This window comes from Aquarana catesbeiana, linkage group LG11 (assembly GCF_042186555.1).
Source record: "Aquarana catesbeiana isolate 2022-GZ linkage group LG11, ASM4218655v1, whole genome shotgun sequence".
Taxonomy (NCBI): domain Eukaryota; kingdom Metazoa; phylum Chordata; class Amphibia; order Anura; family Ranidae; genus Aquarana; species Aquarana catesbeiana.
The window spans coordinates 233,697,183-233,769,271 of NC_133334.1; the positions used below are offsets into that span (position 1 = coordinate 233,697,183).

Genomic DNA, 72,089 nt, shown 5'->3' on the forward strand with positions numbered 1-72,089 from the left:
TATTGCAGCATGAGGAAAGAAGAGCCGGTAACCGGCCAGTATTACAGGGGACGTGTACACAGATAATCGGGGCACTGATCATCGGTGCCCATCAGTGAAGGAGAAAAATTACTTATTTGCAAAATGTTATAACAAACATTGGTTTTGTTTTTTTAGAAAGTGGTGATTTAAATACCACTGAAAAAAGCGCTGTTTGAAAAAAATTATAAACATTTCCTATGAGTACAGTGTTACATGACTCAGTCATTGTCATTCAAAGTGTGACAGCACTGAAAATTGGCCAAGACAGGAAGGGGTGAAAGTGCCCAGTAGGCAAGTGAAGAAAAGAAGGAACAGACAGTGCAATGCTATCTAACCTACCTCCAACAAAACATCAGCAGAAAATGTTCAATATTAGCTCAACTCAAAAGCCTGCAAAGATGTGAAGAGGCCCAATCCCACAAAGTCCATGTGATAGAAGGTAAAGATGCAAAAAGAAGACATCTCCGCAAGAGTTGACAGGCAAAGAAAATTAGGCTTTAGTCCCAGAGTGGTGAGATGAAGACCTCTAAGGCACTGGGGATTAAAGCTAAAACAGCTTCTCGAATACCCCTAGAATACACGCGCCAGCAGAAGAATGCTGCAGAGCCCACCTATCCCACTCCACAGCCATTACTCTGGCAAATGTCTGATCACCTTAAGTCCAACAAAGCATCAACAGCAGTGGAGCAAGGGCCAGGAAGGTTAGCCAAAACGCTAAAAGCATTTGATGAAGGGTAGGACAAGGAAAGGAATCTAGAGGACCTTCATTAGAAGTCTGCTAAACAGCCAAGAAGGCAGACAGGACTTTCAGCAAGATATTAGGGTATTCCACCAGCTGACAAGCCAAAGAGGCAAGGCCCACTAGGGGTAATCCTTACTATTTGCCTAGAACCTCAACATGCCCAGGTGTGTAAACCTCTCCATTAGTGCAGCCACTACCGGTTAGGGACATTCCGTTTCCAAGGTAATGCCCTTCATAAATACCAATCGAGCAAGGCTAGGATACTCCACCTCGTCCTATGCAGGGTTGAGACAATTCTCTCTGGCACTAAAGAATTCCAAATCCTTCCTGGTGTGAAGGATGAAGGCACTGAAATATCTGGATTGCTGTTCAAAAGAGCCTGAAGTAGACAAGGCAGGGTTTCCAAATATAGGGAACTATTTGTTCAGAGGGATCAGGAGGTAGTCCAGGGGATGGAGGCACTCTGGTGACTGGTGTTGCACAGAAACAAGGGAAGGAGACTACCCCAGATGCCTTAAAATGCTAATTGAGCATTGTGGGGACTATGATCTGCAAAGACAGGATTACAACCTACAACTGCAGGTAGTGGGCTAAAGAATGAAGACTAGCCTAATATTGGTTAGACCTTTCTGAGCAAAGCTGAAAAAGAAGATATCCATCCTCCTTGGACGCAAGCAAAAAAGAAAGGAGCATACTGGGGTAGAAGGCTTACATTTATTTCTTTTTTTTTTCCAGTGTTTGAGACTCCTGTAGACAGCAGCACAACTTGACTACATCTACATTTTTGTGTCGCTCAATAGACAATAAAGGAACTATTCCTTAAGTGGTAAATGTGTTCCCGTTGCATCTCTAGGCTTCTGTGTACATCTTGCTGTGCTGAACTGCTGAGTCTGCACTGGGCCACCTCATGTTTTAGACACTCCTCTGGGGTTGATTTACTAAAGGCAAATCCACTTTGCACTGCAAGTGCACTTGGAAGTGCAGTCGCTGTAGATCTGAGGGGGAGATCTGAAATGAGGGGAAGCTCTGCTGATTTTATAATCCAATCATGTGCAAGCTAAAATGCTGTTTTTTATTTTCCTTGCATGTCCCCCTCAGAGCTACAGTGACTGCACTTTCAAGTGCACTTGTAGTGCAAAGTGGATTTGCCTTTAGTAAATAACCCCCATAGCCTTTTAGAGTGTCTCACAGAAGCATAATGGGCCATTTTCAGGAAACCAATAAGAGAAAATATAAAAGTTGTGGGTTCTAAGCTCTTCATTTAAAAATGCTTGTGCATGTTGATCCAAAGGCTTTGGTACTTTAAATCATTGATCAGGAACAATTATGCAGATTAGGAGCACAACCGCACTTCTAAATGTAGCTAAAGACTTGGGGGGAGAGAAGAAGTTCTGACAAACAAAAACAACACATTTATAAATATATATTTTTAATAAATACAGTATAAGGCCTAGGTTCACCAACCATTGCAGGCAGTGCAGTGTTTGGAAGGAACTAGTTAGCTAAATGAAAATAGGCTGGAGGAACTATAGAGAAGGGGTCACTCGTGGGAGTTCTGCGGCTTTTGTTCTTGGGGTCCCTCGTTTGTGGAAGACCCTCCATGATCCTGGCAGTTCTCTCCCTCCTCTCGTACATCTGTGCCCCTTCATTGATCGTGCTGGCTGTGAAATGCCGCTCATTCATATAAGCAATGGTTTCGTCCCGCTTGCGGCTCACATAACCTTTTAGCACGGTGTTGTAGGGATTGTCTTTTGTATCGGGTTGGAGTGTCTTGTATTTAAATTCCTTCCTGGTGATGACCGGTAACAGGAACTGGCATGTGTTGCTTTTGATGACATCATCATTATCTCCATCTGCACATCCCAAGGTAAAAGCCAGGAGCTGATCAGGAACAGACACCATATCAGAGCCGGACACCTTGTCTACATATTCAGAGTGTTTCTGACGTACTTCAACCACATCCCTGAGGGACTGTTCCCGCCTCTCCTCCAAGTCCACCACTATGCGGTGAGGATAGTTCTGACCCAATACAATACCTGTACAGAAACCATAAAACGTGTAAGACCATAAAGCGAATTTGGAACAAAGAGAAAAAGTAAACATTACCCAATACGTATGCACAAGTCCGAATTGCATTTTGATTTTTTAAGAAAATTATGTAAGCTGCTGTTGCTGATCTTTTTGAAAATGCTACTTGCCTACCTGTCAACCTAATCCAATTGTTTTAATACTTTGAGGTTCTAATCTGTTTATCAGCTGCTGAGATCAGATATCAGCCACAACAGTGCACTGTTCAGTGTATTGGCCAATGTGGCACCAGGGCTCATAGAAATAAATATTATTTAAAGAAGATTGGTAATCATGTGACATTCCTATCTGCCTGTAAGGCAGGCCATACACGGTGCAAATTTCTTTCCTGCAACGTTTCCCCCATCAACACAGACAGTGCTGACAGGGGAATCAGCAATTGTCTTCTCCCAGCAGGGGGGGGGGGGAGCCAGTGATTACCAATAATCGCAAGAGAATCCAGCAGGCTGGTTGTACTCAAGTTGATCGATCAACTTTGTACATTCAGCTTGCCCCTTAACGGTTTGAATTTGAACGGTGTATGCCTAACAATGCAATGCGTCCAGTCTTCAGGTCTAGGTGTTGTAAGAGCATTGTATACAAATATATTACTATATATATAAACCCGCGCTGTGAGTGTCACAAATAAATATTTTTAAAATTGACCTAAAGTGAAAACAAACAATAAAAATAGTGATAATAAGTGCAGCTGCTGTACACAAAGTGCTAAGCACTTGAACAAAATAATAATATAGATATTACAGCACTAGCAAACAAAGCATTGATGAAAGGAAGAAAAACAAAACATTAATAACAAACGTAAAAGTCCATATAAAGTGACTGATGTGCTCCAAAGATTTCAGGTGTACCGCAACACCCCCCTCCTGTGTCCCCACTCACCAAATGTAGTAGACCCTCAGCTTTTCAGTCTAGGGGTCACTTCAGGCTTAATAGTGATGACCAGGAATGGCAACTTGAACATCAGATCATCCAATAAATTTCCTTAGTTGAGAATACTCAGCCAGAATAATAGATACCCGGAAAGGAAAGGAAAGGAACGAATATCTTCAGCTCCATGTTTGTCATGTCTGGTTTTATCTTACCTCTTGTAAGTACATTTTTTATACGCAATAAACGCCTTTTTTAAGCGGTACTTCACTATTAGTTCCTTTCCATTAATTTTTGGGTACCTATTATTCTGGCCGAGTATTCTCAACTAAGGAAATTTATTGGATGATCTGATGTTCAAGTTGCCATTCCTGGTCATCACTATTAAGCCTGAAGTGACCCCTAGACTGAAAAGCTGAGGGTCTACTACATTTGGTGAGTGGGGACACAGGAGGGGGTGTGCGGTACACCTGAAAACTTTGGAGCACTTGTGCACTTTTGTTGGATTGGAGCACATCAGTCACTTTATATGGACTTTTACTTTTGTTATTAATGTTTTGTTTTTTTTCCTTTCATCAATGCTATGTTTGCTATCGCTGTAATATCTATACTGTAAGAGCATTGACTTTCAGAAAGCTGAAACTTGTACAGGAAGTTTAGTTCTCTTTGGTGGCAGGGGAGCGTGAAGAAGCAAACTACAGAATGCATCTGCTGCAAACCTGTTACTTTAAAGCTAGAGTTCAGATCTGCATTATTGTCATTTATGAGAATGAGGCTTGGCTCTGCTGAGAGTCACTCTTCAAGTACTGATTGGCTATTTACCACAGTCTTCCTCTGCTGGATGCATACAAATACTGCGTGGCTACTAACGGCACGTACATGCCCCCAATGACGTTAGGTGTGATGACACATTTGGGGGCGGAGCCTACGTACATGCCGTCGCCACGCCTATCCTGCTGTGTACACAAGCCAATTTTGCTTCCATGCTGCTTGCTGCCTTTGGATTTTGATATGCCTTTTTTTATTCAATGATATTGTGAGTACCCTCAATCCCCTTGTTCTAAAAATAAAGTTTTAAACGGATTTACACTATGTGGATGCTCCTTTTCATTGATGGGAATGCGTTTTTGCTTATCCATTGCCATTTGAATTTGCTGCATCTTTGATCCTGTGATTGGATGACATCTGCTACCTCTTATACATATTGGGCGTTTGTAGTCCTAGCATTCTGGTAAGAGCCCAACTTTATGTGGTGGTGGATCACGTGGTGAAATCATATCTTATTATTCTGGATTACACTATCTTCATGGACACTTCTTTAGGGTTCTTTTTCACTTATGAACTTTTGTTTTACATTATTTTTTTGGACACTATGGGGGTTATTTACTAAAGGAGAATCCACTTTGCACTGCAAGTGCACTTGGAGGTAAAGTCGCTGTAGATCCGAGGGGAACATGCAAGGAAAAAAAAACAAACAGCATTTTAGCTTGCACATGATTGGAGGATAAAATCATCAGAGCTTCCCCTCATTTCAGATCTACCCCTTAGTTTTAGAGCGACTGCACTGCCAAGTGCTCTTGCAGTGCAAAGAGGATTTGCCTTTCGTAAATAACCCCCTATGTTTAGTATCACTATTATAGATCATCTACTTTGATTTTGTTCTTACTTTTAGCACTACATTTATTATTACTGGATTAAAATATACTTACCTTATACTAAGCAACTTGAACATATCATTGCTACCAGCAGAGGGAGCCACAGCCTAGTACATTCACGTAAATCTGCAGAAAAGATATTTGAGCTGCCGTGTGATGCAGCCGAATACCTTCCATTTTGGGAATGCATGGATTTAATGTTTTCGCCTTCATGGACTTTTTTTTTTCCAATATGCTAAACAGGAATGTACATAGTCTGGCATGTTTGCCTTAAAAGTGTATGTAAACCTAAAACCAAAAATGTAATATATTGCAGCTTACAAGTCCTTGGTTTGGTTGGCTGCATTCATTTTCATTTTTCAAGCTTCTTCTGCATTATTTTCACTCTGTAATCCTGCAAATAAACACTTTTTTTCTGTCCCTGGGTGGCTATGTCACTCCTCCACGGTTGTCCCGCTAGGCTGCTCTCTTGATAAAGACTATAAACATGTCTATGGCCTCATTCACACGAGACGGACTCCGTTTCCACGGAGCCCGCCTCGGTCCGCCAGCTCAGCGGGAGATCTCTCCGTTGATCTCCGCTGAGCCGGTGGATTACAGGTCCCTCTCTGCTCACTGAGCGGGGAGGGGCTTGTCAGGCGCCGCTGCTGCCTATGGAGGGATCGGATGTAAACGGACAGCAGATCTCACCTGATGCGATCCGCCAGTGACGCATCCGGACGTAGGGCCATCCGTCTGCTTTTAGCGGATCGGACAGGGTCGGATGTCAGCGGACATGTCTCCGCTGACACCCGTCGCTCCATAGACTAACATGGAGCGCCTGACCGGTCCAATTGTGTGAAAGCTATTCATCCCCATTATAAAGGAAAGAGGAAATTAGTAGTTTACAGAATATAGAAGATGGAAGATAATTCCTGTGAGCTGCACCAAGAATAACAAGAACACTGCTCTTCTGCCAAGGTCTACAAGTATTTTCTGTACTTGATGAAAATGTTCTTAGCTTGAAAAGAAAAAAACAAAAAAAAAATGCAGCCACCACATTTCAAGTGGTTTTAAAGGCTCAAGGTTTTTTTACCCTTCATGTATTCTATGTATGAAGGTAAAAAAAAAAAAAAAAACCTTCTGTGTCCAACAGCCTCCCCTAATACTCACTTGAACTCTCTCTCGATTCAGCGATGTGCAGGAGAGCAGAGCTTCTCCCAAGTCTCTCATTCCCAATTGGCTGAGATAGCAGCGGGAGCCATTGGCCCCTGCTTCTGTCAATCACAGCCAGTGAGGAGAGAGGTGGGGGGGGGGCGCTGAGTCACAGCTCTGTTTCTTATGGACGCATAGAAGGGGGCTCAGGAACGAGCACGCCCCAGTGCCCCCAGAGCAAGCAACTTGCTGTTAGGGGCATTGGCTGAAGAGGAGAAGCAGGTAATTATGACAAGTTTCTTATTTTACAGAACAAAATGTACCGTAAGGACTGTAAGCTGCAATATATTGCATTCTTGCTCTTGGGTTTAGTTATCCTTTAAAGCAGAACTAAAAGCTCAAAATAGAAAAAGGAAACAAGCGGTTTATCTTTCTCAATGTCTCTTCTGCATGAAAACACACTTACCAGCCTGTTCGCAATCCTCTGTAGAACGTACACTAAGCTGTGCATGCGCAGCTCAGTTTACATTCTGGCACAGTGCCTGTGTGCCAGGATGGCTGCACTCCTGTGCATGTGCGGAAGTGACATCATTCTACAACGTGCCAATCAAAACGACTGAAGACCGGCACCCAAAAGAAGGTGATGCTCGCGAGGTACCTCGCAGGCATCAGATAATCAGGCATTGGTGCCTTTAGATCCACTTTAAGATTCTAATCAGATCAATACACTATTATACACAGAGTAGTGTGGTACTGGATGGTGCAGAAAGTAGAGGGAAATAAAAACCAATGAAAACATCAGAGAGGAAAAAAAAAAAAAAATATGACAGCCATTTATAGATTATTAAAAGTGCTGCACCTGACAGATTAAACCTCTATACCCACCGGCTCGTCTGAGTTGGGATGGAGGACATTTCCAAGGCTTGTGAATGTATTCATCAGGCAACCCAGCCAGCTCTGGACACCACTTCCTCACATAGGAGCCGTAGGGGTCACAAGTCATGGCAGCATCTACAGGATGCATGACGAAATTCCAGTGGTCCAGTCCGGACATTCCCCCATTCTGCCACATCATGGCATTGATAGCAACATCTGCGTCCACAAGAGTGTCCTGGCAACACAATCACAAATATTCATTACATGTTATCTTAAAGCCCAGCTGAACTTCCTGGTATTCATTTCTTGTACTTGGCTGGGATGCTATTTAAATCCCGATATTTACTGGTTTTTATTATCTTTTGTATGGCCTTGTGAAAGCTCAACATTCCATGTCCTTTTGTTTTGATGTATCTGGAATGTACAGTACTTAACTTTTAAAACTACTAGATTGGTTGTGCTTTAACTCTTTCACTGCCAGTGGCATAAATGCCTTCATCGGCAGAACCAGGGGGTGTAACACAAACCCCCAGCAGCTACACGTGTTGGGAATGTAAACCTCACATGCTGCCTGTCAACATTCAGATGGAAGTGATCTGGCGGCTGTACAGCCAATCGCTTTTACAGACCCCTGGAACAGGAGGTTGTCGCTGCTGTCCCACCTGCAGGCCTGGGACTAGTATGGCAAGTGTCACCAGGTAGAGGGAGACCAGCAAACATCTTTTTGCTGATCTCCCTCAATTAGTAAAAACCCAGAAACAAGGATTTTGGCACTTCTGGTTTTAGCTGTCCCTTTATCTGGCCATCTGTGCTCCATTAGCTTCAGTGGGGGGCAGGGGGGGCATAAGGGCTTTAATACACCCCTGTTAGCTCACTAAAGAGTCTGTCACAGCAAAAAAGTTAAGCATGTCACAGCGTAGCAAAAAAATTAGGTTAAAAAAAAAAACCTACTTTAAAAAATGAAAGTTACATCTAAGCACTTAAAAACATGCAAAATATTTTTAAAGCCAATTATTCCCCCACTTACTCACATACAGTATGTTACACACGATGGAGGCACCTGCCTACAAAAACGTTCAATGCATTACACATATTAGATATCTCCACATAGACTGGAGTGAGAACAGTATTTCTAGGGCCATTATTTACAGTAAACTCTAAACTGATGAACTGTAGGGGCTTTTAAAGTGTTGCTTAGCAAAAATTTTGTTGCCTTTTCACGTCTACACCTAATGTTAACGCTTGACGTGTTTTATATCTGTTTACAATTTTATATTTTACTAAAAATTGGCTAATTATATATAATAATACATACACAGAATCCCAGAAAAGTGAGTACACCCCTCACATTTTTGTAAATATTTTATTATATCTTTTCATGTGACAACACTGAAGAAATGACACTTTACTACAATGTAAAGTAGTGAGTGTACAGCTTGTATAACAGTGTAAATTTGCTGTCATCTCAAAATAACTCAACACACAGCCATTAATGTCTAAACCGCTGGCAACAAAAGTGAGTACACCCCTAAGTGAAAGTGACCAAATTGGGCCCAAACAAACAAAGAGCCGAGATCCTGATGATCACGGCTGATCTCTCTGGCACACCTGTTTATGAAGCCGAGATGAGGAGTGGGGAACATGTTCTTCACTTCTTATCAACGGACACACCCTTCTGTCATTCACTTTTAGGGCCGGTTCACACTGCTGCGAATTCTATTGCGAATTAGAGCCGCTGCGATCGCTCAAATTCGCAAGTCATTTTAATAACATTGTTTTCCATGAGTGCCGATCACATCATTGCATTGTGAATGTAAGCTGCGTAAAAAAATGGTCCTGTCCAAGTTTGATCCATGTGCGATGCGAATTCAGCTCCATAGACTGCAAAATTTGCAGTAGAATCGCAAGAACACATAAAAAATTCGCAATGCAAATCGGATCAAAATTGCACTGCAGCAGTGTGAACTTGCCCTTACACAGATGACCAGTTTATAAAAGGTGAGATCTGAAGATCTCACTGGCCATCTCTGTACAATATCTCCGTCCCAGATTCTCCAGCCCAGAGGTGGAGAATATGGGTGAGAAGCTGCTGTGGGGTGAGGAAGGAGGCTTCTTTCTTCCTGATATCAAAGCTTAAAGCGGTTGTATACCCACTGGGTTTTTTTTTTTTCCACACCTGCAAGGGAAAAGGCATAATGAGCTACTTAGAACGAGGCGCCGGCATCTCACCCTGTCCACGCCGAGGGAGCTGACATTTCCCCTCGGCGTGTCTTCCGGTTATCGCGGCTCCGGCGCTGTGAGTGGCCGGAGCCGCGATGTCGTCACTCCCGCGCATGCGCGCGGGAGACTTCTGTCCGGCAAGCTCCGGAGTTTGCCAGGGTGTTAGCCGAGAATCCCCTGTGCGCATGCGCCGCTGCAGTCAGCGGCTCATTGCGAGGGGAATATATAATTTGTGTGTGTGTGTGTGTGTGTGTGTGTATATATAGATATAAATACAACCGCTTTAAAGACTGAGATAGTATACACACACACACACACACACACACACACACACACACACACACACACACACACACACACATACATATATATATATATATATATATATATATATATATATATATATATACACACACATACACAGTGGCTTGCGAAAGTATTCGGCCCCCTTGAACTTTTCAACCTTTTGCCACATTTAAGGCTTCAAACATAAAGATATAAAATTTTTATTTTTTGTGAAGAATCACCAACAAGTGGGACACAATTGTGAAGTGGAACGAAATCTATTGGATATTTTAAACTTTTTTAGCAATTAAAAAACTGAAAAGTGGTGCGTGCAAAACTATTCGGCCCCTTTACTTTCAGTGCAGCAAACTCACTCCAGAAGTTCAGCGAGGATCTCTGAATGATCCAATGTTGTCCTAAATGACTGATGGTGATAAATAGAATCCACCTGTGTGTAATCAAGTCTCTGTATAAATGCACCTGCTCTGTGATAGTCTCAGGGTTCTGTTGAAAGTGCAGAGAGCATCATGAAGACCAAGGAACACACCAGGCAGGTCCGTAATACTGTTGTGGAGAAGTTTAAAGCCGGATTTGGATACAAAAAGATTTCTCAAGCTTTAAACATCCCAAGGAGCACTGTGCAAGCGATCATTTTGAAATGGAAGGAGTATCAGACCACTGCAAATCTACCAAGAACTGGCTGTCCCTCTAAACTTTCAGCTCAGACAAGGAGAAGACTGATCAGAGATGCAGCCAAGAGGCCCATGATCACTCTGGATGAACTGCAGAGAACTACAGCTGAGGTGGGAGAGTCTGTCCATAGGACAACAATCAGTCGTACACGGCACAAATCTGGCCTTTATGGAAGAGTGGCAAGAAGAAAGCCATTTCTCAAAGATATCCATAAAAAGTCTCGTCTAAAGTTTGCCACAAGCCACCTGGGAGACACACCAAACATGTGGAAGAAGGTGCTCTGGTCCGATGAAACCAAAATCGAACTTTTTGGCCACAATGCAAAACGATATGTTTGGTGTAAAAGCAACACAGCTCATCACACTCAACACACCATCCCCACTGTCAAACATGGTGGTGGCAGCATCATGGTTTGGGCCTGCTTTTCTTCAGCAGGGACAGGGAAGATGGTTAAAATTGAGGGGAAGATGGATGCAGCCAAATACAGGACCATTCTGGATGAAAACCTGTTGGAGTCTGCAAAAGACCTGAAACTGGGACGGAGATTTATCTTCCAACAAGACAATGATCCCAAACATACAGCAAAATCTACAAAGGAATGGTTCACAAATAAACGTATCCAGGTGTTAGAATGGCCAAGTCAAAGTCCAGACCTGAATCCAATCGAGAATCTGTGGAAAGAGCTGAAAACTGCTGTTCACAAACGCTTTCCATCCAACCTCACTGAGCTCGAGCTGTTTTGCAAGGAACAATGGGCAAGAATTTCAGTCTCTTGATGTGCAAAACTGATAGAGACATACCCCAAGCGACTTGCAGCTGTAATCGCAGCAAAAGGTGGCTCTACAAAGTATTAACGCAAGGGGGCCGAATAAATTTTGCACGCCCCACTTTTCATTTTTTTATTAGTTAAAAAAGTTTCAAAAATCCAAAAGATTTCGTTCCACTTCACAATTGTGTCCCACTTGTTGGTGATTCTTCACAAAAAATAAAAATTTTATATTTTTATGTTTGAAGCCTGAAATGTGGCAAAAGGTTGAAAAGTTCAAGGGGGCCGAATACTTTCGCAAGCCGCTGTACATGCATAGTACAAACACTCCTCTGTTCTACTTCTGGGAACAAATGTTCTCCGCTTCATAAACAGGGTGCCAGAGGAGAAGATTTTTCTCTGAGAACTGCCGAGAACTGAAATTAGATAAATAGATAAATTGTCTCTGTTTGATGAACGTACACCAAAGTGTCAATATTTTGTGTGGCCACCATTATTTTCCAGCACTTTGGGCACAGCGTTCACCAGAGCTTCACAGGTTGCCACTGGAGTCCTCTTCCACTCCTCCATGATGACATTATAGAGCTGGTGGATGTTACAGACCTTGCGCTCTTCCACCTTCTGCTTGAGGATAGCTCTCAGATGCTCAATAGGGTTTAGGTCTGGAGACATGCTTGGCCAGTCCATCACCTTTACCCTCAGCTTCTTTAGCAAGGCAGTGGTCATCTTGTAGGTGTGTTTAGGGTTGTTAGGTTGGAATACTGCCCTGCGGCTCAGTCTCCGAAGGGAGGGGATCATGCTCTCATGCTCTGCTTCAGTATGTCACAGTACATGTTGGCATTCATGGTTCCCTCAATGAACTGTAGCTCCCCAGTGCCCCCCTGATAGTATGAGGCAAAGGGGGCGTTAATCTGTGTTGGATCTGTTAGGATGCTCCCAGTGGAGGACTGAATACAGGAAATAGACACCAGAGAGGAGTGCTCCCGCGACAGCCAGACCAACAGACGACCACTCCTCTCCCCTTGTTCGAAAATCCTCTGGCTCTGGTGGAGCAGGTGAATTTTAGTGGTGGAGATACGGATAAGGGATACATCCCTCAGGGCTGCCTAAAGAGAGGAGTAGACCTGGGGATCCCCATCCCTAACATAAACTGCCTCTAAGGCCACAGCCTTAGCTTCAGCCTCCTGTAGTTCTTTGCGAGCCCCCCCTAAGGACCCTTCCGATGTGTTCCTGAAAACTACCCCTCATAAAAGCCTTAAATGCATACCAAGTGACAGGGATAATAGGGACAGAGCGATCCTGTGCCTTCCAGAATGTGCTCATACTGTATCTGCCTTGCATGACATATTCACTTTCGAGTATAACCAAAAATCTAGAGAGGCACCACAGGCCCTCTGATGGAGGGAAAGTCAACCCCAGCTGTAGGGAGATAGGAGCATTGTCAGATATACCCCTAGGCAGAATAGTAACATCCCAAAGCCTGGAGAGGAAAGACCCCCCGGAGTACACTAGATCAATTCTGAAAAATGTTCTATAGGTCGCAGAGTGGCATTTCCCCTTCCGTGTACCCTACCCTGGGGCTATACAGTTCCTGATAGTATGAGGCAAACCGGGCGTTAATCTGTGTTGGATCTGTTAGGATGCTCCCAGTGGAGGACTGAATACAGGAAATAGACACCAGAGAGGAGTGCTCCTGCGACAGCCAGGCCAACAGACGACCACTCCTCTCCCCTTGTTCGGAAATGCCACTCTGCGACCTACAGAACATTCTCCAGAATTAATTAGGTATACGCCCTCCGCTTGGGGTGTCTCCACCTCCAGACATCTGTGAAATTAAAGGCTTCCGCCCAGGCCAACAATTTAGTAGCAGAGCCGGACGCCTGGGATAATCTGTCCATCTCAGGATCCGGGACCATATTAAAGTCCCCAAATATCCGTGGCATACTGCAAGAGCCTGGACACTAGCTGATACAGGAAGGCAACTGAGGCGGGGGGGGGGGGTTACATACAATAACAATTTCTAGATTCACTATAGTTGCATGAATGACATAGCGACCCCCAGGATCTACATCCAGTGCCAGCAGACTAAAGGGCAATGATTTACGGATCAATATGCTAACCCCTCGCAAGAAGTTAGAATAAGTGGAGTGATATGAGTGACCAACCCAAGGCCTCCTAAGGCTCAGAAGTTTCCCCCCAATCAGGTGAGTCTCCTGGAGTATACAGATATGGGGAGACTGTCACTGCAGGAACTGAAACACCAGCGATCTTTTTATTTTTGAGTTTAAGCCCCTGGTGTTCCAGGACACTATTTTACAGATAGACATAGGGTCTTATAATAATACCTATATGAAGAGTAATTGCGGAGCGAACCCTGGCTACAGAGCCACAGGTTGGCCACCCACCACACCACCATACAGTAACAGGGCTACAGGATTCCCCTGACAGAATAGTAGATATATATTGCAAAAGGCGTACTGACACGTATTAGCATGTATATGTAAAAACTATAAAACACAAAACAAAATTAACCCCACCAACCCAACTAGAGGAGGCCCATGTCCCAAAACATAAAATGGCAATATGCCCATGTGGGGGCACGATGTGCAAGAGGGCACCGGAGCCCGGTCCTCTGGAGCACAGTACATAGACTGGATAGAGGAGTCTGGATATCAGAGCCAGTGCAGTTTACCAGCAGACGCTGGGGGCACAAACTTGGTGTTACAGAAACTATAGTGAACCAATAACAGTAATATGCAAGCTGTGGATACCAGCCAATGCTTCCACTTGCAAACACAGTACAGTTCCATAAAGCAGGTGAATATGCCACATAGCAGGCAGAGTGCCATTAGTGCAACCCAGGGGGACTCCAGGGCAACATAGAGAACAGGTCAGGACAGTGCAATATGTTGCATCCCCTTCCTCAGGCACTAGGCAATAGAACAGAACAGGTTGCAATTAGAACAAAGATCCAAGGGAGTAGGACGCAAACTGTGCAGCAAGGCCAGGGGGGCATTCAACACAGCACTCTTGGGGCGCTCTGCAAAGAAACTTTAGGATGCATTCATAGTGGCAGGTAACAGCATAAAAAAGCAGGCCCCGCAGGTAGGTCAGTAGTGTAAACAGGCAGCCTGACCACCCAAGAGCTCGATAAGAGAAGCCTCCAAAAGGAAAAGAAAAGGAGAGGTGTTCCCTACTGCCGGCGGACCGTCTCTATCCAGGAGGAGGTCTCCTCGGGGGAGGTGAAGAACCGTCTCCCATCCTCCACCTGCAATCTAGCTGGAAATCGCATGCTATATGAGGCCCTTTGCACGCAATTTGGCCTGCACTGAATCAAACGACTTGGATTGGTGCTGGGTCTCCACAGAGTAGTCAGGGAAAATTATAAGTTTAGCATTTTCTTACTTTAACTCCCTGGCTTCCCACAATACCATGTCCCAGTCTTTGAAGTGCAGCAGCTTGAAAATAAACGTGTGGGGTGGGGAGCCCTGAGGGCCTCTTGCAGCAGGCATGCAAATGGCCCTCTCTACAGTGAAGAAGGGGGAGAAGCGAGTCCTAGGCAAAGGCACCGCGAGGAGGTGCTCTGTAAACGCAGTTGGGTTAGTACCTTCTGCTCCCTCCGGGAGGCCGATGATCCGCAGATTATTGCGCCTATTTCGGTTCTCAGCATCTTCAGCGCGACTTTCCAGGGTTTCCACTTTAAGTTTCAGGGTATGCAGGTCCTCAGTGTGTTCCCTAATGGTATCCCCCACTGCAGAGACCCGCTGCTCCACCTCCACCACCCGGCCACGGAAGGAGTCCAGGTCCCGGCGGATAAAGTCCACATTGGTCTGCAGTTGGTCTATTTTACCCATAAGTGCCACTTGGCCAGTGGCAATTGTCTGCATGGCAGCCGCAATGTCTGCCACCGTGGCAGGGGAGGAATCTGAGGCCTCTGTTTGAGACGCCATGTGCGCGGTGATGGCGGCCTGCCCTCTGGTTCTAGCTCTATCCAGGGAAGCCGCTGCTGACTAGGAACGGCAGGATTTACCGCTGGGCATGTCCCGGAGCCTCCGCTGTCCACAGCCCAATTACAGCCTAAGCACTGGGAAAAAGCAGGATATAATCGGCCAGACTCCTGGAGCTCAGTTACAGAGCTTCCTCTCCTGTCGCCATTTTGGACACGCCCCCTTGCCGCTGCTTTTAAAATTCAACATCAAAACAGTGGGGGTTATTTACTAAAGGCAAATCCACTTTGCACTGCAAGTGCACTTGGAAGTAAAGTCGCTGTTGATCCGAGGGGGACATGCAAGGAAAATAAAAAAAATAGCATTTTAGCTTGCACATGATTGGATGATAAAATTAGCAGAGCTTCCCCTCATTTCTGATTTACCCCTTAGATTTAGAGCGACTGCACTTCCAAGTGCACTTGCAGTGCAAAGCATATTTGCCTTTTGTAAATAACCCCCAGTGTTACGGACTTCTAAATGCTGGATTTCACTATATAAGCTCAGTTTACTGTTAAAAATAACTGTGAAAAGCAAGACTCCAGTGGGTGTATAAGGATGTCCGCTTGCAGGCTTCTAACTCTAGGCTTACTGCGAACGATTGCAGGTGTATCAAGATGGCCACGAGGCAACATCACTTCGGCTGCACATCGCGCATGCGCAGTAGGCCGGGTAGCGGCTTTCCGATGAGTAGCGGGTATCTGATAGAACACCAACATCTTGTTCACCCATGTAGTTCTGGTCTTAATTTTTGTGGAATGAAAAGGCAAAAAAGATGATCTAATCTGCTTAAATTGGCCAAGCTGGTGGGGGTGAGCTGTATTTTTTTTTGAAGCAGAGGCCCTAGAGAACAAAATGGTGGACGTTGCATATTTTTATGTCACACAATTGTTGGGAAAAAAAATACCCTTTCATGAATTTTAATGCACAAAAACACAATATTGCCCAATAAATATAAAAGATGATGTTATGCCATGTAAATAGAACCCAAACATGTCATGCATTAAAATTGCGCCTGTCCGTGGAATGGTGCCAAATTACGGTACCTAAAAATCTCTATAGGCAACGCTTTAAAAGCCTTTACAAGTTACAAGCTTACAGTACACACACACACACACACACACACACATTATTGCTCTCGCTCCGACGTTCGCGGCGATTTCTCACATGTGTGGTGCGAATGCTGTTTACATGTGCGAGACCTACGTACGCATTCGCTCGTGAGCACGTAAGAATGGGGGTGCTTTAAAAAGGTTTACTGCTTTTTTAACACTGTACCTTTAACTTTGTTTTTTCATTTAATCATCTTTATGGCTATTACAAGGGATGAACAACATCCCTTGTAATAGCATGAGCCATGACAGGTCCTTTTTATAGAGAGATCTGGGGTTTATTAGACCTCAGATCTCTCCTCTGGCCTCCAATGCAGCTGATCAGACACAGATTGGTCTGATCAGTTGCTTTACTGGCCGTTATCGGCCAGGTAAACAAAGAACCGAAACACCCCCTTCTGCTCCCTGTAAACATAATCCCGCAGCTCGTAGATTATGGGAATGCATGCCTGGAGTGGTGTGAATTTGTTTAGCCACTTCGACTACTTTTATTTTGTGCAGGATCGCTGGCCATAAAAAAATGATATCTCAATCATTGCTACAGCTGCAGCTATGACCCAAATATCGCCCATCCCATTCGAGGACATTTATAAACGTACAGCAGAGAAGTGGTTAGAATATGCATTTATCAAAGGCACTAATGGTTCAATGATAATGGTTACCCCTAATTACCTGAAACCATCTGTATCCATGGATCCAATGTAAGTGAAGATAAGCCACAAGGAAAGAGGCCACTACATGTCTGGAGTAATTGCACATCCAACCGGTAAGCCAGAGTTCTCTCATGGCAGCATCTACCAGAGGGTATCCAGTCATCCCTTTCTGCCAGGCTCGTAGATGGCTCCGATCACTGCTCCAGCGCTGACTCTGGAATAATAAAAATGATTTTATCACCGAGAAATGTAAAGCAATAATACAGCTATACAGCCAAGTCTGTGAATTAAAAGAACTATAAGAGGGAATAAAAACAGATCGAAAAGATTCTGGCATGCCCTGCTGCCCTCTATCCACAATGGTATGGATGGGTTGCTAGCTAGATGGCATGAGGATGTCCCAGTGCTTGGTAGTGAGGACATCGGGGATTATCCCATGTCTCCACTAAGGACTGATCAATTCAATTTAAACTTATTCATAGAATATGAATTGCACAGAATTTACCCCCTCTACCCCTTCGAGATGCTGGAGATGCATGGCTGATCTGAATACTTTCATTCATACTTTCTGGATTTGTCCGGTTATCCAGAGGTTCTGGGGTGACTAAACTTGTTTTATTATTAAACTAACAACTATTCCAGCAGTGGCAGCCCCTCCATTAGGGGCGCTACCTCCCTATCCATGTGTCTGGCCCCTAATCTACATTAGGGGCGATGGATGCATGGATTCCAATGTGGGGGGGTGTTTTTATTTTTTTTTTTTTAAGCACGTGATTAGAGCCAGAGGCTCTAATAGGCTTAAAAAAAGGGTGGGCTCAGGGCGCAGAGCACTGCGCTCCAAGCCCACCTAGTTGTACGACAATAGAGAATGAATATTCGCTATTCTCACACTGATCCTCCTCCCGGCCAATCAGGAAGCGGGTCGTGAGACCCGTCACCCGATTGGCTGAAAGGACAGGTGATTCTGTTGGACGCCTAGGAGGAGGGGGGAGGAGATGCACGGTGGAAGCCACCGAGATGCAGAGGAGGAGGAGATGCCGGTCTGTCACAGCGCTGCCCGCCCGGGTGCGACGGCAAGAACCCCGGGGTGCGGAGTGACAGGACTGAGCTGGAGAAGCGGAGGTGGTGGTTGCGAGGAGGGCTAGGATGTGTCAGGAGCACTCGCCATAATGTGCAACTCTGCACTTACTGTATCTCCGAGTTTGCCTTGTTTATGCCATGGTTTTAAAAGTTTCTTCCTCTGCTTTTTTTTGTCTTCAGTTCTACTTTAAGCCCAGGTTCACACTGAGTTGCGGGAATGAAGTCGTGCGAGTGCAGCTGAGCACGATTTCACTCCCGCATGTCAGTCCCAAATTCGGCCGCGATACACACACACACACACACACTTTATATATACAGTGCCTTGAAAAAGTATTCATACCCCTTGAAATTTTTTACATTTGGTCATATTACAACCAAGAACGTAAATGTATTTTATTGGGATTTTATGTGATAAACCAACACAAAGTGCCACATAATTTTGTGTGGAAGAAGTGGAAGGAAAATGATGAATGGTTTTCAGATTTTTTGTTACAGATAGATATGTGAAAAGTTTTCTTCTAAGATTGTCCTGTATTTGGCTCCATCCATCTTCCCATCAACTCTGACCAGCTTTCCTGTCCCTGCTGAAGAAAAGCATCCCCACAACATGATGCTGCCACCACCATGTTTCACAGTGGGGATGGTGTGTTCAGGGTGATGTGCAGTGTTAGTTTTCCGTCACACATAGCGTTTTGCTTTTAGGCCAAAAAGTTAAATTTTGTTCTCATCTGACCAGAGCACCTTCTTGCATGTTTGCTGTGTCCTCCACATGGCTTCTCGCAAACTACAAATGGGACTTCTTATGGCTTTCTTCTTGCCACTCTTCCATAAAGGCCAGATTTGTGGAGTGCACAACTAATAGTTGTCCTGTGGACAGATTCTCCCACCTGAGCTGTGGATCTCTGCAGATCCTCCAAAGTTACCATGGGCCTCTTGGCTGCTTCTCTGATTAATGCTGATTAATGCTGTGTTTAGGTGAACGGCCATGTCTTGGTAGGTTTGCAGTTGTGCCATACTCTTTCAATTTTTGGATGATGGATTAAACAATGCTGAATGAGATGTTCAAAGCTTGGGATATTTTTTTTTCATAACCAAACCCTGCTTTAAACTTCTCCACAACTTTATCCCTGACCTGTGTGGTGTGTTCCTTGGTCTTCATGATGCCGTTTGTTCACTAAGATTCTCTAACAAACCTCTGAGGGCTTCATAGAACTGCTGTATTTATACTGAGATTAAATTACACACAGGTAGACTCTATTTACTAATTAGGGGACTTCTGAGGGCAATTGGTTCCACTAGATTTTAGTTAGGTGTATCAGAGTAAAGAGGGCTGAATACAAATGCACACCACACTTTCCAGATATTTAATTTGTAAAAGTTTTGAAAACCATTTATCATTTTCCTTCCACTTCACAATTATTTGCCACTTTGTGTTGGTCTATCACATAGAATCCCAATAAAATAAAAACATTTTGTTGTAACATGACAAAATGTGGAGAATTTCAAGGGGTATGATCACTTTTTAAAGGCACTGTATCTTCATCATATTTGCTGTAGACACACATGCATTGAGAGAGGTTAGGTACACATTCTGATAACACAATGGCTCTATCAATCATGTACCTTGTATGCAGGCCTGACAGGTTCCACATGCATGTCTGGAAAGAGGACAAGCAACCAGTAAGACAGGTCCCGCCAGGCCAGCTTCCTTAAGAACTTTGGCACGCTTTTTTTGGTAAAGTATGCTTCATGCAGCACTGTCCTCGGGCTAATTTGACCAAAGTGGAGATAAGGGGAAACGTGGCTGGTGTATGGTTTATCTGCTCGCCCAGACTCCTTATCGTAGTGTTTTATACCTAGAAATAAGAGACAGTTTATTATTTTATTGGATAGGAAGTAAGGTACCCAACACAGGTAATCTACTGACATAATTTGTTGTTGGTTATTTGGGGTAAGATATATTGCCATAAAAATACACCCCTTAAGTTTGACCTATGATCTTTACCAGCCTCTCTGGAGGGAGGGGGGGAGTAAAATAAAAACTCCCTTAGATTTTTAGTTTTCTGTCCCAGGGTTTTGCTGCTCATACCTTGTAGAGCTGAGGTTTTGATGCTGAAAAGGTAAGTATAATTTTTTTGGGGGGTAATCCATCATTTAGGAGTAGATTGATGTTATTGTAAGGCCTAGGATTAAAGAGTGTTTGTGAGGGTTGGTGTTTATATTAAAGTGATTGTAAAGGTTTTTTTTTTAAATAACAAAACTGTTGTTATACTTACCTGCTCTGTGCAAAGGTTTTGCACAGAGCAGCCCCGATCCTCCTCTTCTTTGGGTGCCCCCACAGAGAGCAGCTTTCCATGGGGGCACCCGTGCTGTGTCCATTGACACAGACAGCAGGACTTGACCCCGCCCCCGGCTCATGTGTCACTAGATTTGATTGACAGCAGCAGGAGCCAATGGCTCCTGCTGCTATCAATCTATCCAACAAGGACACAGGCAGCAGCTGGAGCTACTGGGCTCGTCGCTGGAACAAACAGGTTCAGGTAAGAAAAAGGGGAGCAGCTGCAGCACAGAAGGTTTTTTACCTGAATGCATAAAATGCATTCAGGTAAAAAAACCTTGAGACTTTGCAACCCCTTTACAAGAGTTTCAAGAAAATGTACTTGCCATCTTCAAGGAAATTTCCTAAACAAATATAAGCACCATCTTCACTGAAGTCCCAGGATTTTTTGATAGTTGCTGCCCAGTCTATCTGTACAAACACAAAAAAAGACACAATTTAAGTTTCACAGAGGTGTGAATGGTTATGTGGCTTGAGACAGTGTCACATTTTCTGTACTATTAAAAGCAAAAATTTACCCATAACAACTTGATAAAAAAATAATGTTCTTTAGCAAGGAACTTACGTTCCACATTAATAATTATACTACCAAAAATTAGTGTGTGCTGTAAATTGCTTCCAGCGTTGCTCCTGTTTCTTCTTGCTGGAGGCTGCCATTTTGCTGAAGCCCAGAGCCCCTTAATAGCAGTAAATCTTTAGGGTGTCAGCAGATTGGCCTCTAGATTTTCAGCAGTGCCAAAAAAAAGAGCAACTGAGCATGTGCAGAGCAGGGTAGAGACAGAGTATTGATGGATTTTAAACTGTATAGGCACGTTTAATGTTTATGTAGCTATACCTGGAAAAGGGGCCAGCCTGAAGTGATCTAGCAGTACATAAAGTGGTTCTAAAAAGCCTTAAGGTTTTTTTTTTTAACACCTTAACCAATTAAGCCCCCGGCCATTTAGCTGCCCAAAGACCAGAGCACTTTTTGCAATTTGGCGCTGCGTCGCTTTAACTGACAATTGCGCGGTCGTGCGACGTGGCTCCCAAACAAAATCGACGTCCTTTTTTCCCCACAAATAGAGCTTTCTTTTGGCGGTATTTGATCACCTCTGCGGTTTATATTTTTTGCGCTATAAACAAAATAAGAGCGACAATTTTGAAAAAAAAAAAAAAAAAAAAAAAAAAAACACATTTTCCTCAGTTTAGGTCAATACGTATTCTTCTACATATTTTTGGTAAAAAAAAAAAAAAATAAGCATTGATTGGCTTGCGCAAAAGTTATAGCGTCTACAAAATAGGGGATAGTTTTATGCCATTTTTATTAATAATTTTTTTTTTTTACTAGTAATGGCGGCGATCAGCAATTTTTATCATGACTGCGACATTATGGCGGACAGATCAGACACTTTTGGCGCGATTTTGGGACCATTCACATTTATACAGCGATCAGTGCAATTAAAAATGCATTGATTACTGTGTAAAATGTGACTGGCAGTGAAGGGGTCAACCACTAGGTTAACCACTAGGTGGCGCTGTAGGGGTTAAGTGTGTCCTAGGGAGTGATTCTAACTGTGGGGGGGGCTACGTGTGTCACGACACTGATCACCGCTCCCGATCACAGGGAGCGGTGATCAGTGTCCTGTCACTAGGCAGAACAGGGAAATGCTTGTTTACATCAGTATTTCCTCATTCTTCCTCTCAGTGAGACAATCGTGGGTATCCCCGCTGACATTGAGTCCACGGGACCCGTGATCACACTCACGGAGGTCACAGCGGGCGCGTGCACGTGCAAACCGCTTCTTAAAGGGCAACGTACAGGTACGTTAATCTGCCTGTACGTGCCCCTCTGCCGACGTATATGGGCGTGAGCCGCTCGGCATGCGGTTAATGCATTCTATGCATTAAAGTAAAAAAAACTTCTGTGCTGCAGGTTCCCCCCCAGCTACCCCCCCCCCCCCCCCCCATACTCCCCTGAGACCGATCCTGACCCTGCGATGTGCATGAGAGCAGCGGCTGTCTCCCTCCTCACTGAGCAGATTAATAGCAGGCAGAACCATTGGCTCTCGCTGCTGTCAATAAAGTGCTGTGACACAGGGGCGGGACCAAGCCGCCTGGTCTGTGTCAACGGACACAGACAGGGTGGCTTGGGAGCGAGTCTGCACAAGTGCAAGTACCCCCATAGAAAGTGGCTTTCTATGGCGGCACTCACCGAAGAGGAGGAGCCTGGAGTGCTGGCATGGGACCCCAGGAGAGGAGGATTGCACAGAGCAAAAAAGTATAACACATTTTTTTTTTTTAAATAACAAAACACTGAAGGTTTGACGTTACCTTAATTTTCTGACTAAAGTTCCATTTTAATACTTCCTTTGAATAACATACAATGTAGCTGGAATCAAGTTAAAGCCCAGCTATAGGTACCTTCATTTTTATAATTTCAGGTGGCTTCATATTTTTTTTCCTCTACTCTTTATACACTAACTTTTTCTTTTCATGTAAGCTTGTTAACCCTGCAAGCTCTGCTCATTTAGTGTAAACACTGCACAAGCAGAGAGAGGGATGTGAACTGTCTGTTGAGAGCTAACATCCTGTACAACAAGGTCACACTTGGCAGGAATCTGTGGCAGTTTTCTATATAGAAATTTGTCGCATTCCCCCCTGTTAATTACTGGCAGACCTGCCCTAGTTTCTATTCCACTCTGAAATAGAAACTGGAGCAGGTGGCGCAGACACACCTGAAACAGGTCTATCTGCCTAAATAATCTGGTGCACGCCACGCCTGCCACTTTCCTGCACCATTATATTGTCGCTGGAAGCTTAGTTAATTCCCCAGATTGTATTTAGCTGGCTGCAGGTTCTTCATAGCCTGTGCTTTGTGAATGTTAAAACACGGGAGGTAGTTGGAACTACACCAAATCTGGTGTCTGTTAGATACCTTACCGATGCATCAGGAAACCAGAAGTACAGCTCTTGCTGTGCTTTTTGAGAGGCAGTTGCATACAGCATTTAGAATTAAAAATATGAATGCATTTAAAAATATAAAAATCAAGGTTCTAGGGCAGTGATGGCCAACCTTGGCACCCCAGATGTTTTGGAACTACAATTCCCATGATGCTCATGCACTCTGCAGTGTGGTTGAGAATCATGGGAAATGTAGTTCCAAAACATTTTGGGTGCCAAAGTTTGCCATCACTGTTCTAGTGTATAAAATTATATAAAACATCTGCTAACTTACCACAGTGCCATCCTTCCTTCGAGGCATTTTTGCCAAATCCAGTCTGTCCAACTCCAGTGAGTCAGGCCAGCATGATGGGAGAGGAAGGCTTGTGGGAGCCTCCAGGGGGTCTCCTATTGGAGAAGAGGAGTTCCTTTCACAGCAGCTCATGAAATGACTCACAGAGCCGATACCTAGAAAATAAGGAAAACAGCGTTTTTTTATGAGAGTTGACTAAGAAGGAACATGACCAAGACCTAAAAGGCTCCAAAAGGTAACATTAGTGCAGAATGTCACCAAGATAAAGCTCCACCCCTCCTGACACCAAGCACCACCCTCTTATATTTCAACTGTCAAGTGCCAGGGTCTCTACTGCCAACTAAGGCACGGTTATTGGACTGTTAAATGGCAGGAGGCGGGGCTTAATTACCGCTCCATGTACAACCTGGCTCTAGGATCCAAGGTGCCCGCAGAATACAGATTGATTTGAAGAATAACAGAACTTCTGGGCACCACAGGGTGCTGCTACTTTTCAAGCTAGGTCACAACTATGGAAAGTAGGATTCCGGCGCTATATTGGTGAAGCAAGTCTAAAGATTTGACGTTATATGCAATATTATCTTCTACACCCTTTCTTCACACCACCTTGTGCCTTCACGTTAAAAGATTTCCATTTTGGTGACACCAAGCTCTTTCTAATATCAACCTTCAGAATTTTCTATGCAACTTGATATATAAAATAGCAAGCTATAAGTAATTTTGCTGAAATGAAGACAATTTCTATTAAAACCTTTGTAAAAATACATAAGATAACAGAAGGTGGGGTTGTTCATTTGCTTGAGGTCTTCCTTTATTGCCCAATTGAACTTTTAGTTTAACGGGGAGTTCCACCCAAAAGTGGAATTTCTGCTTATTCATCTCCTTCCCCCTTCAGGTGCCACATTTGGCACCTTTCAGGGGGGGGTCCCCTTCCCCACTTCCATCGAACCTCGCTGCGGAGAGGTACATCAGAAGTCTGGCCCCCTCCTCCTTTCTCCGCCGCCGGACCAATTGGAATGCGCAGCAGGGAACCAAGCATGAAGCCGAAAGGCAATGGTGGCGCCTGCACCCAACAGATCATCTGTGGTGCCGACATCGCGGGCACCCTGGACAGGTAAGTGTCCATGTAAGTCAGCAGCTGCAGTATTTGTAGCTGCTGACTTTAAATTTTTCATAGGGTGGGCGGACCTCCGTTTTAAATCCACTAAATCCAATTCAGGTGCATCAAAAAAAAAAAAAAGGTGGTACACTTCAGTTTATTTTATATCCAGCAACAGCCTGAGTAAAAAAAGCCTGTCTATTGCCAACATGCTGCTCCCTACGTGGAAGCAGTAGGCTCTCTTACAGAGGCCAGGGGCCCCCTGCTGAGTCAGAGCTAGAGCTCTCTAAATGGGCAAAACATGCTGATTGGAGAGCTCTGGTTCTGACCCAGCAGGGGACATGCAAGACTTCTGCAGAGATACTACTGCTTCCATTTCTCTGGCAGAGAACAGACTTTTCTACTTGGGATGCAATAACTTTTTAAAGAAAAATACTCTTCTGTTTTGATGAACCTGGAATGTTCATGTGAAACTAAAGGTCCAGTTGGGCTTTAAAATAGGTCTGTTTTTTTTTTTTTAGTTTGGGATGGAGCAAGAAAGGGTTAGAAGGTTTTATTGGAGCCTGTGTCTTCACCAGGGAAATTCATCCTCTCTACTTGTCCTGGTAACCATGGTCATCACAATGGAAAGAGGGGAAATCAAGTTGCTTGATCGGTTGACAGCTAAGAATGGATTTCCCTCACTTTGGAGAGATTTCCTCTTCCTTCCTGTTGTGTCTCACAGGAAGTGAAGAGAAATCTCCCCAATGAGACACAGGATGGAAAAACTTAATCTGAATGGGGTTTTAGCACTTCCCTAGTCTAACTTAAAATGGTTGTAAAGCCACTTGTCATGTCCCTACAAGCCCCTCTGTTAGATAACATGTGCCCCACTATATGTCCTTTATTTAAAAAAAAAGAAGCAGATTTCTACCTTATATCAGAGCCTCTCCCAGCACTCACGTGACTCCTCGGCTCTCTTCTCTCCCTGTCTGACAGCTACAGCGGGAGGGGCTGTGAACTCCCGCTGACGTCAGCCAAGAGGAGGGGAGGGGAGGAGGAAAAAGGCGAGGAGTAACGTGAGCACCGGGAGACGCTCTCAAAGAAGGTAGAAATTGGCTTTTTTTTTAATAAAGGACATACAGTGGGGCACAGGTTATTATCTAACAGAGTGGATTGTAGGGACATGACACTGTTAGCAGCAGGAGGGGAGAATCATAGAGCATGATTTACATGCTTTAAAAGGAACAGGATCCATTTTTGTAGGGTTACAAACACTTTAAACTAAGTTTTGATTATATATATATATATATATATATATATATATATATATATATATATATATATATATATATATATATATATATATATATATATATATATATATATATATATATATATATATATATATATATATACACACACACACACACACTCACACTTAAACCCTTTTACTGCCACTAGTAAGTAAAGGGGGATTTATACACATTCCTGGCTCTTACAGCAGCTGGAAGTGTGTGTACACTTCACAATTCAACTGTCAGCTTTCTAATAAAAGCAATCAGACGGTTGTACAGCTGCCCAATCGCTTTCACTGACCCCTGGACAATATTATATCACATAGGGGACTTTTTTCCCCTATGTGATAAAGTTTTGAAAAAAAGCATATAAAAAAAAAAAGTCACACTTAAGAACTTAACCCCCCCCCCAAAAAAAAAAAATATTATATATTATTAATAATAATAATACTTTCCAGCCTGTCCTACCCCCATGTACATACAAACATAAGAACAGCCATCAAGAGCACCTACAAATGAAACCATTGCTAAATATCACACACACACGCAATAACCTTAGGGTCATTATTCACAGGGGTCTCTAAAGCGTCACCTGTGGAAAATATAGGGTACCAAATTTTGTCATAGTTTTATGGGCATGCACAATTTTAAAGCTTGACATATTGGGTATTTTTTCGGCGCGCTCTTATTTTTTTATAATTGGCCAATATTAATACTTTGCTTTTTTGTGAGCCCAAAAATTAACTGTTGCACAAACTATTGTACAACATAAAAAAATGACAACTGTATTTTCCGGGGTCTTTGCTTCCAGTAAATATATAGGGGGAGATTTACTAAAATTGGAGTGTGCAAAATCTGGTATAGTTCACCATAGAAACCAATCAGCTTCCAGGTTCTATTGTCAAAGCTTAAAGTGATTGTAAAGGTTTTTTTTTTTTTTTTTTTTTTTAAATAACAAACATGTTATACTTACCTGCTCTGTGCAAGGGTTTTGCACAGAGCGGCCCCGATCTTCCTTTTCTGGGGTCCCCCGGTGACGCTCCTGGCTCCTCCTCTTCTTGAGTGCCCCCATGGAGAGCCGCTTTCCGAGGCATCGACAGCTGATCCCGGTCAACGCAGAGGGAGTTGACATTTCCCTTCGGCGTGTCTTCCGGGTTCGCTGTGAGTGACCGCAGCCGCGATGTCGTCATTCCCTCGCATGCGCACGGGAGACTTCTTTCAGGCAAGGTCTGGCAGTGTCTGCCGGATCTTCAGCCGGACCTTCACAGCCCATGTGCCGCTGACGTCAGCAGCTGCATGCAAAGTGAATATCTCCTAAACCGTACAGGTTTAGGAGATATTCATTTTACCTACAGGTCGGCCTTATTACGGGCTGACCTGTAGGTAAAAATACAAAAAAAAAAAAAAAAAAAAAGAAAGAAGGGTGTACAACCACTTTAATCCTCATGGCATGGAGCCAATCCTAATCAATTGGGGTAATTCTGCCTTCAAAAAGTGCAGCAAAATTCTCTTCTGTACGACTTCTTTCTATTCCATGTAAAAGACACGTATGCTCGCGTGGGTGTGTGTAAGGTGGGAGAGAAGAACACAGGGGTTAGTCACAGTTCTTTGAACAATAAAATAAAGTGGGCTCTGTGAATCCCAGCAAGCGGTATAATTTTTACTTTTGTAAAGAGTTTTTTTTTTTTTTTTTAATCATAAGCAGACTGGCACCAATACCAATTACCATAGCGATGAATGATCTATATTTAAACACAAAGTTTGAAATGTAAAGGCATACTTCACACCATGAAATCAGAATAGTAGGCAGAAAGCAATGAGCAACAAGCAGTCATTTACTATGATTTTTTTTAACCATTAGAGTCAAGGCGCTGTTTAAAACGGTGCCTAAACAGCCCCCCAACCATGCAATAGATTATTAGAAGTAATTTACTGCTGCATAGCTCCATGGGGGGGTATGAATCAGGTCTCCACTGACCAAATGAAAAAAAGAAAAAAGAAAAAAAAAAAAAGAAAAAAAAAAAAAAAAACAAAACCTCACAATGAATCCCAATGCTCACTGCACAAGTACCAAATGCACAAATATATGAATTATGTCATTTACATTTTTTCTTGATCCTAAACCAGTGAAAAGGTCGCCATCATGATAATTTGTGCCCTCATCAACCTTATCCTAAAGATTACACCACAACAATTGACACAAACTGTTTTTTTCCCTGCGTGTATTGCAATGTAGTGTTGATAGAGTATTAAAGCTCTCCTAAGGTAAAACGCATATTTGTTTTGAGCTTTACCATTCCTCTATTTAACATAGAAGTCATGCTAATGTGATATTTTAATCAGCAGACTAGGTTGATTACATTTACATTTTATGGTAAATATAAGGGGTTGCACAGATTACATTTTGCTTCAGGCTACAAAACGCTCAGGATGTGAACAGGGGCCATTTTAATGAATGGGATTTTGTTTGTTGCAGCATTTTTTCTGGCGTTTTACGAGCTGAGACCCCCCAGGTGTAAATGCAGCCTAATGACTTAAAGAGGATCTGCAAAGAGGAGAGGGACAAAATCCCTCCTGAGATGTGTGCCAACCTGGTGGCCAACTACAAGAAACGTCCGACCTCTGTGATTGCCAACAAGGGTTTTGCCAAGTAGTAAATCACGCTTTGCGAAGGGGTCAAATACGTATTTCACTCATTAAAATGCAAATCAATTTAGAACTTTTTTGAAATGCGTTTTTCTGGATTTCTTTGTTGTTATTCCGTCTCTCACTGTTAAAATAAACCTATCTTTAACCGCTTGCCTCCCGCCGACTGTCATATGACAGCCAGGGGGCGCAACACTTGTTCTGGGAGAGCGTCATATGACGCCCTCGCCTTCCTGGCCCACGAGGGGGCGAGTGCGCGCCACCGGCGCTGCTTGTGTCACTGGGGACCCGATGTGCGCGCCCGGCAGCCGCGATGTCCGCTGGGCACCCGTGATTGCCCAGTAACACAGCAGGATCGTGGATCTGTGTATGTAAGCACACAGATCCACGTCCTGTCAGGGGAGAGGAGACCAATGGTGTGTTCTCAGTACAGAGGGAACACCGATCAGTCTCCTCCCCTTGTGAGTCCCCTCCCCCCACAGTTAGAATCACTCCCTAGGAAACATAATTAACCCCTCGATCACCCCCTAGTGTTAACCCCTTCCCTGCCAGTCACATTTATACAGTAATCAGTGCAATTTTATAGCACGGATCGCTGTATAAATATGAATGGTCCCGAAAATGTGTCAAAAGTGTCCGACATGTCCGCCGCAATATCACAGTCACGATAAAAATCGCGGATCGCTGCCATTACTAGTAAAAAAAAAATATATAATAATAAAAATGTCATAAATCTATTCCCTATTTTGTAGACGCTATAACCAATCAATATACGCTTATTGCGATTTTTTTTTACCAAAAATATGTCGAAGAATACATATCGCCCTAAACTGAAGAAAAAATTTGTTCAAAAGAAAAATTGAACATTTATTATAGCAAAAAGTAAAAAATATTGTGTTTTTTTCAAACTTGTCTCTCTTCTTTTGTTTATAGCGCAAAAAATAAAAACCGCAGAGGTAATCAAATACCACCAAAAGAAAGCTCTATTTGTGGGGAAAAAATGATCATCTGGGTACAGTGTTGCATGACTGCGCAATTGTCATTCAAAGTGTGACAGCGCTGAAAGCTGAAAAATGGCCTGGGCAGGAAGGGGGTGAAAGTGCCCTGTATTGAGGTGGTTAAGATCCCTTTCACACTGAGGCAGTTTTCATGCGTTTTAGCACTAGAAATGGTGCACGTAAAGCGCCTGAAAACTGCCTTCCATGCCACCTGAATGTGAAAGCCTGAGCGCTTTCACAGGGGGGGGCGGTGCGCTTGCGGGACGTTAGAAAAAGTCCTGCAAGCAGCATCTTTGGGGTGGTTTGGGAGTGCTGTATACGGCGCTCCCAAAAACGCCCCTGCCCATTGAAATGAATGGGCAGCGCTTCCGAAGCGTCGCAACACAAGCATTTTTTAACCCCTTCTTGGGCCACTAGCGGGGGTTAAAAGCGCTCCGCTAATGGCCGAAATGCGCCGTTTAAATGCCGCTAAGATGAGCGGCACTTTAGCGCCAATGCATGGGCGGCCCCAGTGTGAAAGAGGTCTAAAATGATATACTGATCGTTTTGACTGTCGCATGCCTGATGAAGGGGTCCTGTGAGGCTCCGAAACACTGCTGTTTGCTGTAACGATGTGGTCGCTTAATAAAGCTTTGGACCCATTTTTTGGAGACCCATGGTGTGCTGATGACATTCCAAAGGAAAAAACAGCCAGGATTTACGTGCCTATGTTGTGAACATTAAAAAGTAATTCATCCACAATGTCTACAGCTACAGAGGTGAACAAGGACTTATTTTTGGCTCCATGCACACTAGCGTTTTTTTAAGCTCCTTGAAGCTATTATTAGCATTTTGTTTTCTGCTCCTAGAAGCTAAATAGTGTTTTCCTATGTGCCCATGCTCACTACTTTAGGCCATTGACATTTTTTGCACTTTAGCATCTAGGAGCAGGAAAAAAAATGTTTTTTGTAGAGTTTTTTGGAGCGTTTTTCCAGCAGAAAACAAACGCTGAACGCAACCCAGTGCTACTAAAATGTTTCTAACAGCTTTTTTCAAGTTTTTTTTTGGTTTTTTCATGTGCTGTAAAAAAACGCTAATAAAATGCTAATGCTCCTAAAAGCTAATACAATGCTACTACAAGCTAGCACAAAAATGCTATTATCAGCATTTTTCATCCAGCGTTTTTTCTAGCGATTTTTGAGCTTATGAAAAACACTGTTGTGCATGGAGCCTAAATGTGCACAGCCTGAGCAGAGGTTCATCTGAAGCTGAATGTACATCATTAAAAAAAATAAGTACTCAGCAACATCTCCAGATAATTCTTATTAAAAAAAAGGACCCTATTGCAAAGTTTCATTCTAGTAGAATATTATTTAGAATGGAGTATAAATAAAAGGAGATTTGGCAAGCTTCATTAGCTCAAAAATATCAAAGACGACAGAAGCTTACATTCGCTATTAAAGTACACAAAGACACAATGCCCAATTAACAAGATTACTTCCCAAAATAGGATTGAAATCAAACTCCAGGCAGACTGCTACATGCACAGCTGCAAAACAACACTGTGCCCGCTTTTCGGAATTCTATTTCCAGTCTTGTGATCATGCATAAAATGCATGCAGGTTAAAAAAAAAAAAAAAAAAAAACAACCTTCAGCCCTTACAACCACTTTAATTCAAGCTCTACATTAAGGTAAAAAACCTTTAGTATGCAGCTTCCCCCCTCAGCCCCCTTTAGGCCCCTTTCACATGAGGCGGACTCCGTTTCTACGGAGCGAGCCTCGGTCCGCCGGCTCAGCGGGAGATCTGTCCGTTGATCTCCGCTGAGCAGGCAGATGACAGGTCCCTCTCTGCTCACTGAGCGGGGAGGGGCTTGTCAGGCGCCGCTGCCGCCTATGGAGGGATCGTATGAAAACGGACAGTATGTCCGTTTTCATCAGATCTCATCCGATAGCGACGGACCTGGACGTAGAGCCATCCGTCTGCTTTTAGCGGATCGGACAGGGTCGGATGTCAGCGGACATGTCTCTGCTGACATCTGACGCTCCATAGACTAACATGGAGCGCCCGTTCAGGTCCGCCGTCAAAACTGACAGGCGGACCTGAACGGTCCGATCGTGTGAAAGGGGCCTTATACTTACCTGAGCCCGATTTCAATCAAGCAATGTGCACAAGAGCAGAGGCTCCAATGCAATACTCCCAACGCACACGTTCCTGCACAAACGGCTGCATCTTAAATTGGGTGCTGAAATGACCAATGGCTGGAACCGACTGCAATCATGAGAAGGAAGTGTCACCAGCACACCAGGATCTCCAAAATTGGGTCCAAAATTTTAATCACATAGTATTAAAAAAAGAAATAGAAGCGACGTTTCGGAGCCACGAAGGACCCCTTCATCCGGCATGTGACACATGCCGGATGAAGGGGTCCTGTGTGGCTCCAAAACGTTCCTTCTATTTAATTTTTTTGATACTATGCGATTAAAATTTTGGACCCAATTTTGGAGATCCCGGTGTGCTGGTGACACTTCCTTCTCAAGAGCAGAGGCTCTCTCCCTCTTTGATGGCTCAGACACAGCAGTGGAAGCAATTGGCTCTCGCTGCTGTCAATCACAACCAGTGATGAGGAAGCAGGGGGCGGGGCCAAGCCACTCCCTGTGTGTCTTATGGACACACAAAGCCAGCTTGGGAGCAAACCTGCATGAGTGTCGCAAACGACTTGGCGGGGCACGAGCCAGGAGCGCCGGTGGGGGACCCCAGAAGAGGAGGATCGAGGCAGCTCTGTGCAAAACCATTACACAGAACAGGTAAGTGTATATATATATATATATATATATATAAATTTAAACCTGAATGTTTAGAATCACTTTGAAATGACCATAAATCGCTGTGTCAATTTCCCCAACTAGTGAGCAACTGATTGCCCATGGAATGTCTGCTTCCATCATAGTCTTCTCAGACAGTACTTTGCTTTATCCTTACCTCGTAGTCCAACACCCTCTGTACTGACTGAATACGGTTCATATAGGCAGTAGGAGTGGTATCTTGTAAAGGTCACGCCATGTTTCTTCAATGTCTCTGATAGAAGATCATCTCTGTGTTTTAACCAAGGCTCATACACTGCATTCACTAGGACTGTGCCTGCCCCCGTCTCCTGCACAAGGCCTACAAGTTCATCAACACAAGAATCGTTCACTCGGAAGACTATGTGGCTGCCATAGCTCTGTTCCAGAGACAGATTGAGGTTGAACAAAGCATGGTGAAGCCAATATTTGCTCGCTCCGCCAGTGGCCAGTGTGAAGTTCTGACCCGTCTCCTCGCTCAAACTCCACAGGAAGACAGGAATGATGGGAGCTCCCAGCTCCAAGGCAGCAATTAAAGCTGGATTATCATGGAGTCGGAGGTCTCTCCTAAACCAAACAACCACTGGTTTCACCAATACCGGATTTTTTGGAACCAATGAGTTTTTCTTTCTTCGGCTCCTTCTGCTCCTTTTCATCTTGTCTGCCTTGGTGATCGGGGATTGGATTTGAAAAACGGCCATCCCATCACAGTTCAGAACACAATCCTCCGGTTCTGGTTGGCCGGTATACAAGCTGTCCAAGTGGTCTGCAGTCCGAAGTTTTGAAAGGTTTTTGGAAAGCTCTACAGTGGTCAAGTCATCATGGACTTTCTTGCATTTAGCATTAGTTGAGGGTTTTTGGTCACCATTGCTGTTTAGGACAGGGGATTTTTTAGCAGCTTCTGCAAACGAGATACTAGAACTGGAGACAGGATCTTGAATTGTGCAGCCAGGGCCAGCAGAAGACCGGGCTTCCTCAAGAGATAATGCTATTGCAATCTCCAGCTCCTCCTCATAGGTGGGCAAGTCAGAAGGCCTCTACAGGGGAATAAGAAAAGATTCATTAAAGCGGAACTCCAACCAACCTAACAAAATAACGAATAGCTAATTCAAATGTAAAACAACAAAAACAGATTTTTATGCCGCGTACACAGGGTCGGACTTTTCGGCTACAAAAGTCCGACTGCCTGTCCGACAGACTTTCAACGGACTTTTGTCGGACTTGCGGCAGACTTTCTAACGAACGGACTTGCCTACATACGATCACACAAAAGTCTGACGGATTCGTACATGATGACGTACACCGGACTAAAATGAGGAAGTTGATAGCCAGTAGCCAATAGCTGCCCTAGCGTGGGTTTTTGCCCGTCAGACTAGCATACAGACGAGCGGATTTCTGGGTCCGGCGTAGTTACAACGTAAAGATTTGAAGCATGTTTCAAATCAAAAGTCTGTCAGATTTGCGGCTGGAAAAGTCTGCTGAAAGTCCGGGGAAGCCCACACATGATTGGATTGTCAGCCAGCTTTAGTCCGTCGGCGTCCGTCAGACATTTGTAGACGAAAAGTCCGACCGTGTGTACGCGGCATTACTGTAATATTCAGTTTCAATTCAGAGATTTCTCCTGCAGTATTTTATTCTGCCACTAGATGTCCTCAAGCAATCTGTTTTAGAACAAGTACCCTTTTGCCTCGTTTCCACTGAGCGGATCGGTTCGGTACAGTTTGGAAGGCCTAGAATGGTCCAGCCTATTCAGACGAGCATTTCCACTGCAAGTTGGAACACCAGGGGCCATACGTGGGTTTAGAAAAAATGCCTAGCATGGCGTCACACGTCCGCCAATCAGTGGAACGTATCGTAGCTCCGCCCTAACCAAACCGTACCATTTTCTATGGCCCCACATCTGAAGCAGGACCCAGAATGGTGCAGTTCGGTTTGGTTGTTTGGGCCGCTTTCATAATGGAAACACTCAAAATAGCGTATCGTACCGAATCGATCCGCTCCGCTCAGTGGAAACGAGGCATAAGTGTCACAACTCTTCGTTATCCCTCTAGTATATTGAACCCCTCATAAATTGTATAGAGGTCCTCAGTCTAGTGGCCATCACCACTGAACTCACTTCCTCTGTGAAACAAAAAGCACCACAGTGATGAGCTCATCTCCGTCACTCTGATCTCTTCTCCAATCAGCATGCTTCTTGTCAGCACATGAACTGACTGGCTCTTTGTGCTGCTTTTTCTTCTCACACTTCAGCTCTGCTGTATAGGGGCTGAAAGAGGCTGAAATCAGCTCAAATTCAGTTGCTTGCATTTAAAAATAATGTATTTAATTCAATAATGTATTCATGATTACAGAGCAGCATTCATTTTGGTTGTTTACATCTGCCTGGAGTTCAGCTTTGAAATCTCTAGGAATAAATACTGTGCATTGTATGTCATGATGCACCACATAGCTCTTGGATATAATTAGCAGATTACATTATTCAGTAGGTGCTGAATGTACTAATCCAGTGTTTTCCCTGAGGAGCTCTGTGAATGGGGTTTCTTTTTTTTTGTTTTTTGTTTTTTTTGTTTTTTACAGGGGTAGTAAAAATCAGGTGGTTGAGATGCTGAATAACCCCTTGCTGGCCCACCGCTGTACATTTACTGCAGCAGGTTGGCTCATACAAGCACAATCAAGTACCTGTACATCGCCGCTTTCTTCAAGGTCAGCTCATGCATGTGCTTGCGGACCCGGAAGACTGTGCTGTCATTGCCTGCAGCACAAGCCAATCAGCGGGTCCCAGTCGTTGATCAGCTGAGCGACTGACAAAAGAGAGCTCTGTGTTGGTAAACAACACAGGGCACGATGTGGCATTTTTTTTCTCCCTAATAAAAACGGGCACATTGTTAAGAACACATTTAACCCTTTGATCGCCCTAGATGTTAACACCTTCCCTGCCAGTGTCCTTAGTACAGTGTCAGGGTCAGTTAGTCAGCGTTATGCCCCGTACACACGGTCGGACATTGATCGAAAATTCCGACAACAAAATCCATGGATTTTTTCAGACGGATGTTGGCTCAAACTTGTCTTGCATACACACGGTCGCACAAAGTTGTCGGAAAATCCAATCGTTCCGAACGCGGTGACGTAAAACACGTACGTCGGGACTATAAACGGGGCAGTACCCAATAGCTTTCGTCTCTTAATTTATTCTGAGCATGCGTGGCACTTTGTCTGTCGGATTTGTGTACACACGATCGGAATTTAAAGGATCGGATTTTGTTGTCGGAAAATTTTATAGCCTGCTCTCAAACTTTGTGTGTCAGAAATTCCGATGGAAAAAGTCCGATGGAGCCCACACACGGTTGGAACTTCCGACAACACAATCCGATCGCACATATTCCGTCGGAAAGTCCGACTGTGTGTACGGGGCATAAGATTGCCTGCTGCACTATTGCAGTCCCGTTATAAGTTGATGATCACCACCATTAGTAGTTAAAAGAAAAAAAAAAACCTTCCAATATATATCCCATAGTTTGTAGACGCTTTGACTTTCATGCAAACCAATCAATATACACTTATTGAGATTTTATTTTTGCCAAAGACATGTAGCCGAATGAATTTTGGTCAAAATTTATGAAGAAATTTGATTTTTTTTTTTACTTTTTTATTGGATATGTTTTATATCAGAAAGTAAAAAAAAGTAGTTTTTTTTTTTTTCAATATTTTCTGTATTTTTTTTTTATATCGCAAACAATTAAAAAAAAAAAAAAAAAAAAAAAAAAAAACAGTGGTGATCATATACCACGAAAAGAAAGCTCCATTTGTGTGCAAAAAATTATATAAATTTTGTTTGGGTGCAGTGTTGCATGACCACACCATTACCAGAAAATTAGTGTATTGCTAAATAGGAAAAAATGGCCTGGTCATGAAGGGGGTGCCTCCTGACTGGTAAGCTGCAAGTTAACATGAGCAGAGTTCATGATAGAGGCCATGATTTGGGGTCTAATAGATCCCAGATCTTTCCATAAAGAGGACCTGTCATGGCCCATGCTATTACAGGGGGATGTTGTTTATCCCTTGCAATAGCAATAAAGTTGATCAAAAAAAAAGTTGAAGTTCCCCCCGTGCTAATGCACAAATGCGAACGCGCCCACAAGGCCCCACATGTGAGGTATCGCCACGAACGCCAGAGAGCAATCATTTTAGCACCAGACCTTCTGTGTAACTCTAAACTGGTAACTTGTAAAGGCTTTCAACCTCTTGGTGCAGACCGCGCGCAAATATGCGGCCTCTCAGCCGGTGGGCCTTGGCACGAAGTGGCTGCTTATTTGCATAACACATTGCAAAAAAAAGCTGTGCCGAGAGTGCACCCTGGCACAGTTACCGGCGGCTAACGGAAAGCAATCAGCAATCGTGATCTTTCTGATCATGTGACTGCCGTGACAGCCAATCACATGATCATAAACACCACCCCTCCGCCATCTGAAACCCCTTAAAGGCTTGGCAGGCTCCGGCACCAATGGGTTAAAGTGTTGCCTTTAGAGATTTTTTAGTTACTGTAATTTGGCACCGTTCCACAGGCAAATTATATATTAAAGCAGGACATGTTTGGTATCCATTTACCCAGCATAACATCATCTTTTATATTCTACCAAACAATTGGGTATTATATTGTGAGAAAAAGGATAGAAATTGGAACGGGACTTTACATGAGGCATGTTAAGGAGTTGATATGACGTTATTAAACAAGGGATAAATTAGATTAATTTTTGACATGACCAAATCAATGGTCCATGGTATGAAAATTATTATATCAAAAAGCAATAATATAGACTGAATAGTGTAATGACAAAGGATTTACATAGTAATATTCATATAAAATTATTTAATATAATTAATCACTGGACATGATGGAGTTGGTACAAAACTTTGTTCGATGTATTTTGTACCAACTCCATCATGTCCAGTGATTAATTATATTAAATAATTTTATATGAATATTACTATGTAAATCCTTTGTCATTACACTATTCAGTCTATATTATTGCTTTTTGATATAATAATTTTCATACCATGGACCATTGATTTGGTCATGTCAAAAATTAATCAAAATTCATCCCTTGTTGAATAACCTCATATCAACTCCTTGACATGCCTCATTTAAAGTCCCGTTCCAATTTCTATCCTTTTTCTCACACAAATTAGGAATGGAGGCATGTCATTGCTATATTTTGGTTGGGACAGGTCACAACTCCTTTTATATGGGTATTATATTGTGTTTTTGTGCATTGAAATGCATTAAAGTGTATTTTTTCCAAAAATAGTGTTTAAAAAAAACCAATGCGCGAATATTGTGCGACATATAAATATGCAATGCCCACCATTCTATTCTCTAGGGCCTCTGTTAAAAAAAAAAATTATATATATATATATATATAATTTTTATTTCTGAGGGTTCCAAGTTGTTTTCTAGCGAAAAAAAAAAAAAATGGTCTGGAAGTGGTTAATATCCCTTATTGGTAAAAAGATCAGAAAACATCCAACAGTGGCATCTAAGACTTCTAGTGAATTTTGTTTTTATCACCTTAGTCAGTCAGAGACTTTATAGCCAAAACACATTGGCAGTCTTGTATGCCATGATGGGATGTTTTCTGATCTTTACCAATACATGATATTAGGACTGTAAGCGGTCCCAGCATCTATTCTTGTTTGATGTACTTGGAGGGCTGACAGGTGCCCGGATCTTGAGCCGGCACTTCACGGACAATACTGGAGGAGTTCAGCATTTCTGTAAGTTTATATAACCTACAAGCATGGCTTTGGAGTGTGGGAGGAAACCCGAATACCCGGAGGAAACCCACACAGGTACATGGAGAGCATTTACACTCCAGGCAGAAAGCATCCTGGACAACTCCTGGATACCATCCAGAAAAGCAGGTAGTTGAGCCACATTTTTACTACCCCCCCCAGCCATACTGGGCTATAAACATGCTGTGAAGCTTTGCATCGCGACAAAAATGCACCCCTCTTTTGCATTTAGCGGCAGTACCGCCAGCTGAACGTGACCCATTTAGGTGAATAGGCATGCCCCACAACGTTTGCAGACTTTTAGGGGTTAAAACAGGCGTTGAGAAGACAAATTGCCACCCCCCCTTAGCAGCAGCCAGGGGTGTACACATGCCATGGCTGTGATGTGTAATAGGTGGCCAAAACAGGAATTGTACCCCCCTCCCCCGTTGCTTTAAGCAGATGTAGTGCCCGCTGAGCGTGACCCATTCGAATGAGTGGTGCCACTCTGCGAGCGCCCAGAAAGCATGCACAATGCACACACATGGTTATGGTGTAGTGATGTGGCAATCAAGGGGCTGAAGCAGGTGGTGAGGAGGCGGGTGATCTAAATGCAGATGTGATTGGACTTGCCCTTGTAGCGTCACATATGGCGACCCATCACATTTAGCTACCCGCTCGACTGCGCATGCGCGCCGCTGCCATATACGTTCCAACACTGTGGCGATCTGCGCTTGAATTTTGTGGCCACACCCCTGAGTCCAGGTTCAAGCCCCACCATCCAAGTGGACATAGAGTTAGATTATAATTATGCCGAGCGAAGCGAGGCCGTGCCCGAAGCGTGGCGAGCGAGCCTGCGAGGGGCCCTGTGGCAAAGTGGTCTTACAACAGTGTTGGAACGCATATGGCGGCGTCGCGCATGCACACTCCAGCGGGTAGCAAAATGTGATGGGTGGCCGAATGTGACGTGACACCCTAACTTTGTGACATTTCCTCTGACTTCCTGTTGTGTCTCAGGAACAGGAAGTGAAGGGGAATGTCCCCAATGGTAGACATACTGCAAAATGACTAAATAAAGAGCCTGTCGGGGGAGTTTCCTCCTTTCCTCCATCCATACACATTCATCAGAGGAGAGGGGTGAGGATGAATGCTGCTGTTATTACCTGGTGGAAGTATTCCCGGTGTATGTCCATGAGCCGTCCATACAGACCGGGCTGGGTGTGTGTGAGGCTTTGGATGAGGTGGGGGAGGTGTCGGTACGTCCTGTGCTCCCCCAAGGTGGACATCACCAGACAGAAGAACTCCTCCGCCCCGATCTCCCCCTCCAGCAGCTGCCGCTTCATGCCGCTAATGTCAGGTAATGGAGGAAGCCCAGGGCTCTCCATTCTCCTCTATGACCGCTCGTCTCTTCTTCCTCCACGTTATACAACCACCAAAAAAAAACCTCTTTCATAACCACTCCGACCTCTCACCTTTCACCCCCGAACCAAAACAAAGCACCGCGCATGCTCATTGCAGATTGCGGGCGCACGTCCGCCATGTTTGTTAAGGGCGTTATCTATCTTGGCAAACTACAAATCCCATGATCCTTTGCTCGTGGCAGCTCAATGCATAATGATAGAAGTAGTTCAGATGTTTTTTTAGACCCGTGTATGTGATTTTTTGATATTAGCTGATAACACAGAAGACATGGAGCCAGTGTTGTGTACTATCTCCAAATATAAATTAAAATATATATATATATATATATATATATATATATATATATATATATATATATATATATATTAAGGATGAGCTCCGGCGAGTTTGCACAGACCACATGAAGAGCCCGCCAGGAAGTCGGCACTAATCACAGGCAGTGAGACATTTCCCGATCTCTGCAGCCGCGCATCAGGACAATATCTCACTGCCGGTGATTAGCGCAGAGCAGTGCCAACTTCCTGGCAAGCTCTGCACGTGGGCTGTGCGAACACGCCGGAGCTCATCCTTAATATATATATATATATATATATATATATATATATATATATATATATATATATAAATAAAAATCCCTGGGATACTTCCTCTTGCTTTTTATCTCCAAATATCACCCAAATCGTCCTCTCCGCTCCTCTCAAGACCTCCTACTCTCAAGCTCCCTTGTCTCCTCCTCCCATGCTTGTGTCCAGGACTTCTCCAGAGCCTCTCCCATCCTCTGGAACTCTCTACCTCAACCTGTCTGGCTATCCCCCACTCTAGCTGCCTTCAGGTGATCCCTGAAAACTCATCTCTTCAGAGAAGCCTATTACACCTCCAACTAATCTTTTATCACTTCCATTAGTTTAATCCCCACAGTTACAACCTTTTGTACCACCTGCCCCACCCTATTAGATTGTAAGCTCTTCTGAGCAGGGCCCTCTTAATCATCTTGTATTTTATTGTATTGTAACTGTATTGTCTCCCTTTTATATTGTAAACGCTGTGTAAACTGTTGGCGCTATATAAATCCTCTATAACAATAATACTGTTAACCACTTGACCTCCAAAAGTTTTACCCCCCCCCCCCCCCCTCTTCCTGACATGGACTTTTTTTTGCGATAAGGCACTGCATTACTTTAACTCACAATTGCACAGCCGAGCAACACTGTACCCAAATAAAATGTATGTCTTTTTTCCCCACAAATAGAGCTTTCTTTTGGTGGCATTTGATCACCTCTGCGATTTTTATTTTTTTGCGCTATAAACAAAAAAAATATGATTTTGACAAAAATAAAATAGCTTTTACTTTCTGCTATAATAGAAAAAATGGAGAGCCAAACGGCTCTAAATCAGACTTTACAGGCAAGATAGATGAGAATATAGTAAAATTATACTTTATTAGCAGCAAATCATTACAAACAAGTCAAGTAGAAAAATAATTAAAAACATACAATTAACACATAATAATCGTAAATGTATGGCGTGAACAAAAGGTTGACGCCACATAGACAGCAGTGACCCCCTGTGCGTCAACCCGTTTCGCTATTTTGCTTCTTCAGGACACACTCGAAGGTTGTTGGAAGGAACAGGTCTCATTATCTATGATAAAACACATCAATCAGACATTGTATAACAATAACGTAATAATACATATCCAATAAAAAAAAAAAAAAGTAAAAAAATCAAATTTTTTCATCAATTTAGGCCAATATGTATTCTGCTACATATTTTTGGTAAAAAAAAAATCCCAATAAGCGTATATTGATTAGTTTGTGCAAAAGTTATAGCGTCTACAAACTATGGGAAATTTTTATTTATTTTTACTAGTAATGGTGGCGATCAGCGACTTATAGCGGGACTGCGATATTGCAGCGGACATTCTGACACTAACTGACACTTTTTGGGAACCAGTGACACTAATACAGTGATCAGTGCTAAAAATATGCACTGTCACTGTACTAATGACACTGGCTGGGAAGAGGTTAACATCAGGGGCTATTAAAGGGTTAACTGTGTGCCTAGCCAGTGTTTAACCACACTGAGGTGCTTTTACTAGGGAGATGGGATGTATTCCCTATTTTGCAGGGACACTAATTCTATCCCTTCTCTCCTGTCTTTGTTTACAGATCGCTGTTCTGCCACTCTGCCGGACAATTGGAGGGTGCCGGCAGACATCGGGTACCATGGACCCGGCGATCAGCTTCCACTGTGTGTACTCACAGTAGAAGCAAGCTGCCGGGGGTGCGCATGCGCGCACCCTATCCAGAAATGTCAGGTCAAGTATATATACTGTACGTGATCTGGCGCCCTGTCGCAGTAAAACTGCAGGAAGCTGGTCATTGCTGACCTCTCAGTCTGAACCCCCATTCACACCTGAGCGTTTTGTCATGTAATTCCTGAAGACTCACAACGCTCAAAATGACAAGTCCAGATGCAACAATCCACTTACCTGACAAATGGGCCCTGCGTTGCTCCAAAAACGTTGCCATATCTTTGCTATGTGATCACAAAAATAAATCTTTGGACCTTTTTGAGGAATCCTTGGTGTGGTGATGACATTTCTTCACTCTAATGCTCAGAATGAAGAATCTCATCTACCCCTGAGTGTTGTGTGGTTTGTCACCAAAGCTCTAAAAAAGGACATCAGGTTTTCGGGGCAGAATCCTGCATTATTGGATCCATAGATTATTCAGACATTCCCATTTAAAAGTCTATGGGGAGGAATAAATTGGCAATTCTTTTCCTATGCTGCAATTCACATGAAATACCTAGTAACAAAATGATAAGGACTCTAATCATGTATCTGTTACAAATTGCTGCTTCAAAACCGCTTGCTTATGTCAGCTTAAAGGGTAACTCCACTTACTTATCACATACACAGGGCTAAAAAAAAACTTCGGAACTACTTCTGTAAAAAAAATAGGAAATAAAAAAATAGTATAGCATATACAATGGCTACACAAGCCATGATGTAACTCAATGTTAATAAAAATTACCTTTTCTTTTTAATCTGTAGTACTTTTATTTCTGTAAAATTCAATGCAATATGACAACCTGGAGGCGCTCTGTACACAGTTGGTTGGCAGCAGCCTGGGATCTAAATTGGGTATAAATTCAATATCAGGACTGCTGTTAGAAACCACAGGGCCCCATAAGACAGTCTGACACTGGGCCCCATACAGCCAATGCTTCAGTTATGAATGAACACAGTGAGTGATCAGTACCCATCAATCATTGTGTTCATTCAGGTAAAGAAGGTACATATTTATCGGACCCTTTTCCCACTCTCCATCTTGAAGGATCCTATTCTGTGCATGCAGCTGCTGGCGGGAAGGAGAGAAGGGAAGCCAGCAGCACTGCGGGGGTAGGGGGGCACACAGGGGGGCCTGGGCAGCAAGGGAGAGATGTATGGTGCACAGGGAAGGTGATCAGTGTGGCAGGGGGGGCAATTACTGGAACCTATTCTTTGTATGGCTCTATCTGCAGCAGCTGAAAGCCAACAGGAGGGAGAGGAGAAGAAGCCTGCTTTCAGTTGCTGCAGAGAGATCCATACAGGGGATTGGTTTCAGTAATTGCCCCCCCCCCCCCCGGCCGATCACCCTCCCTGCTCACATCCAATTCACCCTACTGCCTGGGCCTCCCTGCTGACCCGGCCCCGTACAGGAGGACCAGTGGCACTCCTAATCCACGGCCCTGCAATATACTTCTATAATGGGTTCACCTCTTCTCCTTTGATTTTAAATAAAACCAGTTATCATTGCTACTGGTCCAGTGCTAACACACACCTCCCAGTAGCTGTACAATCTATGAGCTTTGTCTGGATGGCAAGTTCACCTTTTTTGTTATTCATTTTGGTGGTAGTCGCATGAGAAGACACAATCTAACCATCTAATGATGATTTTTTAAATAAATAACATGCACGGTTCTTTTGATGGACCATTTTAATGAATTTAGAAGGACAGAGGAGTGGCCATACAATCCTGACATTGACGTTATGTCGGATAAAACAGGACAAAGCTAATCCCCATTGTTCTGGGAATGGTCAGTCAGGGGTAGGTGTGTCTTCTGCTGTCCACAGACATGATAATCACCACCATTTTCCAGCTAAGACCAACTGTCTACTTCATTTCCTCTTCCATATATTTCAGTGTTTGGAATCCTATGGTTACTCATAGATGGGAAACAATAGTCATCGTCTGGGAAAATCCACTTCAGGTGATTTTTTTTTTTTTTACATCTGAGATTGTTTGGCTGGGTGTGTTTGTACAGTTTACAGCATGTCCATAGACGAACAATTGAGTCAAAATATATTTTGCATAGCTGGTTTCATATCTTTGATTGGTCACAGATAAAACAATCCTTTGTCCAAAGTGATGAACATTTAATAAACTTTCTTTAAATTCAGTTTATTTTATCTACAACGGAAACTGATTAAACATGAACAGTTTTGTTACTCTTCTGCCGCGTACACACGGTCGGATTTTCCAACGGAAAATGTTCGATGGGAGCTTTTTGTCAGAAATTCCGACCGTGTGTAGGCTCCATCGGACATTTTCCATCGGAATTTCCGTAGCACAAAATTTAAGATCTGGTGAGGGCTTTCACACCGGAGCGCTGCGCTGGCAGGATGGGAAAAAAAGTCCTGTCAGCAGCTTCTTTGGAGCGGTGAAGGAGCGGTGTGTTTACTGCTCCTTCACCGCTGCTCCCCGTTGAAATCAATGGGGCAGCGCTGGGATAACGCCGGCAAAACGCTGCTATTGCGGTGCATTGCGGGCGTTTTTAACCCTTTCTCGGCCGCTAGCGGGGGGTAAAAGCGACCCGCTAGTGGCCGAAATGCGCCGCTAATCCGACGGTAAAATGCCGCTATAAATAGCGGCGTTTTACCGCCGACGATATGGGCGACCCGGTGTGAAAGGGCTCTAAAATCTTTATTATGATCAGTCCTTTGCTTATGTGATCAGGGAAAGACCAGACCCTCTGCTGGGTTTATCTATAGATACATCTATATGGGGATACTTAGAATCCAAGGTATTATTTATATCATTTCATATGCCCCCCCCCCTTTTTGGGGGGGCAGGGTTTGGTTGTATTGCCCCCTATACATTTGCTGTATGTTCCCCTCGGGGGCACCACTTGTTGCTCCATCCATCACCTGTGCTTCTTATTGGAACTTTGGAGTGACCATTTGGGTTGCCACCTTGACCCAGAGACATCCAGTATATTTTAATTATGCATATGCTTATGCGTCCCTCTATTACTTGAATGTGAGTTCATATATCTGTACCGTTATAACATGTTTGCTCTGATACTATGATTATATGTGTATATCAGTTTTATTGATTCATGCATATTTTGCAGAGATCCCTATAACTATGTAATGGATACCACCCCTGAAGAAGACATATACAGTATTGTTGAAACACGTTGCGGTTTCATGCGTCTGTATTATCTGTTCGCATTATACACTTCATATATTGTGCTTCAAAGCTGGCATTCTGTGGCACTCAAAATTTTTACTATGTGAAACTATAACTATGTTGCCCCTACATAAAGGCTTTTTTTTAACCCTGAATTGAATAAAATATTGCAATTTTAGCTTGCACTATATGTACTATACTATTTTCCTTTTTCTTTTGTCTGGTATTGTATAGTCCCTAAAGTCTCCCCCAGTCTTCTCCCCTTGTGGGTTTATTTATATTCTTAGATTGTAAGCTCTAACGAGCAGTGCCCTCTGATTCCTCTTGTACCAAATTGTAATGTCTGCCTTCATTTTGTTAAGCACTGCGCAAACTGTTGGCACTATAAAAATTTTGTATAATAATAATATTCAGGTACAAAGGCTCCTTTAATAAAGTGGCATTGAGTACCAAAAATTTGCCCTGAGTAAAGGTAGTTAACACCAACAAGCAAGGACCTTGTATTGGGTACAGCCCCTGACGACGTTCGATTGGACGAAACGCAGCGTTAGGAGGAGTTCTGACGTCATTACACTGCAACGTGTCGACTGCGGCCATCTTTATGATTGGAAACAAATGCTGCTTATACAGAGTGCTGTTTTTTACATGCCCGTTTTTATCTGATGAAATGTGAGTACCCTGCATTTTTCTTTGAATAAATATGACCCTGATTCATAACACTACACCATGAGGAGTGCCTTCTTTTATATTTCATGCATGCACCTCTGATTATTTGGTGGAACTACAAGACCCAGCCATCTGTGATCTTCATTAATGGTTTTGTGGCTCTAGGGATTTATCATGCCTGTTTGACCACCTGTGATTAAGTGGTCCATTCTTTTTGGTAAGAGGCCTGGTGTGTTGATGTTCAGTGGAGGATAAGTCCGTATTCACCTAAATTGTATTTCTGTCTACACTGTGGGTGATTTCAGCGTTTTTTCCTGAACAAGGACTTTAATTCAAACACTATGGACCTTTTATTTGTAATACTACATTTATAGCGCTGCATATCATTATATTTTTCAGGAACAGAAACAAGCCAAAAAAATACAGTATTAATAAAATAGTTGTGGACCCGCCACCTCTAGATAAGGTTGGGGAGTTAGAAGTGGCAACTATGAATGTAGCCAGCCCCACCATTTAAAAAAAAATCTGTCGCATGCACAGATCTTTGGATCTGGGACTTGGCAGAGCCCGGCGGCACATCTGCACACATACCAGGGAAATCTTGCACAGACACCACTAATTTCTAGTATGTGGGGCACGGTGGAGCCCTAAAACATCTGTGCGCATGCTCGGGAACCCCTGGAGCATGGAAAGAGGTGCCGCTGAGCTCTGCCAGGTCCTGGATACCAGGACCGCGTCTCTGGGCATTTACATTCTTATGGCATTCACACACTCTCAATAAAACTACCTCCTGAGAATGTTTGATGTGGCAGTCCCAGGAGGGCAGAAGGGGATACATATGTTATTCTCATCTAGGTGAGAAAGTAGGAAGTGTTGTTTTGCAGCACAAAATTGCACTATACTTTAACAAAAATATTAAAGGTGTCTCAGTTCTGTAATAGAGAGAGGAAAGGAACGCAATGAGAACAGGTGCATGTAATGGGTGAAGGAACGTTTTAAGTGGCAGGCATCAAACTGATTATTCAACGTCACGGATAATTTTTCTCAGTAAATGGTTCTTGGAGGAGAACCATCTGCTAGATGGAGAAGAAATATTATTAGTGTGAACAATTGCATAGAATGGTGGACTTTTGAATCGATGTGACATCTGCCTAAAACTTCCATATCACAGAGCACATAAAACTGAAACAATGAATTATTTCCAGGAAAATCAATATTTTTCTAGTGACTGTTTACATTTCAAGAATCACAGTTTTTATAATTCACACTTCATTTATTTAGCTGAATCGTTGTTGGCATGGACAATAAATCATTCTGTCTATGGTCAGCATATGGGTACCCTAATGCCACGTACACACGAGCGGACTTTTCTATGGACTGAACGCCGAAGGACTTTTTTGCGGAGTTCCGACGGAGTTCCAACTAAATGAACTTGCCTACAAACGATAACACCAAAGTCCGACTGATTCGAACGTGATGACGTACGACCGGACTAGAATAAGGAAGTTCATAGCCAGTAGCCAATAGCTGCCCTAGCGTAGTTTTTGGTCCGTCGGACTAGCATACAGACGAACGGATTTTTCGATAGGACTCGAGTCCGTCGGAAAGATTTGAAACATGTTCTATTTCTAAAGTCCGTCAGATTTTTCGACAGAAAAGGGCAGATGAAGCGCACACATGATCGAATTGTCAGACGGATTTGTTCCGTCGGACCTTTGCTGTCAAAAAGTCCGGTCGTGTGTACACAACATAACCATTATCACTTTAACAATGGTCAGTTCATGAAAGGAAGCGGCTGTCCCCTGAGACAAGCCTGCAGGGAAATTGTGTCCCACTTTAGGAACAATCGGCTTTTACCTGTCATTTCTGTAGATAAATAAAAAGCACATCCATGTTTGGCATTGGTGACTTGAAAGGATCAAGCCAAACAAAAGTGGTGCTTCGGTTATGGGTAGATGGTGATGAGCTGATTCAATCTTCCCATTTTTGTTGAGAGATCTTCATGCTCCACTTCTTGACCATGCATCCTTCCTTGCCATAAGGCTATGTTTTTGCTGCTGCATTCACAATAATATTAAAATATATATATTAAAAAATACTTGAAGGAAAACAAGACCACATTTAAAAATGGCTGCCAAGTGGGTAGACCTGGGAACTCAATACCATGGTTCATTCAAAATAACAAGCTGGTGGGCGATGTCTCAGTTGGTGTCAGTTGGAGGAATAGTGTCTTATCATTGGTGTCAGTGGAAGGAATAGTGCCCCATCACTGGTGTCAGTGGAAGAAATAGTGCCCCATCATTAGTGTCAGGGGGCATAATGCCTCAAGGGCTAGATAAAAGAAGGCAAAGGGCTGCATCTGGCCCCCGGGCCGCAGTTTGGAGACCACTGCCCTAGACAAAAACGAGCAGTTAACCCATACAGTTCCACTGCACTGGGAAAAAAATGCATGGATTTAGATTAAAAAATTAATAAGAATTAAATAAATAGGAATTAATAAGAATAAAAACACTTTATTGCATTTTTTTATTAAAGTGTTTTTTTTTACCTGCAGTATCCAGTGCACTCTAATAATATCACTTATGCGCACTGGTAGAATAGAGTAAGGGACTGGATGAGAGTCTTGTTCCTAATATCCAGCTGCTGTCTGATAACAATGATAGTAGGGCAGGCAGATCTTGTTTTTCAGAACCGGCAAATGAAAGTAGATCTGGGATTGGTTATTATTTATTAGAGTGGCCACAGACAGGCAGATGTCTCATTGATAAGAATGGGTAGGAGATATCTTCCCATACATAAGCAAGGTGTCATGCTGGGACTCACAGTGCTTACAGAATACTTTTATTCTTCACTATTCTCCATAGAAAATGAAGGATCAGCCCACATCACAGGATGCTGGAAAATCTCCCTGTGTGATAACAAGCACTGCCAACCGCAATGGTTATCCCTGCCTAGAAGATGAAAGATTTCCTGATTACAGATGATAGAAAGAAGGGGCATTGTGTGCTATCAGTCTGCTGATTATTGCACATTACTGCTTCTTGGATTGTGTTATGTAATCATGCATTTTAATGAAACTGGCACAACAGTAAAATGTCGATGTCTTGCTGTCTTTTTTATTAAAAGGAATTTACCAACACAATATTCTTCAATTTCCAAGCAGTGCAACAAGGGAATCCAGATAATAAGTGAACAAGTCTCCAGTGTTCTAAATTACACCGCATACAGCTGACAGCAAATTTTTGGCGTTTTAAATTATGTAATAAACCCCGAACACGGTCTGTTTCACCTCTTTAATCGGTTTGTTGCAAGAGTGATTTCCGCCAAGGAACCTATTTTCACTAGTTACAGCAATCAGCATGGGACCAGTTCTCAATTCAGTTATGTGTTCCTGGCCCAAAGCTATAGACCTGAGCATGAGTTATATGGAATACAAAGAAACATTCTCTGTCTGGTGCTTTACAGATGGGAAGTTCAGGTAAAACTATTGTCACTATGCTGAAAACATTAACATATAGCTGGCTTAGGATAACACAAATATCAAGCCAAGATGTCAAACTGGTGTTGTTTAGGCCCTATGTAGCCCTCTATTTGTAGTTCTTTGAAATGAAAGAAGACCAAGTGTTTTCTATAATTTATGGTGGCAGTGCTTCCTCATTTTACAGTATGGTGGTTTAATATTGTACAAGGTCCAATATATCACAGCTTACCAAATAATAGATGTGGTGGCTGCATCAGTTTTCTTTTCTTTGGCTTTTTTTCACCTGGTGATCTGGCAAGTAACACACCTCCTTTATTAGTGAGACACAACTCTGCAGGAATGAACACAGGAGGCACAGCACCATTGATGTGGGATCCTCCGCTCAAAGAGGGGCTTAAACCAGAGTGCTTGTGTCTCATTACCTCCAGGAAGAGAAGAGCCCCAGGTGCTGGCTAAATGCTGATGCAAGTAGAAGAGGACAAGAAGACCTGGACAGCTGCACACCAGAATGGATAAATCCGTCTTTTTATTCAAAATACAGGATCATGGGGTAAACAAAACACAACTGTGGGGTGGTACAAAAATAGCTGACGCGTTTCGCACTTACACCAGGTGCCTACTCCTAGCTGCCCCTCCCTCCCCGTAGTCATCTAGGACACATTACAGGTCCCAAACGCCTGCAGGACCATTCAAAATGCGCAGCTTGCGCTTGCGCAGTGGGTACTGGGCTGCAAGGCCACAAGCTGTCACAGCTGGGTGCCCACAGTTGAGATGCTGGTGCCAGGGAGAGAAGACGGCTGGTGCGAGGGAAGGGATGGCTCAGGTGAGCACATCATTGGATCCTGGGACAGGTGAGTGTCTGTTTATTAAAAGTCAGCAGCTACAGTTTTTGTAGCTGCTGACTTTTAATAAACACAAAAATGAGCACCTCTTTAACCACTTGCCCGACCAGCCGCCGTCATTATACTGCGGCAGGTCGGCACGATCCCATGAACCGTCGTAGCTATATGTCGGTCCCTTTACACAGCGGGGGTGCTGATGCTTGTGACCGGCGGTCACGATGACCACCGGCTATGAGCGATCACCGGCACGAGAGGCAGAACAGGGACGTGTGTGTGAGGAGAGGAGAGAGAGATCGGGAGTTCCTACGAGCTGGGAACCACGATCTGTCATCTCCTATAGTCAGTCCCATCCCCCACAGTTAGAACACACACCTAGGTAACACACTTAACCCCTTGATCGCCCCCTAGTGTTAACCCCTTCCCTGCCAGTGACATTTATATAGTAATCAGTGCATCGACCCAAAAATGTGTCAAAAGTGTCCGATGTGTCCACCATAAAAAGTCTCAATAAAAATCACAGATCACCGCCATTACTAGTAAAAAAATATAATTAAAAAAATGCCATAAATCTATCCCCTATTTTGTAGACGCTATAACTTTTGCGTAAACCAATCAATATACTCTTTTTGCAATTTTTATTACCAAAAATGTATAGAAGAATACATATAGGCCTAAACTGAGGAAAAAATTGGCTTCTTTTAAAAAAAATGGGGCTATTTATTACAGCAAAAAGTACAAAATATTGTCTTTTTTCAAAATTGTCGCTCTTTTTTAGTTTATAGCGCAAAAAATAAAAACCGCAGAGATGATCAAATACCACCAAAAGAAAGCTCTATTTGTGGGAAAAAAAGGACGTCAATTTTGTTTGGGTACAGTGTCGCACGACCGCACAATTGTCATTTAAAGCGACACAGTGCCCTATCGCAAAAAATGGCCTGGTCATTGAGCAGCCAATTCCAGGGCTGAAGTGGTTAAATTATGTAAGTGTGTCTCTCAATAGAAGAAAACAAACACATAGTCCAGATGTGATGAAACTTGTTGGGCAGAGTTTTTTTTTAGGAGGGCTTTGGTGAAATAGGGGTCTAAACAGGGGGAATCTGAACCACATGGGGTAATTGGGGTGTGCCCGGGCACACCTGCCATAACCCTGTGCACACGCCTATGCCAGGGGTATACTGTAGTGTGCAGGTGGAAGTCACCAGATTGGATTTGCACTGGAAGTACTATTGACGTAAAGAAGAGTCGTGTTTTATACAGAAATAATTTATTGCACTGCTTGATTCACATATATGCAGGTCCGGTTTTGGTGCAGAGTCCGGTGTGGTTTCCATTCAGCGGTTCAGGTGCGAATTTGACACTGAAATCGCACCTGAACTGGACTGAAAAAGGACCCTTTTAAAATTTGCACCGCAACCAGCCCGTATATATGTGAACCAGCTCCAGTGAAAGCCGCTCTTGTTCACATGTTATGTGAATCTGATACAGTTCAAAAAGGCAACTGATTCGCATAAATGTGAACCAAGCCTAAATGGACTTGGCACCCTATATAGACTTGGCACTTTATTATAAAGTCCACTAAAGATCTTTACACTGACTCTATAATTATAATTCTTTCTGATTGATTGGAAGTATTATAGGGAATTTTACTGTTTATGCACTTTTTATGGATGCACTTGCACTTTAATGTATATGAGTGAATATGTGTTATCACAAGATTAAAGGGTTAATTTTTAAAATGCTTTTTTTTTTTTGTAAAAATCAATAACTTGAGATTTTATTACAGCAGCTGAAGATAGTTGGCAGAAAATAGGAGCACTGAACACTATAAATGTCTATTTAGAATAAACACAAGCCCTTATTGAATTATGCGGTCCAAATTTGGCATTTGAGTTTGTTTGTCATGCCTGCTCCATACTCATATTCTGTTCTGTAAATGAAACTGGAAACTGCCTCTTTAAGTGCCGGTTCACACTACAGCAATTTGGGATCCGACTTGTCAGACCTCAAGTTGCCCCAAGTCGCTGGACATAAGAAATTCCATTGAAGTGAATGAGAGCCGTCTTAATGTACACTACTGAAGTTGCTCCGACTTCAGAAAAGGTTCCCGTACTACTTCAAGATGACTTTTAGGCAACTTGTACCCATAGATTTCAATGGAAGTTGCCTTCAAGTCGGATCTCCATCCATATTGAAGCGACTTTACAGGAAAAAGAAAATAATTTACCCAGGTACTTCCCACGTTTACCCAGGCAACCTCCTCCCTCCCACAAAGTTGATTATTCTGTGATTGGCCACAGCCAAAGTCGCCTGTCCTGGAGGCAACTTTAAGTTGCGTTGTAAGTTGCGCAAAGTCGCGCTGAAGTTACCTCCAAATTGCCTTGCAAAGTCACGCTGTAAGTCAGGTTGCCCCTGTGTGAACCGAGCTTTCTAGTAGTCGATCACTTTTGCTTATTGATAAGGGAGTCAAACATTGTATAAACGCTGCCCCCGTATCCGTCATGAATGCAGAAAGACAGTTGCATTGTTTCACATCTTTCGAGTTGTCAATAATGATTTTCTAGAACTTATTTAGAGATACACTATATGGCAAAACATTTGTGGGTACCTGACCATTACATCTATTATATTGCCAAAATTATGTGGACATCTCTACAGATGGTTGAGTTCAGGTGTTTATAGTAAAGGGTTTTGCTAAGGCTACAGCATACAAAGACATTTTAGACAACTTTGCATCAAACCTTGTGGCAACAGTCTGGGGAAGGTTTAAAGCGGAGTTCCACACAAAAATGGAACTTCCGCTTTTTGGAACCCTCCCCCCCTCCGGTGTCACATTTGGCACCTTTCAGGGGGGAGGGGGGTGCAGATACCTGTCTAAGACAGGTATTTGCACCCACTTCCGGCATAGACTCCCATGGGAGTCTACGCCTCTTCCCGTCCCCACCGCGCTGTCTCCTGGGAAACACACAGCTCCCAGGAGAGAGCGGGGACCACTTGGGACGCCCAGAGCGACTCACGCATGCGCAGTAGGGAACCGGTAAGTGAAGCCGCAACGCTTCACTTCCTGATTCCCTCACCTAGGATGGCGGCGGCAGCTGCCGAGAACCGAGCGGGTTCTCGGCGTCGCCTGCCGACATCGCTGGACCCTGGGACAGGTAAGTGGCCATGTATTAAAAATCAGCAGCTGCAGTATTTGTAGCTGCTGGCTTTTAATATTTTTTTTTTTTGGCGGTGTGGGTGGACCCCCGCTTTAAGGAGGTCTGTCTGCTCAGCAGAGAATCTGTCTGCTGATCCCCGCTTAGCAGGCAGATGGCTTGTCTGCGTCCGCTCTACTCTATGGGCGGTCGGATGTAAATGGACCAGCTGTCTGTTTATACCTGATGGCCATCCAATCCAACAGACAGTTGGGTAACGGATCCCCCCATCAGCCTGTTTTTGGTGGATAGAATTGGATCAGATGTTGGTGGGTGTCACTCGCCGCTCTGTAGAGGGCAATGGATGGTGCGATCGGATCCGCCTAAAAAACTGACAGGTGGACCTGATTGGTCCGCCCATGTGAAAGGGGCCTAAAACAGGGATTTATATAACACATCTAGTAAATTCAAGCTCACTACCCTTAATGGAGTAACACTGTAAGAAAACCAACCTGCAACAAAACCGATGGGATAGACCATCAAAAAAAGCTAAGTACAGTATTTAGGGCCACGGAGCCTCAGGTACTTAATAAATATTCCTTTATTAAAGATCTACTAAAATAATAACTTTATGACAATAACTTCACCACATTCTAGTACACCACATAGTGACCAGGTTGTCTACTTCAAATTGCTTATTTTGCTTACATACGAATGCTTTAATTCAACAGCTATTTACATCCCATTTAGTTGATTCTAATGCCTTCCTTTCTTTGTAATCAGAAATTATACATTTGGTAGCAAAATGTCTGAGAGACTTATGATTATAAGCCTCATAGTATGGCTATTAGTATACTTTGAATGTAGTGGCTTGCATGAGACGGACATCCAATTTGAAGTAGACAACCCAGCCATAAATTGAAGGTTGTATTATAAAGTTATTATTTTAGTGGATTTCTAATAAAGGTATATTTATTAAGTACTTGAGGTTCTGTAGTCCTAAATACTTAACTTTTTAGATCATCTATTCCATTGGTTTTGTTGAAGGTCTCATTCAATTCCAGCATGACTGTAACCCATGCACAAAGCCAGCTTGGTAAAGACATGTTTTGACTAGTTTGGTGTGGAAGAACTGGAGTGGCCCAAACAGAGTCCTGACCTCAACCCTACTGAACACCTTTAGGATAAATCGGAATACTTATTGCGAGTGAGGCCTTCTCATCTAACATCAGTGCCTCACCTTACAAATGCTTGTTTTGCTAAATGGGCACAAATTCCCACAGGCACACTTTACATTTTTGTGGAAAGAATTTCAAGAAGACTGAAGGCTGTTACAGGGGCAGAGAGAGGCACACTCCACATAAATGCCCATGGTATGGGATGTCCAACAAGCTCATATAAGTGTGATTGACAGGTGTCCACAGACTTCTGACCATGTAGTGAATTAGTCGTCAATGTGGATTAAAGAAACACAACAGAAATTGTACTGAGCTTTAACAATGGGTGCTCCAAAAACAAGTACTAAGGCAGCACCGCCTGCTTCCTTATATCTCCATAGTCACATATTAGTTCTGGAGTGCAGGCATGCATAAACCGTTAGTTCCTAGTCTGGCTCAATTATATACTGTAGTCATGTGTCATATCAGATAGGCTTGTTCATTGTGACCTACTTCCACATGGCAACAATTCATACGTCAACATTTATTTTAAATTATGGAGAACCCATCCAGGCAGGCTTTGGCTTTAGAACCTATGTGGAACTTGGACCTTGATTGGATAAATGTGGTTTTTGATTCCCATTGAATAATATTCATGGCACAAAAACCTGTCATAAATTAAATTAAAAAAACAATAAGTTAAAGCTGATCTACCACAGGAAGCAATGTATCACTTAGTATGGTCGGTTTCATGGACAATACATGAAGAACCCTAGTGAGAAATTGAATCAGGTACCACTGACAGTATTGGTTTTTATAATGAATTAGCAATCTCAAACGTGTGCAGGTAATGGATTGTTTTTTTTCCCAGGAGGCCTTTCCAATATTAGTCTCTGTAAGTGTAACCATGGCAACAGTCAATAATATGTTACTGGTGGAAGTAAATCCAATGCATAGATATCACAAGGTGTTCTGATGTGTCTCACTGCCACCATGTCCCATATCAATGTTCTTAGAAATATAAAATAGAAGCACCAGATTATTGTATAGCGCAAATAGAGGTAGCTGTAACTTGACAAGTATATTTGTATACTATGATTATACCGTTTAGAAAGCTCTGTAAAATTTATATTGAAGCAATATGTAAAATTATCAGATATACAGTATCTCACAAAAGTGAGTACACCCCTCACATTTTTTGTAAATATTTTATTATAACTTCTCATGTGACAACACTGAAGGAATTACACTTTGCTACAATGTAAAGTAGCGAGTGTACAGCTTGTATAACAGTGTAAATTTGCTGTCCCTTCAAAATAACTCAACACGCAGCCATTAATGTCTAAACCTCTGGCAACAAAAGTGAGTACACCCCTAAGTGAAAATGTTCAAATTGGGCCCAAAGTGTCAATATTTTCCAGCACTGCCTTAAAACCTCTTGAGCATTTAGTTCACCAGAGCTTCACAGGTTACCACTGAAGTCCTCTTCCACTCCTCCATGACGACATCACAGAGCTGGTGGATGTTAGAGACCTTGAGCTACTCCACCTTCCGTTTGAGAATGCCCCACAGATGCTCAATAGGGTTTAGGTCTGGAGACATGCTTGGCCAGTTCATCACCTTTACCCTCAGCTTCTTTAGCAAGGCAGTGGTATCTTGGAGGTGTGTTTGGGGTCATTATCATGTTGGAATACTGCCCTGCGGCCCAGTGGGGATCATGCTCTGCTTCAGTATGTCACAGTACATGTTGGCATTCATGGTTCCCCCAATGAATTGCAGCTCCCCAGTGCCGGCAGCACTCATGCAGCCCCAGACCATGACACTCCCACCACCATGCTTGACTGTAGGCAAGACACACTTGTCTTTGTACTCCTCACCTGGTTGCCACCACACACGCTTGACACCATCTGAACCAAATAAGCTTATCTTGGTCTCATCAGACCACAGGACATGGTTCCAGTAATCCATATTCTTAGTCTGCTTGTCTTCAGCAAACTGTTTGCGTGCTTTCTTGTGCATCATCTTTAGAAGAGGCATCCTTCTGGGATGACAGTCATGCAGACCAATTTGATGCAGTGTGCGGCATATGGTCTGATCACTGACAGGCTTACCCCCCACCCCTTCAACCTCTGCAGCAATGCTGGCAGCACTCATATGTCTATTTCCCAAAGACAACCTCTGGATATGACGCTGAGCACGTGCACTCAACTTCTTTGGCCGACCATGGTGAGGCCTGTTCTGAGTGGAACCTGTCCTGTTAAACAGCTGTATGACCTTGGCCACTGTGCTGCAGCTCAGTTTCAGGGCCTTGGCAATCTTCTTATAGCCTAGGCCATCTTTCTGTAGAGCAACAATTATTTTTTTCACATCCTCGGAGAGTTCTTTGCCATGAGGTGCCATGTTGAACTTCCAGTGACCAGTATGAGAGAGTGAGAGCGATAAAACCAAATTTAACACACCTTCTCCCCATTCACACCTGAGACCTTGTGACACTAACGGGTTATATGACACCGGGGAGGAAAAATGGCTAATTGGGTCCAATTTGGACATTTTCACTTAGGGGTGTACTCATTTTTGTTGCCAGCGGTTTAGAGATTAATGGCTGTGTTTTGAGTTATTTTGAGGGGACAGCAAATTTACACTGTTATACAAGCTGTACACTCACTACTTTACATTGTAGCAAAGTGTAATTTCTTCAGTGTTGTCACATGAAAAGACATAATAAAATATTTACAGAAATGTGAGGGGTGTACTCACTTTTGTGAGATACTGTATGAAAACTCACATTACTAACATTCAAGAAGTCCCATATTACTTGATCAGTTTTTTTTTAACTCTTCTACATGTAGAAAAAGGATGACAAGCTCCAACAATATCTGGTGCAATATAATAAAGTAATACAAATAAATTGTGAGAGGTCAGCTGGCATTCCAGACTGGGAAGGCTTACAGATAGGTGAAACATACATACTGTATGTAAGGAAATCTTCGAAATCCGCTCTGAATGTTAAAAATGTCAAAAATCCTTGGATTTCTGTGTCTAGTTTTCTAATTTCCTGTTCAAAATGTTCTTTTATTATTGTCAACATACCCAAATAACATTTATAAAAGTGATATCAAACACACACTGTTTAATTGTCATTATCCCTTCTATCAGAATAGAGAATCAAAGTGAATAATTCATAGTTTAATAAAGTGTTTTAAAGCTTATTATAAATCTATATTTTAAAGCAAATGTTTATTATTTTTTGCAATAATATAGTGTGGGTGGTGTAGTGTGGCAACAGCTTTCATTTTGTTCACACTGAAAAGGAGTAGGGGGGGGTTCTGCCAATCACAGGCTGTGTCACACTCCTCCAGCCTGTGTCTATGGCGAGTATGTGCTGGGGCTAACAGGGAGATGAAGCCCCCATCAATCAGGATCTTATATCCCACCCCCATAGTGTTTAGCAATACGAGGATATAGAGGAGGAGGAGCGAGGAAGGAAACTGTCATTTACCACTGTGTATATGCCCACACGTGTGACTCCATAGCAGTGATGGCGAACCTTGGAACTACATTTCCCATGATGTTCAACTACACTGCAGAGTGCAAGAGCATCATGGGAAATGTTGTTCCAAAACATCTGGGGTGCCAAGGTTCACCATCATTGCTTTATAGTCACGTGGGCTAAACAGATAAGATAAAGGAGGAAATGAATGGCTTAGAAAGGAACTGAAACTGGAGCACGCTCAGTAGATGTGTCATCGACTGGTCTACAAAATATCAGGCTGCAGCAGGGACACAGACAAGAAAGGAGGGACAGTGAACAGCAGGATCAAGCAAGTTTTTTGCAATCTAAAGAAGACAAGCTCTCCAGTAGCATAGTGACTATGAACACAATGTAACACAGCATATATTATCAGTTTATAATGATTGGGGTTTAATGACACTTTATGATTGGATTCCCATTTCTACTTAAATTCATTTGGGACTTCTTAAATGTTTGTTTGTATATACTGAAAGAAATAATCTGAGTTTTACTGTATCTGATAAAATATGACATTTTAAAACATGGCTAAACATGGATAAAACAAAGCCTTTTTCTCCGCTAACAGCTTCTTAAGGGTCCATGCACACTGGACTTAAAAATCGCTGCTTCTACAAGCATTTTATGTTTGTATGGCTATAGAAGTAGATTTAATTTCATCCTATGTGTCCATGCAAATTAGGACGTTTAAAGGGAAAATATTTTAAGCTCAGCGTTTAGAGGCAGAAAGAAAAACCCTTCTGGTTTGCGTTACTAAGAGTGGTTTTCTGGCAGAAAAAAACTCTAAACACTCCTAAACACTCCTAAACGCCTGTACAAAAGAGCAGTATATGATCGATTTTTTTAAGCCCAGTGTACATCTGAACATTGGAATGGTCATTTCATTTTCCTCCCCATCCTGCTGGATTCTATTTATTAAACCCTCTATGCAAGTGATGGCGAACCTTGGCAGCCCAGATGTTTTGGAACTACATTTCCCATGATGCTCATGCACTCTGTAGTGTAGTTGAGCATCATGGGAAATGTAGTTCCAAAACATCTGGGGTGCCAAGGTTCGCCATCACTGCTCTATGCAGTACTTCAATAATCAGACAATATGGCAATATAGACATAAACATAATATATAAAAAAACAATATTATCATAAACTTGTAATTTATTATATCTGTTCCCACCTGGTGTTTACCAACTGGAACAAACTACCAAAAGGTTGGTGACATTATTGACATCTTCCTCTCTGTTTGCCATGCATGCTCAGAAGGACAGTAGTAGAGCTGGTACATAGAGAGGACCTACTGGTGGGTACAGCACAGTTGCCATCTGTCCACTGCCAGACACACTGCAAAAAAATAAGAAAAGCCAAGAGTTAATTAGGAAAGCATATTGTCCAAGGGTATATCCAAAAACTAAAAGGAAATTTAAAAGTTAAACACAATATGTGGAAAGAGGGGGCTACGACTTTTCCACCAATAGGTCCCTTCTCTGTACCAGCCCACAACCCAACTTTTTAAAATTTTCCATAAAATTTCATCTCAAAGATAATGAGATTGTGAATCTTCCCAGCAGGGGCACCGAAGGCAAAAAAAAAAGCCCAATGTATAAATATATATATATATATATATATATACACATATATACAGTATATATGTGTTTTTCTTTATCTATTAGGTCCAGTCATGTGGTGACAGTATCCATAGCAACAGGATGCACCTGAGGTGAGGTCATGTGACCTGAGGCCAGCTCCAACTGTCACTTCAGTCTGACTGCAGAGCTGGATGGTTATCGCATCGCTGTGTGAGGACCGAAGAGACCCGGATCGCTGAACAGGCTTACTCTTTTATCAATTTTCAATTCCTTTTTTCATTGTATTTATAAGAATAGGAGTGATATTGATATAAAAACATAGATTAGGGGTTTTTGGGGAGTTTGGGGGTGAGGAGGTAGCTGGATACAGCTGTGAGGGGGGCTGTGTGCTGTGAGGGGGGTAAATTACAATTTGTATAAGGTTTTGTCTTTCAACTTGTTTGATTTGTGATATATAGTGATAATATATCTATAAATAAAGTAGTTGTAAGCTTTAAGGGTATATTTTGGGGTTGGGGAGGGGGGGGGGGGTCAGTATTTGAACATACTGACAATCTCCATTTGGACAGAACATACACCTACATCCCCCAATTACAGACATTGATCTCCTGAATAGGACAGAAGGAAGGATGATGAAAAGAAAGGTGAAGGATCTCTCATCCACCAGAGAGGGGAAGACACCGGCAAAGAGAAGCAGAGAAGAACGCACCAATGGAGAACATCCGCTCTTGTTGTCTCTTTTGCGGTGCCCAGAAACCTCCCCCCAGGATTTAGAGGCTTTCTACAGCTTCACTGGTATGTTCTCACTTTTCCTTTATGATAGGAAACCTGTAATGAGAGAAATACATAGGCTGCCATTGCTGAACTTTGTAAATGTTAGTTGACTGGTTGCCATGGCGATCCAATGGGATATGCAGTGTCTCCTCTGCAATAAAATGCATGTACCTATCTGCTTGTTGTTTTCTATGGAGATGTCAACTGAGTTGTGCATGCAAAGCTCAGATTGAGGGGAGGTGAGGGTCTTGTAGTATATAACTGTTCACTAGACTGTGGATGTTATTTCTAGATTTATTTATTTTAATTAAAGTTAACCTTTAAATTAATTTAAGGTGGTTCTAAAGCCAAAATGTTTTTTTTTATTTTATATGAATGCATTCCCAAGGCATCAAGGCAAGAAACACCCCGCTATCTGTTCTACCCCCTTCCCTCGACCCTAGACACTTACCTACTTTTTGCCACCACTCCAGCACTGTTCTGTCTGCAGCACTGCTTCTTTCAGTTCCTGGTCTCATCGGAGACACTGAGAGCAGCAGGAGCCCTACACCTCAATCACCTGTGAGGAGGGTGCGGGGGCATGGCTTACTGGTGCTGTGTGCGTCTATGGATGCATACAGTCTGGTTCAGAAGCATATTCGCATTGGTGTCCTCATAGCACATTACTTGCTAAGGGGGCACTTGGAGGAAGAAGGAACGGACAGCATCAGCGGGGGACTGCCAAAGAGAAGGTGCAATATTGTTGCACAAAGCAGATAATTATAATATCTTTTTATTTTCCTTTAAAAAAAATACCCTTTAATAGCACCTTAACTTTAAACTGATGGCCTGTAGGGGCTTTTATAATGCTGCCTATTGAAAATTTAGGGTACTGAAGTTTGTTTTTGTTTTGCAATTTTAATGTTTGACATGTTGGGTATATTGTGTGCACCAATACTGAAATAGCATTTTTCATTTTCAGCGTGCTTCACGTGAAGGCATTAAACCAACTGACAACCCAGAATATTCAAAACCATTTCCACCTGAGAGGAAGGAGGAGATCTTTAGGCTGAAGATGTATGCAAAGATAGACAGAGCATGTGATTCCTTAATCCTCAAATCTGGAAGACCGAGATTTTTTGACAGAAGGCAAGATGAACACCGAATTGCAGAGGAGTTCGGCTACGTGCCCTGGTAAGAACAGGACTAACATGTATTCACTGACACACACTGGTCAACATACAATGACTGGCATACACTGACCAACACTAACAGAGGACGTCCAGATGTACATAAACTGACTGCTACATGCTTTAGAGAGATGCACACAGACAGACAACCAAATTAGGAGAGAGTAGATCGCACACACAGATTATAGGACGAGGCCGACTACAAACATACATCCAACATTAGAAAAACGATGACTAGCATCCAGTAGGGTAGCTTAGTGTAGTTTAGTGTAGGTCCTGCCCTAGAAGAGTCTACCTTGTCGTGGTGGGCGGGCTTGGAATCTCTTGGTCGGAAGTGTGTCAGCAAATGGGAGAGAGGATCATTAGATCTTCACTTCTGGCCAATTGATTTCACCAAAGGACTCTTGGTTTAATCAGAGTATATATAGTTGTAAAAGGAAAACATGTGTATAGGTCCATAATTATACTTTCATAAACACACACTAAAAATTTTACATTCGAATTGCTTCGTCTTTAATTTAATCCTTTCATGACGGGGGGGGGTCATTACCACTTGGATACACCAGACATCTCAAGTCTCCCGTATTTCTGCGGTGGCTCCCGCAAACCTGCGAACTCCCTGGAATGATCGGTGTAGCGGGGAACAGCTGTGAACACCGATTTCTTTGTATCGATTTTTAGTCGACAGCCGCTTCTCCTTCTCTGCCGCCTGTGGCTGTCAGCTAAAAAGCTATACAGGGAGATCGGTGTTCACAGCTGTCCCTCCTGCTGCACCGATCATTCCCAGTTGTTCGGTGTGCTCCTCCCCTGGCCCACCCCCGTCCTCCTCCTTCGTCCCCCACAGCAGGCTCCCCTCCTCCCCTCTTCCGCCGGCTGCGGAGGGGGGACTGTCAGGAATAGGACACAGTGAGCGAGATCACTCCTATGTCCTATAATAACTGAGCAGAGTAAACTGTGTTTACTCTGTTCAGTTTATGAATGGACAGGAGCCTCTGTCTCCTGTTCATTCATCTTTAGTGCTGAGAAAAGGACTGGGGAATCTGTGTCCTCAGTCCCTTTGTCTGTCTCAAAGGGGAGATGTCTGGGTTCTGTTTAGACCCCTGACATCTCACCAAAGCCCTCCAAAAATTATAAAAAAATATTGTAAAAAAATTCTAAAAAATGAAAAAGTCTAAAAAAATAAAATAAACTACTGACACCACTCTCCCCTGCCCTACCAACACTGTCCACTGCCCCAACCCCTTCCCTCCAAAAAGCATTGTGATTTTTTTTCTTTTAAACAAATTAAATTGTTAGAAAATCAATTATTAAAAATAAAAAAAACTACTGACAACTTCCACTGCCACATACCACCCACCTCCCACCCCCTTCCGCAGAAGCACTGTGGGGGGGGGCGGGCGCAAGAGTTTGCCACCTCCCTGAAATGAGTTTTTGCAGGTTGGGATGTCTGGATACACGGGTCACATTTGATCTGCCACCATTCTCTTGGGAAACGACATCATATATCCTAGGAGGCACCAAAAGCAGGGACTCGGTTGGTGGAACTGGCACGCATCCTTGTGGGGTTGTCTGCCTGAACCAAGAAGAGGCAGCCAGCTCTCGGTGAGTGATAAGGGTCAAGACGGTGGTGTGGAGCTGAGCGACGGAATGCAGAAGGACGTTCCTGTATTCACTGTGCAGGTATGGCATCGAGGACAACCCAGCAAAACTGGTAGGAGGGGTTAAAAAAAAGAAGGCAGAGTGAAGTTCCTGTTTATTGTTGGCCATACTTGGAACAATGTTATATATATAATCATATTATATTCTCATTATCAATAGATAATTTCTACACACAGCGCTGAGATGCAGTGCAGAGAATTGAATGAAATGTCATGCTGTTACATTCCAACAAAGTTAAAAAGTAAACAGTGCTCTGCACTTAACCACTTAAGGACCGAGCCTCTTTTTGAGATTTGTTGTTTACAAGTTAAAAACAGTTTTTTTTGCTGGAAAATTATTTAGAATCCCCAAACATTATCATTTTAATTTTCTAACACCCTATAGAAGAAAATAGCGGCCGTCGCAATACTTTCTGTCACACCGTATTTGCGCAGCGGTCTTACAAGCGCACTTTTTTTGGAAAAAATACACTTTTTTGAATTAAAAAATAAGACAACAGTAAAGTTAGCTCAATTTTTTTTATATTGTGAAAGATAATGTTACGCCAAGTAAATTGATACCCAACATTTGATACCCAACATGTCACGCTTCAAAATTGCGCCCGCTCGTGGAATGGCGACAAACTTTTACCCTTAAAAATCTCCATAGGCGTTTAAAAGATTGTAAAGGTTGCATGTTTTGAGTTACAGAGGAGTTCTATTTTACCTTTTATTTTTACACTATTCTTTAAAAAAAAAAATGTGTCACTTTTATTCCTATTACAAGTAATGTAAACATCCCTTGTAATAGAAAAAAAGCATGACAGGACCTCTTAAATATGAGATCTGGGGTCAAAAAGACCTCAGATCTCATATTTACACTAAAATGCAATAAAAAAAAAATTAAATAAAGGCCCTTTAAAAGCTATGGGCGGAAGTGACGTTTTGACGTCGCTTTCGCCCTGCAATGGTATGGAGATGGGTGGGGGGCTTCTTCCCCTCACTCGTCTCCATACCCAGAAAGGGAGAAGATCCGATTGCCTTCACCGCTGCCGACGGCTCCGGTAAGCGGCGGAGGGCACTGGAGTGTGGCGGGAGGGGGGGCCCCCTCTCCTGCCGCTGATAAAAGTGATCTTGCGGCGAATCCTCCGCAGAGACCACTAATATCGGAAAGCGGACCACCGGCCGAAGAAGAGGAGATCGGGGATCTGGCAGCTAGCTGCTGCCATAACAACGATATTCCTCTTCAAATTTAGGACGCATATCGGTGTGTGGCGGCTCTTAAGTGGTTAAAAGGTGCAAGGCACCGCCAGACAGAAGTGACACTTCCTAATTAGTAAAATGCGGCTTTGTATCATGTGAGAAATGTCAGTTCTGGCCAAAAGGAAATTGTACAACCAGACTGTATAGAGTACGCCAACAAAAAAAAGGTGTTTCCTGAAGAGCTGACAGAAGCAGAGTAAAGGCCTGTTCACACTTGCAGCCAAGGAAAGTAAAAAAAGGAAGCTGAGCTACCACATCCCTTAAACCTACACAGCAGCTAAAGGGGCTGTACACATGCCACAGCTGTGATGCTTCACTCCCACAGGAAAAACTAGACATACCGTGTTCAGGGGGCAATACCGCCACTGAATTCAACCCATCCAAGTGAATGGGGCATCACCTTAACTATAGGTAATGTGTAATGGTGTGGGCTTTTAGGAGTTAAAACAGGCAGTGAGGAGTAACATATCACCCCTCAGTCAGTCACTTTTCAAGTTCCCCCCATAATGTGATCAACTATGAATGTGGTGAATAGCTGCCAGAGCAGATCACATGTTTTTGGACCCTAAGGCTGGATTCACACCTACGCATTTTTTGTGCTTTTTGCATTTTGCAGATTTTCACCACAGAACGTGTTCCATAGGAAACCATGTTAAATGGACTCTAGTGCAAATCTGCATAATGCAAAAAGCACTAAAAATGCATAGGTGTGAATCCAGCCTAAGATAGAGCTTCATCCTGTTTTTTTTATCAGCCACCTCTTCTTTTTTTTGCTAGGGTATCCCCTATAAACATGCTGCCTGGACCAGCGGATCCAGAATTGATCTACTGTGATACGCTGTTCTACTGCCACCAATTTGATGCAGTGTGCAGCGTATGGTCTGAGCACTGACAGGATGACCCCCCACCCCTTCAACCTCTGCAGCAATGCTGGCAGCACTCATACGTCTATTAACCAAAGACAACCTCTGTATATATAACGCTGAGCATGTGCACTCAACTCCTTTGGTCAACCATGGTGAGGCCTGTTCTGAGTGGAACCTGTCCTGTTAAACCTCTGTATGGTCTCCGCCACCGTGCTACAGCTCAGTTTCATCTTCTTGGCAATCTTCTTATAGCCTAGGCCAGTGATGGTGAACCTTGGCATCCCAGATGTTTTGGAACTACATTTCCCATGATGCTCAGCTACACTGCAGAGTGCATGAGCATCATGGGAAATGTAGTTCCAAAACATCTGGGGTGCCAAGGTTCACCATCACTGGCCTAGGCCACCTTTATGTAGAGCAACAATTCTTTTTTTAGAGAGTTCTTTGCCATGAGGTGCCATGTTGATCTTCCAGTGACCAGTGTGAGGCCCAGTTCACACTAGTGTGATGCCAGACACCGCATGTGATTTGCACCGCATTGCTGTTCAGATCACATGTGATATCTGTGCGATGCGATTTCAGCCAAATAAACTGTATGGCTGAAATTGCATCACATTCGCACCAAAATGGTGCAGGACCCTTTTTTCGGTCTGCACTAGAATCGAATCGCATGGGTGTTCACACTTATGCAAACCGATTCCTGCACCATTTCACAGTTCGCACTGCGATATGTTGACCAATCTGGGGGTGTCGTTAACCTTACATTGACACCCGCAGATCTCAGTGTGAACCACTGTGCGAATCAGGTGTGATGCGGAAACCCGCACTAGATTTGCAGGGTTCTCGCATCGTACTAGTGTGAACCAAGAGAGTGAGAGCGATAACACCAAATTTAACACACCTGCTCCCCATTCACACCTGAGACCTTGTAACACTAATGAGTCACATGACATCGGGGAGGGAAAATGGCTAACTGGGTCCAATTTGGACATTTTCACTAAGACCCCTTTTACACTGGGGCGCTTTGCAGGCGCTATTGCGCTAAACCACTGCTGTGTCTCCAGTGTGAAAGCCCCGAGGGCCCCGAGGGCTTTCACACTGGAGCGGTGCGCTAGCAGGAAGGTAAAGAAAAGTCCTGCTAGCAGCATCTTTGGAGCGGTGAAGGAGCGGGTTATACACCACTCCTGCCCACTGAAATGAATGGGGCAGCGCGGCTATACCGCCGGCAGAGGCTCTTTGTGGTGGTTTTTAACCCTTTCTCAGCCGCTAGCGGGGGGTAATAGCGCCGCAAATCCGACGGTAAAACGCCGCTAAAAATAGCGGCGCTTTACTGCCGACGCACCTCCCACCCCAGTGTAAAAAGGGGCCTTAGGGGTGTACTCACTTTTGTTGCCAGTGGTTTTAATGGCTGTATGTTGCAATATTTTGAGGGGACAGCAAATTTACACTGTTAGACAAGCTGTACACTCACTACTTTACATTGTAGCAAAGTGCGAGGGGTGTACTCACTTTTTTGAGATACTGTGTGTGTGTGTATGAGGCTCAGAACTCATGTAAGGCTGGTCATACATTATATAATTTTCTTATTTCGTTTCCTTTACATTTACCGCCAAATATGTAGTGCTAGGGCCTTCCTGGATACAAATTGAAAGTGTTTAGGTGTGGCCTCATATTATATGGTTTTGGTAAATCAAAATGGATAATTGTACTAGAAAATTGTATAATGTATGGCCAACCTAAGTCAAAGGGGAGGCGCACATATTACGAAGATCCAATCTGGTGTTGCAAAAGCCGTCTTCTCCTTTGCCCTGGTTGTAAAGGGAACCTGCCTATACCATTTAGTAAAATTGAGAGTGGTAATGTAGCGGATTGAACCTTTAAATCAATTTATCCACCTGGGATAAGTATCAAATTTGTAAATGGAATTTAGGTTCCTGAAGTCGTTATAGAACCTCAGGCTGTCATCTGGTTTTGGGATAAGCACTATGGGATTTGACAACTGTTAGATGATCCCAACTTTTTGTGTACCTCTTAACTTGATAAGGTCTTCACGTTACTTTTACACGAGTCTCTGTCACAATGTCATGGTAAATTATGTTAGTTCAGCCAGATAGTTCTAAAAACAGCTCTCAAATTTTTTGCGAGAACTCTCTTACCTGCTGAATCTGAGTAGCAAACAGGGCCTGATATCCCAAACTCTGGTATACCTATCACTGGTGACACTTTAGGGTTACTTTGTGCCAATAAAGCCTTACAATGCTACCTGGTAGTTGACATTATTGGTCTCATAGGGGCACTGCCAATTTGCCAGAAATTTCCCTCTATACAGGTGGCAAACAACCAGCGGGCACACAGCATTGGGATCGGCGGGCACACAGCATTGGGATCGGCGGGCACACAGCATCCGGGATTGGCTGGCACATCGGGCAGGGGATCAGGCTGCAGCAGGCATCTGGCAGCGTCTCCTGTGTCCTCTTCGCTTCTGAGATCACGGCGGCTTCCCCTCCTCCTAGGCCTCCAATAGGATCGCCTAGCCTTTCAGCCAATCTAGAAACGGGTATCAGACCCGCTCTTCCTGATTGACGGAGAGGCGATTTACTGTTAGAAAAGCGAATATTCATTTGCTTTTCTAACACACCTGGGTGGGTGCCAAGCACAATGCTCTGCTCTCTGAGTCCACCCTATTTTGAAGCCTATTAGAGCCTATGGCTCTAATCAAGTCCAATCACCCCCCGCTGCTGTTATTCATGCGCTCAACATCCTGAAAGGGGCCGGATGCATGAATAGGGGGTGGCCGCGGCGGCCATGGATAGATTCATGCTATGCATGAATCTATTCATTAACCATATAGGGGGTGGTGTGGATAGAGGGGGCGGCGCTCGTGCACCCTTAATGAACGGGCTGCCCCCGACCAAAGCTTTTGGTTCCTGGGTTAAAGGTTCTAATTTTAGCAGATTAATTATGTGAACCTAGAAATGGAGGCTTTATCCCACTCAAAGCTCTTTAAAGTCTCTGGGCTCCAGGACTCAGAAACATATTCATATTCTATGAAAATAAAAAGCTTGTTTTCTCCAGATCAGCCATAAACCCTGGAGCCCTAACCATGGTTATCTAAGAAACCTAGGTGACACTGTATAAACCAGTGGTGTCAAACTCAATTTCATTGTGGCCCGGATCAGCATTATGGTGGCCCTCAAAGGGCCAGTTGCATGTGTAAGACTAGATGTCCAGAGAACCCCATCCCTCTTACATCAGATGTCAAGAGCCCTCCACCATCACAAGTCAAGCGACCCTCCCTTAAATCACAGTACATCCCTCTTACCTTGTGCTGTTGCTAGAAAGAAGCTGGGGCAGAGCTGGGAAACAGAAAGTGCAGGGTCTGGAGGAGGGCCAGAGGAGGGCAGGAGTCTGCTGAATGCTGAGACCAGGGGAGGCAGAGACAAGGGGGTGCTGTGGATGCACAGAGAGGCACAGGATCTGTAAGAGGAGTTCTGTCCTCCTCTCTGTTCTCGGTTTCTGAGACAGGAGGGCAGAGACATGCCTCTCCACGGCTGCATAAGAGGGGTACCACAGCTACAGGAGAGGTGTGAGAGCCACATGAAATGGCTCAGAGGCCTTGTGTTTGATACATGTGGTATTATACGCTATCCACAATCCTGCCAAACAGTGCTTCACAATATACCCTGGCTTAATGGTTGGCAGTTTTGCCATACAACAATGTGTTCCACAGTTCAAACCCCATCCCACGTAGAGTTTGCATGATATCCCTGTGCTTGTATAAGGTTCCTCTGGGTAGTCCATTTTCCTCCCACACTCCAAAGACATGCTGGTAGGATAATTGGCCCTAGTATGTGTATGCATGTGAGCAGTGGCGGCCCGTGCATTAAGGGCGCACGGGCGCCGCCCCCTCTCTTCTGCCACCCTCTCTATCACCAATAGATAGATTCATGCACTGCATGAATCTATCTATGGCCGCCGCTGCCACCCCCTATTTTCAGGCGCAGGGTGCCTGAATTACAGCAGCGGGGGGTGTTTTTGAAGCACCTGATTAGAGCCATAGGCTCTAATAGGCATCAAAAAAGGTGACCTGAGAGCACCATGCTGGGCGCTCGCAGGTCATTCAGCTGTGTTAGAAAAGCGAATGAATATTCGCTTTCCTAACACTAAACCGCCTCTCCGCCAATTAGGTGCTTGGGTGTGTTACCTGTCACCTGACTGGCTGAAACGACAGGCGCCGCTATTGGATGCCTATCAGGAGGAGAGGACGGGAGATGTGGACGTCAGGAGACGCATGGAGGACCTCGCTCATCGCCGTCACCTGCTGCCCCACCAAGACAGTGTAAGTCCTGGGCAGACGGCCAGCGGGTGGGGGTCACACTGGGGGCATTCAAGGGCACAGTGGCAGCATTTATTGGGCACAGTGGCAGTGTTTGATGGGCACAGTGTCAGCATTTGATGGCACAGTGGCAGCGTTTAATGGGCACAGTGGCAGCATCTAATGGGCACAGTGGCAGCGTTTGGCACAGTGGCTGCGTTTGATGGGCACAGTGTCACCATTTGATGGCACAGTGGCAGTGTTTAATGGACACAGTGGCAGCGTTTAAATGGGCACAGTGGCAGCGTTTGATGGCACAGTGGCAGCATTTGATGGGCACAGTGTCAGCATTCAATGGCACAGTAGCAGCGTTTAATGGGCACAGTGGCAGCGTTTAATGGGCACAGTGGCAGCGTTTGGCACAGTGGCTGCACTTGATGTCACAGTGGCAGCGTTTGAGGGCACAGTGGCTGCAATTGATGATTTTTTTTTTTTTTTTTAATTTTTGCCCCCCCAAAAAATGTTGAACACCAGCCACCACTGCGTGTGAGATAGAGAGCTTACATTGTTAGCTTCTTGAGGGCACGTAGTGAGGTAAATGTACAATATTTTAAGCATTGTCTGCACTATATGAATGCTTAAAATAAAATATATTTGCAGAAACCTTCATTATCTTTTTCTCCACTACAACAGCAGGAATAGAGAAGGGCACGTGACATTTCAAACCTCCATGGCTCTTGAAATGTAGAGGATTGTTTCAAAGCTACCAAATGTCCCATGATTGCAGGGACCGACTTGTTTTTAAATATTTGTCCTCTCCCCATCTCCTGCCTGCTTGGCCTGAGTTACGTTCCTCCTTCAATCACAAGAATTGCCTTTATTTTATTGTTTGCATTAGTAGCTGGCTTGTGAGTACTTGAAGATTTGTAATTCAGAAGCCATGGTACTAACCTGTGATAGGCATGGTAAGCAGGTCTGCCAGTATAAGTGCTGCACTCTGGGGTATTTCTGAGAGCTCAGAAGATTATAGCTTATTAGTACGAGAGTTGGCTATAACAGCAAAGGAAGAGAACACAGTACATAGCACAGATCCAGTAAAATAACAATATTGGTAGACAGTGGCGACTGGTGGTATATTTTCGGGGGGGGCAAACAATGCACCCACAGCCACCCCCCTTCCACGGTCAGTTGGGCCCCCCCTTGGTCGGTCGGCCAGTTGCCAGCCCCGACCAGCCCCTTACCACATCAATGGCGCGGGCAGTGCTTCCCTCCGGGCGATGGCTTCCCCTGCGCCTCCCCCTCTGCATCACGGTGGCCGTGCGTTTCCTCCCTCCTCCTCCCAGGCCAATAGGATCGCTTCTCAATTTTGGCCAGTCGGGAGAAACGTATCTCGGGATTGGCCGGGAGGAGAATCAGTGTTACAATAGCGAAATATTCCGGATTACTGGTATCCTAAAGGCGCCGATCTTGGCGTTTTGAATTCTTTTAAGTGCAGAGGATGGGTTTGGGATCTTATAGACCACAGATCCCTCCATAAATAGTACCTGTGCTGCCTATTACTGTCACAAGGGATGTTTACATTCCTTGTGACAGCATTAAAAGTGATAAAAAAATGTAAAAGGACAGTGTAAAAATAAAAACTTTAAATCTACAGAATATCAGCACCTGATATCAACTATCGGACTTAAAGGCAGCATAAAAATCGGTATGGGTATCGGCACTGAAAAACCGTTATCGGTCGACCCCTAGTCCACAGATACTGCAAAGGGGATAGCCTCAAACCAGCGGCTGTGGTTGAACCCTGGGCGGCAGTACTAGTTTGCCTAGTGGTAGCGCCGGCCCTGGGTACAATGCCTACATTTCAGAAGGTCTGAAACCCATGGGTGTTGTCCGGCGGACAATCCGACCGTGTGTGGGCTCCATTGGACCTGCAGCGGACTTTTTTGGTCAAAAATCTGACGGACTTTAGATTTGAAACATGTTTCAAATCTTTCCGACGGACTCGAGTCCGGTCGAAAAATCCGCTCGTCTGTATGCTAGTCCGACGGACGAAAACCGACGCTAGGGCAGCTATTGGCTACTTCCTTATTTTAGTCCGGTCGTACGTCATCACTTACGAATCCATCGGACTTTAGTGTGATCGTGTGTAGGCAAGTCCGTTCATTCAAAAGTCCGTCGAAAGTCTGTCAAAAGTCCGTCGGAAAGTCCGTCGGACCAGTCCGGTCGAAAAAGTCCGCCCGTGTGTACGTGGCATTATCTGCAGACTTCAATTGTCATCTTGTGGAGCTGTAATAAGCCTACTAACCAATTTGTCTAAACCTGAGTGTGGTGAGTCTCCCTTGGCATGATCCTTTGCCTGGCATCCTCATCATCTTCTTCCCACTCACCATCTTTTCCCCTTCTTTGTTTCTTGCATTGCGTTCTTCCTGACACTATC

General features: G+C 43.6%; 1 protein-coding gene across 1 annotated transcript; it reads right to left on the bottom strand.

The window, feature by feature from the left end:
• Positions 1-2,175: 2,175 nt before the first annotated feature.
• Positions 2,176-39,870, bottom strand: LOC141112571 (deoxyribodipyrimidine photo-lyase-like). Its single transcript, XM_073605504.1, has 8 exons — positions 39,522-39,870; positions 32,729-33,626; positions 23,731-23,903; positions 20,843-20,927; positions 19,802-20,034; positions 17,118-17,312; positions 7,393-7,618; positions 2,176-2,799 (listed from the first exon to the last, which is right to left on the bottom strand). The coding sequence occupies exons 1-8, from the start codon at positions 39,741-39,743 to the stop codon at positions 2,258-2,260; spliced, it is 2,574 nt and encodes an 857-aa protein (XP_073461605.1). The 5' UTR covers positions 39,744-39,870; the 3' UTR covers positions 2,176-2,257.
• Between the last annotated feature and the right edge of the window lie 32,219 nt (positions 39,871-72,089).

Coding starts and splice junctions, on each gene's coding strand:
- LOC141112571 (XM_073605504.1), bottom strand. CDS start 39,743: ATGGAGAGCCCTGGGCTTCCTCCATTACCTGACATTAGCGGCATGAAG. Junction 20,035..20,842: donor AGGAAATTTCCTTGAAGATG/GCAAGTACATTT, acceptor TCTTATTTCTAG/GTATAAAACACTACGATAAG. Junction 7,619..17,117: donor ATGGATACAGATGGTTTCAG/GTAATTAGGGGT, acceptor TTGTGTTGCCAG/GACACTCTTGTGGACGCAGA.